We start from the raw sequence: 60,948 nt of genomic DNA, 5'->3' as shown, positions 1-60,948 counted from the left end.
GTTTTCCTTCAAGTTCAGGGTGATATTAGGCGATCTCTATTTGCTGATGATGGAGCACTGTGGAAGAGGGGGAAGAACATAAACCATATTAAAGGGAAAGTACAAGAGGCTGTGAAAGTGGTAGATAGATGGTCTTATTCATGGGGATTCAAATTTTCTGTGGGGAAAACTAAAACAATCATGTTTACTAGGAAGAGAGGAGTTGATGCTCAGATAAAGATGTACGGACAAAAGATTGAACAAGAGAGAGTTTTTAGGTTTCTTGGTGTGTGGATCGATGATAAATTAACATGGAATGAGTATATTCAGAGGATAGTTATGAAATGTAAAAAAATTCTAAACGTAATGAGGTGTCTAACAGGGTCAGAATGGGGAGCCAGCAGGTCTGCAATTAAATATATTTGTATCGCTCTGATGAGGTCAGTCCTTGATTATGGCTGTGTCGTATTTGGATCAGCTGCAAAAACTTCACTAAAGAAGCTGGAAGTGTTGCAATCCCAAGCTCTGAGACTGTGTTGTGGTGCTTTGAAGACAAGTCCTGTGGCTGCTCTGCAAGTGGAGGTGGGTGAAACGCCGCTGCATTTGAGACGCAAGCTCTTAACTATGAATTACTGGGCCAATCTGCAAGGCCAGCCACAAATTAAACTGTTATTGTAACTTTAACTGTTACAATAACTCTTTGCAATATAACAGACTTTTGCCTTTATTTGACAGAGAACCTTGTAGAAATGTTGGACAGACATGAGAAAAGAAACGATGACAGAGATAATACTAGTTATTTCTAACAAAACATATGTAGTTATTGCTCTGTAGATCAATTGTAAAACAGCAAACAGGCTTACAAAGAGAACAAACTGCAAATTAATTAGAAGTGAATGTGTGGCACTGGGTGTTTGAGAAGACAGGGAAATATTAACATATAACTTAAATCCTTTTAATTTAGGGTTAAGAAACCCACATTACTCTATCAAAGATCAAACAAGAAAGAGAATAATCATCAAACAAGTTATTACATTAACTTTGTGCAAAGCTATTTTTGTCACCTCTCTGCATCACTAATATCCCTCCCCATTGTCGTCCCATGCATGGCAGCAACATCCAAGAGCTCCTCAAAAAGGTTTTGTCCTAGTTTTAATGTCGGCACACAGACATCACGTTGTTGCTGTGAGTCAATAATAGTTGTGTAACGGATCCCCCCTCACGGTTCGGCACACATGTGAACCACGGATTATACAGTTTACCTTCACCATCACAGTGTGAAATAAAATTTAACTGACAAAGTTAAACGCCGATATGGAAAAACTGCGGTCTCGCGGCAGGATGCCGTCATTTCGAGGCCGGTCACAAAATCAACATGCATTGTGGGAGATGTAGTTTATGGTCACTGTACACTGTAAAGCAGCATAGACTTTAATTTGAATACAATCATATGCCTTTTATATGGAAGCCCATTTCCAGCAGCAAAAAAAATTACAAAAAAAGATGTAAAGTTAGACTTGATAATAAAAATATCCCCGTTGGCACTTTTGGTGCATCCATCTGTAACCATGACACTGACCAGATGTTTCCAGTTGCTGTTCAATGAAGGTTGCCACCTCAGCCACATCGGTTTTATTTTTTCCACGCTAGAGCTGCTTCTTGGTTAAAATCCTTTCAAGGGTGCGTTTGCTCAGTACAATCCCACGTGAAGTATTTCATCTGTTGTCAAGCTACGTTTAAAGTAGTCTTCAATATACTCGCAATACATTTCTATGTCAAATGTAGGGTGTTGGGAAAATCTAATGACTAAAGAAGTAATATTGACTTACAAAGACTTATATCCTCATGTGAACTCTCGAGGCCTGTGCCCTCGTATGTCTGGGTGTCTGAAACTTCCTCTGGCACCAGAGTCTCAGATATCTTTCCTCTTGGGGGCTAGCAGATGTTTGTCCTAAATAATAGACAATAAAGCTGTAGCAGACGTCAATACTTGAGCAGAGCTGATTTGCTACTAAGACTTCCTGATTTCATAGAATGACCTTTGTACTAGAACAAACTGTTGAAGTGTTGTTCCAGGTTTTGTGAAGATTGCGCTGTGTGAAAAGCAATACGTGTGTATGTTATACATGTGTGACAAGCTTATGGTAAATTACCCTGTACCACCACACTGCTTGTGTTTAGCAATATATATGACTGAGACTCGGAGACAAACCTCCGAGCAGCCTTGATCCGTGTACTCTGTATGTGTTTCAACTCTGTTCCTTCTTGCAAGAATAAATTGTCCTGTGATTAATGATTTTTCCTTGAGTTTGACACATGTGCCATAGAGGGATAATACCACATGCTATCCCTCCAAAGCCACGGGGTCAGATGAGAATGTTTTAAGCTATATCTTTTACAAAATAAGAGTTCAGTCAGTATTCACTGTTGATGTTTCTTTATTATCATTTCTGTGAGAAATCATGTGAAAAGAGAATTTAGACTGGTATGGAAAGTAATGTGCTAATGTCATTTTATCTGAGTTAGCAATGAAAGTGAAATGTTTGCTATGAGTTATATTTGTTATAGAGTAGCTAACGTAAGTAGAGCAGAAGAAAGCCGTCAGTACATGATGAGCAAAGTGTAATCAGAACAGAGAGCGCTTCTGAACTGACCTGATGTATTTTCATATATTTACAGGTAATTAAATGTGTTGCACTAGAGTGAGCTTCGTGTCATTCTTGGTTCTGTTACAAATGGCTACAACACAACACACATGCTGTAGAGTTGTCCCAGAAAAAAATAACAGATAAAATCGTTGTTGTGTTGAAAAAGCAAAAGCAAATTTAAAATGTAAGATGTGGCTTTTGATTTAAAACAGTACATTTTTACCTCAGTTAAATCAATCAGCATACAACAATCACATGCAGTGTTGAATTTGGCCAACATCTGTGTAGGTCACACCTTCTGATATTCAAAGGGCCACACTATTTTCTACCACCTTTGGATCCAGGTATGTGTATGGGACCTCCAGATCCACGTTTCTGACTGTGATGGCCTCACTTAATTCATGAAGGTCTCTTTGAAAATCCTCGATCAGCTTGCGGGGCTTCTTCTCACTAAAAAGCTTCTCTGGGTACTTGCCAAGATGGACCTGATGACATTAATGATACATTTAAAAAAAGAAATGTTTAGAGTGATAAAAACAGACTTTTGGCAATAAACAGTAATGTACAGTTTTAGTTGGCGGGACTCAAATGACCTAAACTTAAAAGAACTTGAACATGAATTTAAGTTATGTGATTAAAGACTTGGACACTTACAGAGTCAGTGGACTGCTTGCTGAGTAGCCACACGACCGCCATTCCATGAACCGTTGTGTTGACATCAGGGAATGTCTTCAGCATCGTGGTCTCACTTGTTGTCCCCTTTGTGGTTGGTGGAGGACGTTCTAGGGTGATGGGAGTGTTGGGCATCCAGCCACCATAGTCATACTGTGACGAATGAATGATTGACAGATGACTGATTAATATGGTTTGAAGCTACGCCATGTGTCAGTCTGTCTACTACTTTGGTCCACACTGAAATATTGGATTGGAACAAAGACATTCATGGTCCCCAGAGGATGAATCCTAATGACTTTGGTGATCCACTGATTTTTCCTCTAGTGCCGACATGAGGAGAACATTCTTGGCTTTCAGAGGAATATCTTGAGAACTTTCAGCTGGATCGTCATTAAATTTGGTTCAGACATTCATGTTTACCTCAGGACAAACTGTAATAACTTTGGTGATCCTATGACTTTTCATCTATCAGATCAACGTTTTTATTTGTCCAATACTCTGTCTTATGACCAAATACCTTAAAACTAATGACCTTCCTACCAGCCTCAGCTGTACTTTGTGTTTTGTGCTGATTAGAAAAAGCTTGCTGATGCTCGCATGTTAACATGGTAAACAAAGATTGTGATCTTATCAACATTATACCTGCTAAAAGTTAGCATGTTAGTATTGCCATTGCAAGTGTGTTAGCATTTGTTGTTTATAGCTCAAAGCATCACCGTGCCAAAGTGCAGCCTCACAGTCCTGCTAGCATGGCTGTAGACTCTTGTTTATGTTAGACTTGCTGACAGTAAAAACCTCATGAACCCATTATTATAACTGAATTAAAAGACCTCACCTGTCCAGCGTTCACAGCCGAGTGCTGTCCTGAGCAGGTGAAGATCACCATGGTGACAAACTTGACCAACTCAGCCACGGTGGTGAAGCTCTCTGGAATTCCTGACAATTAGAGGAAATAAACTGCATTTACGATGTCTGGAAGACAACATTTAAGTTTGACTTCTGTTTGCATTAAGATCATATAATGGTTCATAAATGTGCTCATTCATCATCATGAAGATTGATCTTGTCTTTAAGCCCACCTGTGCCGACTTGGGACAGGAATCCATGTTCAAAAATGTCCAAAATCCACTTCTGCAGTTCAGAGTCTTTCTGGACCTCAGTGTCATTCTTGTAGTAGAAGCTCAGCACTCCCTGCACAAAGCTTTGACAAATGTGGATAAGTTCTGTTAAAAACATTTTTTAATACGCACTGCAGTAGTAAGACATTTTGTAAGACAATTTAAGGCCATCTCTTTAGAATGATCAGTTCTGTTCTTTTTAAGAATTTGCTGCGATAGCTCATTCAACACAGTAGATCAAACAACTTTAAAGAAATATTGTGACATTTTCTGAAACTTGCCCATTGTCTCTCTTGTTGAGAGTGAGATGAGAATATCAATATCACTCTCATATTTGTGCGTTAAGTATAGCTCTACAACCTGGTGGCAATTAGCTTAGCTTAGCATTAAGACTCGAAACGTTTAGCTGGCTAGCTTCAAAAAGTTAAAATATACCTAACAGCACATCTAAATTGTATTCATTTCTATTTTATTTCAATTAAACTTCATACAAACAGAAAATATATTAGTTACATGCCACATTTTATTCTTTGTAAACAGTTGCCAGGTGCAGGGACTTCCTGGAGTCTTCTGGCTCTCTGACAACCTCACAGTGATGACAAATCACCAGAATGTATGTGTTGAATTATTCCTTTTAATTAAACCCAAAAATACATTTATATTTCATATTCTGTAACTCCATTACAGTGCCCTCTGTTATAATACAAGTTATTACAGTCAGACATCACTTGTCTTTGTGTCAACCACACTAATGATTGCTTTTTATTGAAACTGAAGCCTTAAATGTTGAAGGTAGGGATGCCCCTTCCCTAATCTCACAGAAGTTCTCAATCAAAGTAGTTCAGGCTGGTTCATTTAGAACATTTTACAGCCAACTGCCAATCTACTCAATCAAGAGGCAGATCACTCATTTACTGTATTGTCATATGTTAAGGCATTGATAATCTAACTTGCAGCAGTGCCTCTGGTGACTGCTATGGAGCATATGTTTCAAGATAAGTAGGAAATTGCATTAACATGGACTAACTGAAAGAAATTATGCAAAGAAACTGTTTGTAAAGGGGAAAAGAAGGGAAACCCCGACACATATGTTGCAGCTTAACTGATCCTTTATGAGAAACCAACTGAGTGACATAAGAGAATAAAGCTAGAGAGGGCAGGATTTAGAGCTCTTGTTATCCAATACCAGGACACCTGTACTACCTGTGGATGATCTCCCAAAGCTTGAGTCCATCATCCCTGTAGTAGAAGTTCGGTACATTCTCCAGCCCACGGTCAGCAATGTCGTCTGGAATGCAGAGGGAGCGGTAGGTCACTGAGGACAGTGATCTCTTCATGAGTGTCCTCATACCCTCTCCACCAGAAGCTGCAAACTAGGAGACATTCAAATATGTAAGGATTATAGTTAGATAATGTAAATGACATTGTATATATATATATATTTTTTTTTTTTAGGTAATTAGGTGTTTGTCTTTTCGTACCTTAGTGAAAACTCCATCCCTAGATATTAGATTTTTTCGAGCTAAGTTGTTGATCTGTAGAGTGTAGCGAGTGTGAGGTACAAGGAGCTGAGGGAAAGAGGAAAACTCTGTTAACTTCAAAGCACACATCTTGATGCTTCTATGCCATTCAGCAGTGTCACATTTTTGAAAATGTATACACACTAAAACATTAGGATTCATCAACTTTGGAAGACACAAAAATCAGCAACTTGAATAAATGACAACTCCAGTAAAAGTTCCGTATTCTCCCTTTCAGTTACCTTGTACAGTGGATGCACCATGGGCACGTTGCGCAGCAGAGACACTGCAAAAACTTCAGCCAGCAAATGAGTGCGCAGCAGGTGAACGTTGAGTTCATGCTCGTTGAAATCTGCACTTCTCACAAAAATCTTGGCCGTCAACCAGTCGTACTCAGAGTCAGTAGGACAGAAGATGGGATTATCATCTGCTGGAGTCTGCTTCAGCTGCAAGAGAAGGAAGGGAGGTGTGGTTAATTTAATCCATTCAATATATTACCAGTAGTGGTCAATACCGTTAGATACTCTGTTGATCTATAAGAGCAAATTCATAATTTATTTGACTCCCATGTCAGAGCACAGGGTCAACTTCAGAAAGGAAGCCCGACTTCAATGATCTAATGCCTAAATTCTCATGTCTTTGGCCGAGGGAAAAGGGAGGCGATCTGCCAATTGCAATGAAAAGACTTTCAATATTTTTTTCTCTGATCCACATTATTCATATATGTTTTCACTCTATTTGTGTAATTTAACTAAAGGTATTTCTGTCTTCTCTTTACATATGACATCTATAGTGTTGCATGTTTGTCCATCCTGGAAGAGTCATCACTACAATAAGATATTTGAGTGGTAATCTCACCTGAATAGCAATTGGCACCAGCTGATCATCAGGTGTCTTGTGAAGCAGGACGAGGGGAGCCATCAAGTACTGCTTCTTCCCGTTGATGTTGTTTGTTTTCAGCCCATCCAAACGCTTGTAGTCACACAGGAATATGTTGCCTTTCTGTTTAAACATTTTTTTCAGTTTACATACAGTTTAAAATTGTATTCACATGCATACAGTGTGAATGTTAATTTTACTAAGTGAACGTAAGTGAACGTAAGTGAATGTAAGTGAATGTAAGTGCAACATGCTTTTTCAAATTGAACATGTCATGGAGCAAAATATGACAAAGATCAATCAAAGTCAAGACATTTACCTCCATTTCATCTGCCAAGGTATGCTGGCCACCGAGGGAGACCATGTCATCAGTGACAGGAAAGTTCTTGGGCAGGACTGAACAACGTTGGATCAACATGGGGTTGACACCGTTTAGAAACTGGTAGCCAAAGAAAGCGTCCTCCTTCCAATGTTCCTGGACATAGTCTAGAAAAAAAAGATAAACTTTTGTTACTGTTTATAGTTACTTCAAAGTCAAAGTCTTGATTGTATGCAATTAAATACTGTTAATCGATTCCTTCTGTGACATTTTTTCCCTGTTTATTAAGCCAAGTAATAAAAACAATTCTAACATGTTTAGGTAGCATCATGAATATCCGAATGAACATGCATACACTAACAAGTATTTCATTAAACTACCATGATAGTACCTGATATCTTAGTCCGTTTGGAGCTCAACACCCGATGGATAGAATCCATATCAGGCCAGTTCTTCGTGGACTGAAACAATTTCTCGAGTTCCAACTCAGCCATCCTAGAAAATAAAAGCATAAATTAGCTTTATTATTATGCCTTAAATCATGTTCATAGGCAGGTACAGTTACATAGATAGATATCTGACAGAATTGAAGACCTCACCCAGTGACTGCAGTGTAATCAAACTCTATCTCCTTGGTGTAGGAGAACTGGACCTCATAAGGCAGATCAGAAGGGCCCTCTGATCTCATGCAGTGGGGTATTCCCTCTAGATACACATCCCAACTGGTAAATAGAGAAGAGCTGAGTAATGAGGAACTTTATACAGATGCCAGCGTATAAGCAGTTTTAGTTTAGTATATAAGCATAATATACTTAACTTGACTTCAATATTGCAATTCTGCAAAATAAATTTCAATAAACCCTGGCAGGTGTAACAATGTCATATGGTGGTTAATTTTCACCCAAAAGGGCGTAGATGAATGTTAGTTTTGGGGTGCATCAAGTTAAAAAGTGTAAACGCTCTGATTGCTCACCGATAGTCTTTCCCTCGCTGCAAGATTTCCAACTCCCGAATTTCCTTGCCAGGTTGATTGTCGTCTTCAAAGACTCTCAGAGCTTGAAAAAAGATATAACAACAAGGTTTAAAATTATTGATAAATACAGCGAGTTGGTTACTCCAGCCTCCTTATTGACCACCATTTCCTTCTTTTATGTCTTCTGTGGTCAGTGAACAGCGTACATGATGTCTGACAAGTCTAATTCACACAAACCTTTTCCCTCTTTGAAGAGGTGCACCTCACTGTCAGTGATCCAGTGGTAGATGGGAAAGTTGTAGGTGTCACCCTCAGGGGATTTCACTTCCACCTTGGCAGGGAACCAATTGTCTTCAGGGAAGATGAAGTGAGGCTTTTTATCTATCTCAATCAGGATCAGCTTTCCAATGGAGACGGGGCAGGTCACAGTAAAACTGGACACCTGGAGTAATGACAGAAATGGGTTGCGTATTTGACCAAGAAGTGAACTGTAACATTTCAATAGTTAGCATACAATACTGAATGTAGAAGGATGGAGAATATAACATTCATACAATGCATAAATATAATATTTATTTGGAGCTCATTATGTGGACTTTTTTTGTTGCTTTGGTCACCTTTGAGGCCGTAAGTTAAAGAGTTACAGAGCAGCACATATCCTGTTGCTGCACAGGGTTTACATCAGCTTCTCTAAATTGATATTCAATTCAATAATCTGAAGTTGAAGAAGAGTGTTATACATTTAGAGAATGATATTTCAGACTTACTGCTCCTTTGTAGAAAGACAAAGGCCCTTTGAGGCCAAGGAGCCAGGTGCGGTTGCTCACCCCATCTGTGCCCACCAGCTTAATGTGGACATTGTTAAAAGTGCCGGCAAAGGCGAGATCGCCAGTGTATACGGTCACTATATAATCCACCATTTTCACACTGGCAAGCAGAGGAATCCTGGTGGGTAGAGAAAAATAATAACCATTTTAAGTACTGATCAGGTCAACTGTTGAGAACCAGATGAACCTTAGTGCAAAGAAACGTTAACATACTGCTATCACAATGAAAATGACATGAGCAAAAGATATAAGTCTAACATCAAATGTTTTTTTTTACCTCACCAATCTATTACAGTTTAATCTTTAAAATAATTTATTGAAGCGTCTCTCTTACCTGTTTATGAGACCAAGAAGCTCCTTTGATGAACTGCTCTCTCTAAGTCATCAACACTGATTTCTCATTTTATACACAGTTTTGTGGGAGTGTCGAGTCGGTATCAATGGTAAATGTTTACTTCTGGTGATGAAATGTTGCACATGTATGAACAGGAAGATTATGCAATAATGATGTTTTATGATGTCACCCTGGACACAAACTGTTCATGCCCCTTCCATCTGGCAGGAGGCTGAGGTCCAAGAGGACCAAGACCTCACGCCATATGAACAGCCTCTTCCCGTCTGTAGTCAGGCTTATTAACAGAGCCCAGACCCGCTTTGTTGTCTCCCGCTTTATTGTCTCCCACTTTATTGTCTCCCAGGACAATTCCTTCTGGTCACTCCCCTGCACATCTAACACACTGACACTTTTAACATTTCACTTACATTGACTTGTCTGTCTTACAGTCCTGTATCTGTTTTGTTGCACACTTTATTTTTATTGTAAATTTCAAACAATTGCACTGTGTTGACTGTTGTTGATTGTTTTGTTTATTGTTAAATGTTACGCATCACCTGCTACATCAAATTCCTTGTTGGTGCAAACTTCGTTGGCAATAAACGGTTCTTATTCTGATTCAGATTAAGGCAACATTGCTCATCAATTAAGACAAACCACCTTTTAAATGTGAGAACATCACAGTCAATTAAAAACATAATAAAACAACAAACTCAGCGTTCACCTACACGGTTTATCCAGATTATTCATCAGAGAGTTTTATTAAAAACAACTGTAACATGATAGAAAACAATTTCTATGGCATAACAAATACATACATTACAAAACCTAGTCGGGACAATTCAGTGACAGGTAAACGAGGTAAAGGCAAAGTTATTAAATCACAAAATGCACAAATCAATGATTTATTTCTATTGTTTCTAACACAAACACTTGATTTTGTACACCTCTACAATCTAATGCAATTTAATACAACAGCTCTGCCATATAATCTAACTCTGCAAAGCTTATGTTCAGTTTTGTTGAAATTGTCAGAAATTAGTTAAGTAATTTATATGTCTATTACTGAGGTCATAGTAAATGGTGGACTATAGTGAGGTGTTAATAACTTTTTCCCTCCCTATTGTCACCTCTGAATATAGGTTCAACACCATTATTAACTATGGCTTAATCATTACTAAAACATAACATCTTTCTTGCAGTGTCAAAAAAAATGAACATTATAGACATTAAAGTAGACTTTATGGCAGAACTATTGGATTGGATTGCTTCACACAAGTGTACCTCTTAGAGTGACCACTGAGTATACAACACAGTTCCTTAGATCAACTGGCTCAGAACAGACAGGTTGACATACATCAAGATATTCACAGGCAGCTTCATCTATCAGTGCAAAGCAACTACGACACATAGCAGAAGATTCAGAAGAAAAAAAACTGATTCAATCATTCTTGTGTGTGTGTGTGTGTGTGTGTGTGTGTGTGTGTGTGTGTGTGTGTGTGTGTGTTTCATTGTAAATGTTGCGTGGGTCGGAGCAGACACAAGACAAAAACTGAGTTTGAGGAAGTAAAGTGACATTTTAAAAGACAACAAATGAGAAATAATGCCTCTGGGGCGATAAAAGTACCACAGCAAGGTCACCCCCCTCCAGATAAACCTTTTGAACATTTAATGATGGATTTTCCTGTTTATCCTTTGACTAACATCAGCCGTTGTATTCATTTTCATGCATTGGGGGGATTTCTAATGGGGACGAGTGACTGTAGTAATGACATTATTGGTGTCTCTAGTGAATCTAGAGACCTCCCATTACCGGAACAAGTTTATTTAGTTTGTGGCAACATCACATACAGCTGTGTACCAAACATTGGGAAACTTCACAAAAGGTCAGTTACCGGGAAATGCTATTTAGCTTATCTTATACCCTTAACCTCTTGAACCCGAGAGTGCCCGAGAGTACCCGAGAGTGCTTTTTGGGCAAAAAAAAAACAAAGAACCTGAAAATTCTCAATTTCAGCTGCATTGAAGGATCGACGTTTCCTCAAGAACAAGAAAAAGAGTCGACTCATCCCCTTCTTTTACAGAGCATTGATGTTGGCCTTCCAGTTCAGTCTGTTGTCGATGGAGACACCCAGGAACCTGTACTCCTCCACCATGTCCACATCCTCTCCCAGAACTCTCAGCGGTTGTGGCACCGTCGTCTTCCTCCTGAAGTCAACCACCATCTCTCTGGTCTTGGCCACGTTCAGAAGCAGGTGATTTCTACCGGCCCACTCTACAAAGTCATCCACTACTGCTTTGTACTCCTCCCGTCGGTCCCTTATACACCCGACCACTGCAGCAGTGTCATCGGAGAACTTCTGCAGGTGGCATGACCTCGAGTTGGACTGGAAGTCAGTGGTGTACAAGGTGAACAGGAAGGGAGACAGAACAGTTCCCTGTGGGGCTCCAGTATCACTGACCACCGTATCAGACAGCACACGGCCCAGTCGGACAAACTGGTCTGCCTGTGAAGTAGTCAGTGATCCAGGAGACAGTGGACGCGTTAACCCCCACCACCCGCAGCTTCTTATTGAGGGAAAATTGTTAATAAGTTCTTAAGTGTATTACTTCTTCTAATCTCACTCCTATCGATGAACATGTGTTTTCTATCTAGATTGAACTTTGGCCTGCGGGCAACTGAGAAGGGGTTTCCTGTCTTCTGGGAACCAAAGTGGGGCAGCTTCTCATATGTGGGGTAACTTATAGGAAACAGATGGGTCACTCGATCTTAATGTAAACATCCCTCAGACACAAGGAGACTGACTGACTGATTGGAGTTTGATTGACAGGCAGCTTCCTGCTGCAGTGAAACACGTCCCTTAGATGTGCTTAAATGGGAAGTTCCTTTGTGGAGAATTCAGTCTCTGTCCGTTCTTCGGGGTGAACAGACGCTTTCAAATTGCTTCAGCTGATAGCAAACCTATGACTTTGTGTTTAATCTTGTGTTGATATTCTGTGTTTTAATGTGGTTTATTCTGTTAAATTGTAGTGCACATTTGAGCTGTTTGAGCTCGTTAGATCTATTTGATTTTGTTTTGTTTGTTTGTATGCTTTTATAATTTTTCTATATCTTTATATTGTAATAAATACTTAAAAGACAGAAAGCTTAAAGATACTTTTTGATTTCTCATCAAGGAAATACTTTAATTTCCACCACAAACTTGGCGAGGAAGATGGGATTGGACGCGTGATCTGGACTCTGTTGGATGGACAGAAGGCCATATGATAAATGATGAGTCCTCCCCGAGGGTGAGAAGCTTTCCGTCCAGCGGAGCCCGGATTGCCGATCCAGTCGAGTTGAAAAAAAAAAAAATCAACGGAAAACACGCGGTGAGAAATCGAAATTATTTTAAAGCAGACAGAGTCATAGGGTTAAAGGGTTAATAGGCCTATCTCACAACGATTTGAGAGTTGTCGACAGACGTGTCGTGGTTTTTCTGTGGTATTTATTCTCGAGTTGTATGCATCCGGTAATTCTCTGAAATTATTGGTGCACCTCCCGTTTAGTGCAGTAGACAGATAACTAGAGAAAGAAGCAACGGTCACTGGCCATTCAGTGTCAGTGCCATTCATGTGTTATTTGTTTACAAGTTTGCATGCATCTGGTGTTTCCTGAAAACTCACTGACGCACACTTCAGAATAGGACAGAATAGACAAGAGAATGGGCAGCAGTCAGAGTAAAGGTGAGAATGATGCAAACCATGATACCAATATCCTGCCACCCTTGTGTAAATTTATGTCAGAACGTTATCCTGACAGTCTAAATCAAATGCAAAAATGGGTTGATTTGGGGTTTCCTTCAAATGGAAGTTTAAGTGAGAATCAATTAACGCAGTTGAAGGAGCAACTGAGGGAGTTGGAGAGAAAATGTGCAGCACAGCATGCGGCCCTGTCTGTTAGGAATCAGAAAAAGAATGTGATATTTAGAGCAGACTGGGGAGCATTTAGAATGTGGAAATATGAACAGGAGAGAAGGGAGAAACAGAGACTGAAAACTTTTAATTCATTAAAACCCGAAGAAACTAAAAAGGGTGAAAATAATTTTCAACCAAAACCTTTTTATCCTTGTCTTCCTGAGATGCTGAGAACATCTGTGGAACTGGATCTGGACTCCGCTCCTCCCATCCCCCCTCCAGCCTACAATGTGCAGCCCTCTACTCCACCAAGACAATCACACACATCTCCTCCTGCGCTAGCCAACATTCAAGAAAGAGGGCAGCCAGAGTCAACCTCTGACTCCAGCAAGACGACCTTCTCACCTCATATGACCCGCCAAATGGCTCAACAAATAAGGGCAAGGATCAGAGAACAGGAGGAGGCTTCGTTTGATCCTGAGACCCACATGCCAATGGTTGAAGTGGCAGGGGTTCAGGGGCCAATTCTGGACTTCAGACCCTGGTCAGACACAGATGTGGCAGAAGCAATGAGCCACGTCTGCAATCCTAAGGACAATCTCGCCAAATGGGAGACTGACAAACAATTTGTCAGAGAATACCGTCCCTCCATGACCGAGCTGCGACGAATGATGAGTAAATTCCTGACAAATGACTATCACAAAGTCCAGAGTGTGTTTACCTATGAAAGAATGATTTGCCGCCTGAGTAAACCAGATTATGGGCACGCTGGCAATGTGGACTTTAGGAACGCCGTAGATGCGCTCATTGTGACAGTAAAAGAGCAGTTTCCTTTGAGACTAAACCTGTCCTCTATTACCTCCATGAAACAAGAACCGCAAGAAACATGCAGTTCATTTTTGGCATGCCTGACTGCAGCCTTTGACACTCACAGTGGCCTCACCCGACCCCCCCTGATGGGCACACAGGCCCTACAGCCGTACGAAGTCCATCTGAAAGAACATTTCATAAGCAGGATGAGACCAGAACTTGCACAGATGGTGAAAAGATCCCTCAGACACCAGGAGACTGACTGACTGGAGTTTGATTGACAGGCAGCTTCCTACTGCAGTGAAACACGTCCCTCAGATGTGCTTAAATGGGAAGTTCCTTTGTGGAGAATTCAGTCTCTGTCCGTTCTTCGGGGTGAACAGACGCTTTCAAGTTGCTTCAGCTGATAGCAAACCTATGACTTTGTGTTTAATCTTGTGTTGATATTCTGTGTTTTAATGTGGTTTATTCTGTTAAATTGTAGTGCACATTTGAGCTGTTTGAGCTCGTTAGATCTATTTGATTTTGTTTGTTTGTATGCTTTTATAATTTTTCTTTATCTTGTAATAAATACTTAGAAGACAGAAAGCTTAAAGATACTTTTTGATTTCTCATCAAGGAAATACTTTAATTTCCACCACACTTCTCACTCAGCAGCAGTGGTTGGATGGTGTTGAATGCACTGAGGAAGTAAAAAAAAGTGATTCTCACAGAGCCACTGGTTCCATCCAGGTGCGACTGAGTTCATTGCAGCAGGTAGATGATTGCATCGTCCACTCCCACATGAGGCTGGTATGCAAATTGCAAATTGGGTCCTTGAGGATTTCACCTGCGGTCGGAGGTGGGCCAAGACCAGCCTCTCCAGCACGTTCATCACATGTGATGTGAGGGCAACTGGTCGGTAGTCGTTGAGGCCAGACTTCTTTGGTACAGGAACCAGGCATGACGTCTTCCACAGCACCAGGACTTCCTCTTCCTCTCTTCAGGATCCTGGGGCTGATGCCATCAGGTCCCACAGCCTTGCCTTGGTGGAGTCTCTCCAGCTGTCTCCTAACAAGGCCAGTCGTCACAGAGAGGGGGGGAGGGTGGTCATAGCGTCAGTGGTGGAAGTGCCCTTTGATGTTGAGGGCTCTGTGTCCATGCAGCTCACCAGGGGGAGAGGGGGAGGCAGCCGAGGTGTTTGGGAGGTGGGGTGTGTGGAGGAGACAGATGAGGGCTGTGAACTAAACCTATTGAAGAAACAGTTTAGTTTGTTTGTCCTCACCAGGGAGGCTCCAACCTTGATGCCAGTTATCCGCTTCATCCCAGTCTACACCATTATTAGGTGTAGATTTATTTATTTATTTATTTGTTGTTTTTCTCTCTTGTGTTCTCTTGCTCACCAAAAACAAAATAATAATGTTGTAAAATAGATATTCATGCATAGCATAACCAAACCCATATTTAGGAATATCCAGTAGTATTAAATGTATAAAACAAAACATGGTAGGCAGGCCCAAACAAAAATTTCCAGAAGGAGTCCACATGATGGTGCTATAAAGCAAAGGCCATACAGCCAATGGCCTTGTTCAATAAACAAACTGTCCCATCACATGTTTAGCTCTAATATTGAGTATATTTGTAGGTCAGTCTCCCCTGAATAGCAATCAGCATCAGCTTATCTTCAGGGGTATTATGGTAGAAGACAAGGGGAGACATCCAGTACTGCTTCTTCCCATTGATGACATTTGTTTTTACTCCATCTAAATGTTTTTTCTCACACAGTGTAGTCTTTGTCTGAAGGTTTAGATCAAATAGAGTTTTCACATTTTGACAAGATGAAAAATGAAGTGTAACAGGCCAGTCACAAATTAAATATTGTACATACTGACTTTTGGAAGGAACTACTGACAGTGTTTAACCTTTAACTGTTACAAAAACTCTTTGCAATATAACAGACTTTTGCATTTATTTGACAGAGAACCTTGTAGAAATGTTGGACAGACATGAGAAAAGAAACAAAGAAGACTTTGCTAATCACCTCAATGTCAAACCAAGTCTGCTTAGAATCAGACAGTACTTTCAGTTTAACCTCTGGCAGCCTATCAAAACTAGCCATTTCTTCTCTTGTATGTGTGGGGCACAGTAAAAGTATAAACAGAATGATATAATGTAATAGGCAAGTACAGTTCCACAAAACCTGCTACATATCTGAACAGTTGCACCTCGCTGTCAGCGACACAGCGGTAGATGGAAAAGTTGTGGATGACTTCCTCCGGGGACTGTACTTTTACATTGCAGGGAAACCAGGTGTCTTCTGGGAGCAGAGCGAGAGACTTTTTTTGTCATCTCAATCTGCACCAGCTTTCCAAGAGAGGTGGGACAGGACACAGACAATTTTGACTCGTACATGCATATGTTTATATGCACCATGTTTAATTTTATTTCTTTAGCACATAAAGTTTACAGAAAGAAGCTTGATTGAAAGTTTCGTCTGACGATGACATGAAGCTAATACTAGTTATTTCTCACAAAACATATATAGTTATTGTTCTGTAGATCGATTGTCACACAGCAAACAGGCTGACATAGAGAACAAACTGCAAATGAATTAGCAGTGAATGTGTGGCACTGGGTGTTTGAGAAGATAGGGAAATATTAACATATAACTCAAATCCTTTTAATTTAGGGTTAAGAAACCCACATTAATCTATCAAAGATCAAACAGTTTGTCACATGTGCCATAGAGGGATAATACCACATGCTATCCCTCCAAAGACACGGGGTCAGATGAGAATGTTTTAAGCTATATCTTTTACAAAATAAGAGTTCAGTCAGTATTCACTGTTGATGTTTCTTTATTATCATTTCTGTGAGAAATCATGTGAAAAGAGAATTTAGACTGGTATGGAAAGTAATGTGTTAATGTCATTTTATCTGAGTTAGCAATGAAAGTGAAATGTTTGCTATGAGTTATATCTGTTATAGAGTAGCTAACGTAAGTACAGGGGAAGAAAGCCGTCAGTACGCGATGAGCAAAGTGTAATCAGAACAGAGAGCGCTTCTGACCTGACCTGATGTATTTTTATATATTTACAGGTAATTAAATGTGTTGAACTAGAGTGAGCTTCGTGTCATTCTTGGTCCTGTAACAAATGGCTACAACACAACACATTATGCTGTAGAGTTGTCCCAGAAAAAAATAACAGATAAAATCATTGTTGTGTTGAAAAAGCAAAAGCAAATTTAAGATGTGGCTTATTTAAAGCAGGACATTTTTACCTCAGTTAAATCAATCAGCATACAACAATCACATGCAGTGTTGAATTTGACCAACATCTGTGTAGGTCACACCTTCTGATATTCAAAGGGCCACACTATTTTCTACCACCTTTGGATCCAGGTATGTGTATGGGACCTCCAGATCCACGTTTCTGACTGTGATGGCCTCACTTAATTCATGAAGGTCTCTTTGAAAATCCTCGATCAGCTTGCGGGGCTTCTTCTCACTAAAATGCTCCAGTGGGTACTGGCCAAGATAGACCTGATGACATTAATGATACATTTAAAAAAAAAAAATGTTTAGAATGTTTTAAAACAGACTTTTGGCAATATACAGTAATGTACAGTTTCAGTTGGCGGGACTCAAATGACCTAAACTTAAAACAACTTGAACATGAATTTAATTTATGTGATTAAAGACTTGGACACTTACAGAGTCAGTGGACTGCCTGCTGAGTAGGTACACGGTGGACATTCCATTAACCGTTGTGTTGACAGCAGGGAATGTCTTCAGCATCGTGGTCTCACTTGTTGTCCCCTTTGTGGTTGGTGGAGGACGTTGTAGGGTGAAGGGAGTGTTGGGCATCCAGCCACTGTAGTCAAACTGTGACGAATGAATGATTGACAGATGACTGATTAATACAGTTTGAAGCTACGCCATGTGTCAGTCTGTCTACTACTTTGGTCCACACTGAAATATTGGATTGGAACAAAGACATTCATGGTCCCCAGAGGATGAATCCTAATGACTTTGGTGATCCACTGATTTTTCCTCTAGTGCCGACATGAGGAGATCATTCTTGGCTTTCAGAGGAATATCTTGAGAACATTAAATTTGGTTCAGACATTCATTTTTACCTTTAGTGACATTCCTACCAGCCTCAGCTGTACTTTGTGTTTTGTGCTGATTAGAAAAATCTTGCTGAGGCTCGCATGTTAACATGGTAAACAAAGATTGTGAGAAAGTCAGCATGTTAGCGTTGCCATTGTAAGTGTGTTAGCATTTGTTGTTTATAGCTCAAAGCATCACCGTGCCAAAGTGCAGCCTCACAGTCCTGCTAGCATGGCTGTAGACTCTTGTTTATGTTAGACTTGCTAACAGTAAAATCCTCATGAACCCATTCCACAAAAAGAGCATTATTATAACTGAATTAAAAGACCTCACCTGTCCAGCGTTCACAGCCGAGTGCTGTCCTGAGCAAGTGAAGATCACCATGGTGACAAACTTGACCAACTCAGCCACGGTGGTGAAGCTCTCTGGAATTCCTGAGGATTAGAGGAAATAAACTGCATTTAAGAAAATGTAAGTTTGATTTCTGTTTGCATTAAGATCATATAATGGTTCATAAATGTGCACATTCATCATCATTAAGATTGATCTTGTCTTTAAGCCCACCTGTGCCGGGTTGGGTCAGGAATCCATGTTTATAAATGTCTGAAATCCACATCTGCAGTTCAGAGTCTTTCTGGACCTCAGAGTCATAGATGTAGTAGAAGCTCAGCACTCCCTGAACAAACCTTTGACAAATGTGGATAACTTCAGTTAAAAACATTCCCAGTTGAATTAGGCATTGTTTTTAATACACACTGCAGTAGTAAGACAATTTAAGGCCATCTCTTTAGAATAATCAGTTCTGTTCTTTTTAAGAATTTGCTGCGATAGCTTATTCAACACAGTAGATCAAACATTTTAAAGAAATAGTGTAACATTTTCTGAAACTTGCCCATTGTCTCTCTTGTTGTGAGTGAGATGAGAATATCAATATCACTCTATTTGTGCGTTAAGTATAGCTCTACAACCTGGTGGCAATTAGCTTAGCTTATATATTAGTTACATGCCACATTTTATTCTTGGTAAATAGTTGCCAGGTGCAGAGACTTCCTGGAGTCTTCTGGTTCTGTGGCAACCTCACAGTGACGACAAATAACCAGGATTAAACAAACAATATCAAATGTCAATTAAGGTGCTTTACAGGCATTGGGGGGCCCATGTTTTATATTTTGAGAGATCTTCCAGTCTTTTTGCTGAGCAAGGATAATCACCGCTTCACTGTAGCTTCATACTTACCACACAATAAAGTAAATTGCATTAACATGGAATAACTGAATAAAATTATGCAGCAAAGAAACTGTTTGTAAAGGGCAAAATAAGATGTTGCAGCTTAACTGAACCTTTATGAAAAACCAACTGAGTGACATAAGAGAATTAAAGCTAGCTAGTAGAGAGAGCAGGATTTAGAGCTCTTGTTTTCCAATACCAGGACACCTGTACTACCTGTGGATGATCTCCCAAAGCTTGAGTCCATCATCCCTGTAGTAGAAGTTCGGTACATCCTCCAGCCCACGGTCAGCAATGTCGTCTGGAATGCAGAGGGAGCGGTAGGTCACTGAGGACAGTGATCTCTTCAGGATTGTCCTAAGAGCCTTTCCACCTGAAGCTGCAAACTAGGAGACATTCAAATATGTAAGGATTATAGTTAGAGATAAATAATGTACATGATATTGAACATATATAAATTGTTTTAGGTATTTTGGAGTTTGTCTTTTCGTACCTTAGCGAAAACTCCAGTCTTAGATATTAGAAGACCTCGAGCCAAGTTGTTGATCTGTAGAGTGTAGCGAGTGTGAGGTACAAGGAGCTGAGGGAAAGAGGAAAACTCTGTTAACTTCAAAGCACACATCTTGATGCTTCTATGCCATTCAGCAGTGTCACATTTTTGAAAATGTATACACACTAAAACATTATGATTCATCAACTTTGGAAGACACAAAAATCAGCAACTTGAATAAATTACAACTCCAGTAAAAGTTCAGTATTCTCCCTTTCAGTTACCTTGTACAGCGGATGCACCATGGGCACGTTGCGCAGCAGTGACACTGCAAAAACTTCAGCCATGAAATGAGTGCGCAGCAGGTGAACGTTGAGTTGATGCTCGTTGAAATCTGCACTTCTCACAAAAATCTTGGCCGTCAACCAGTCGTACTCAGAGTCAGTAGGACAGAAGATGGGATTATCATCTGCTGGAGTCTGCTTCAGCTGCAGAAGGAAGGGAGGTGTGGTTAATTTAATCCATTCAATATATTACCAGCAGTGGTCAATACCGTTAGATACTCTGTTGATCTATAAGAGCAAATTTATAATTTCTTTGAATCCCATGTCAGAGCACAGGGTCAACTTGAGAACAAAAGCCCGACTTCAATGATCTAATCCCTAAATTCTCATGTTTTTGGCCAAGGGAAAAGGGAGGCGATCTGGCAATTGCAATGAAAATACTTCATATAATGTTTATTTCTCTGATCCACATTATTCATACATGTTTTCATTCTATTTGTGTAATTTAACTAAATTTCTGTCTGTATTTCTTTCTTCTCTGTACATATGACATCTATAGTATTGCATGTCTGTCCATCCTGGAAAAGTCATCACCACAATAAACTATTTTAGTGGTAATCTCACCTGAATAGCAATTGGCATCAGCTGATCATCAGGTGTCTTGTGAAGCAGGACGAGGGGAGCCATCAAGTACTGCTTCTTCCCGTTGACGACGTTTGCTTTCAAACCATCCAAACGCTTGTAGTCACACAGGAATATGTTTCCTTTCTGTTTAAAATTGTATTCACATGCATACAGTGTGAATCTTAATCATACTAAGTGAACGTAACTGAATGTAAGTGCAACACGCTTTTTCAAATTGAACATGTCATGGAGCAAAATATGACAAAGATCAATCAAAGTTAAGACATTCACCTTCATTTCATCTGCCAAGGTATGCTGACCACTGAGGGAGACCATGTCATCAGTGACAGGAAAGTTGTTGGGCAGGACTGAACAACGTTGGATCAACATGGGGTTGACACCATTTAGAAACTGGTAGCCAAAGAAAGTGTCCTCCTTCCAATGTTCCTGGACATATTCTAGAAAGAAATGTTGAACTTCATTGAGTTATACATGCTGCTTGCGGGAGGGCGACTGTGTGAGCGCGCGGATCGGGGAGGAACTCCACCGTGCGCGATACAGGGAGCAGAGGATAATTGTAAATTGTATCAAGTCTGACTTTTACATTTTTTCTTTTTTAAACTTTTTTAAACTTTTTTTGCTGGCGGATTCGCAGGCCACATAAAATGACGTGGCGGGCCGGGAATTTGAGACCCCTGCTCTACATTGTATGTGAAACTGGAAAATGGGAAAAAATGTGTTGCACAGACTGCAGTCCCAGACATGGTTGGACACTGTTTATAGTTGCTTCAAAGTCAAAGTCTTGATTGTATGCAATTAAATACGGTTAAACGATTCCTTCTGTGACATTTTTTCCCTATTTATTAAGTTAAGTAATACAAAACAATTACATCATGTTTTAGGTAGCATCATGAATATCCGAATGAACATAGTTGAATGTACTATCATGCTTACAGTAAAAAGTATTTCATTAAACTACCATGAAAGTACCTAATATGTTAGTTAGTTTGGAGCAGGACACCCGATGGAGAGTCTCCATATCAGGCCAGTTCTCTGTGGAGTCAGAAAGTCCGCTCAGTCCCAGCTCAGACAGCCTAGAAAATAAAAGCATAAATTAACTTTATTATTATGCCTTGAATCATTTTCATAGGCAGGTACAGTTACATAGATAGATATCTGACAGAATTGAAGACCTCACCCAGTGACTGCAGTGAAAAGAAACTCTGTTGTCTTGGTGAAGGAGAAGCGGACCTCACAAGGCAGATCAAGAGGGCCCTCTGACCTGATGGAGTAGGGTATTCCCTCTAAATACTCATCCCAACTGGTAAATAGAGAAGAGCTGAGTAATGAGGAACTTTGCACAGATACCAGTGTATAAGCAGTTTTAATTTAATATGTAAGCATAATATACTTAACTTGAGTTCAATATTGCAATTTTGAAAAATACATTTCAATAAACCCTGGCAGGTGTAACAATGTCATATGGTGGTTAATTTTCATCCAAAAGGGCGTAGATGAATGTTAGTTTTGGGGTGTTTAATAAAGTTAAAAAGTGTTTACGCTCTGATTGCTCACCGATAGTCTTCCTCTCGCTCCATCAGCTCCTGATCCCGACTGTACTTTCCAAGAGGATGGGCGTCGTCAAAGACTCTCAGAGCTTGAAGAAAGAAATAACAACAAGGTTATAAATTATTGATAAATACAGCGAGTTGGTTCCTCCAGCCTCCTTATAGACCACCATTTCCTTCTTTTATGTCTTCTGTGGTCAGTGAACAGCGTACATGACGTCTGACAAGTGTAATTCACACAAACCTGTTGCCTCTCTGAAGCGGTGTACCTCACTGTCAGTGATCCAGCGGTAGATGGGAAAGTTGTAGGTGTCACCCTCAGGGGATTTCACTTCCACCTTGGCAGGGAACCAATTGTCTTCTAAGTAGACGAAGAGAGGCTGTTTATCTAGCTCAACCAGGATCAGTTTTCCAATGGAGAAGGGGCAGGACACAGTAACACACACCTGGAGTAATGACAGAAATGGGTTGCATATTTGATAACCAAGAAGTGAACTGTAACATGTCAATAGTTAGCATACAATACTGAATGTAGAAGGATGGAGAATATAACATTTATACAATGCATAAATATAATATTTATTTGGAGCTCATTATGTGGACTTTATTTGTTGCTTTGGTCACCTTTGAGGCCGTAAGTTAAAGAGTTACAGAGCAGCACATATCCTGTTGCTGTACAGTCTGAGTTGACGAGGGTTTACATCAGCTTCTCTGAATTGATATTCAATTCAATAATCTGAAGTTGAAGAAGAGTGTTATAGATTTAGAGAACGATATTTCAGACTTACTGTTCCACTGTAGAAGGACAAAGGCCATTTGAGGCTAGTGAGCCAGGTGCGGTCGCTCTCTCCTTTTGTGCCCACCAGCTTAATATAGACATTGTTAAAAGTGCCGGCAAAGGCGAGATCGCCAGTGGCCACGGTCACTATATAATCCACCATTTTCACACTGGCAAGCAGAGGAATCCTGGTGGGGAGAGAAAAATAATAACCATTCTAAGTACTGATCAGGTTAACTGTTACCGGATGAACCTTAGTGCAAAGAAACTTTATCATACTGGAATCACAATTAAAATGGCATTAGCAAAAGATATAAGAACTAACATCAAATGTTTTCCTTCCTTACCAATCTATTACAGTCTAATTTTTGAAATAATTAAACAGTCATCTCTTACCTGTTTAAGAGCTCCTTTGATGAACTCCTCTCTTCATGTCTTGAAGTATTCAACACTGATTTCTCATTTTATACACACAGTTTTCTAGGAGTGTCACGTCAGTATAACGAGTAAATAATTACTTCTGGTGATGGAATGTTGGACATGTATGAACATGAAGATGAGGCAATGCTGTTGTCTAATGCTGCATTCACAACAATTTGCGTCGCATTTGGTGTGAACGCAGCATTAGAAAATTACCATTCCACTTATCTGCCCCACTTGTATTTTTGACACTTTTTACAACGTTGTCTTTATTGAAATGTGTCGAATAAAGTGATACAGAGACTGTCACCGTGGCTCTCTGGGTAGAGAGGGTCGTCCGGTAACCGCAGACCTTGCGGTTCGATCCTTGGCTGAGATGTGTCCCTGAGCAAGACACTGAACCCCTGTGGGCTGCCCCACAGGGATGGGTTAAAATGCAGAGAACACATTTCCCCACTGCGGGACTAATAAGAGATTGTCCTTTCCTTTCCTCTGGAATGACATTCCTGCTCACATCATACAGTTCAGTCATTGTGCAATCATTACCTGTCGGAGCCATATTCCAACAGATAAAACACACCTTGGTTACATTCCATTCTCAAACCATGAGTCATATTCTAAAGATAATAATATGTTGTCAACCTCCACAACCTATATTTAATATCATGAAACTAAACCTCTAAACTCGTAGTACAAAAGCTTCCTTGCTCCACAGCTCATGTGTGAATTGATATTTTTCCAAATACAGTGTCAAAACAGATAAAACACACCTTAGTTACCTTTAATTCCATTCCCACACTCTACCTCTGAATTTCTGCCATATGACCTGAAGCTATCTTGGTCCACCGCCAGTGATGTTTGGATCTCACTCCTTGTGTTTCCTTTCTCCTATCTGTGTGAATAGTGGGCTTGATTTTTGCCTCGTGTGTTTGTGTAGTCTTTCTTCTTCCAGAGGAGTGAACTACGAAGCGAGCTTGTTGGCGTAGTGAGCTATGTTGAGGCTAAAGGCAAAGTTTTAAATGTCAGGATGGTGGCTTTCTTTTAACCATGCTTGATCACAATGGTAACTTATGCTGCACGACTAACCTGCTCCGTTGTAGCCTATGATCAGTGTTTCGCATTGAGATCGTCGATAAAAGGTTTCTTGCACTATTGAACCTTCTTTTGCCTCGTACCAGTTGCCACGATCCTTCCATCTGGTCATTGTGCAATTGTTACCTGGAGGAGCCATATTCCAATATTCCCAGATGTCCCCAACTCTTCCCGAAGTGGGAGTTGAAGACCTTGTAGCCAGATGTTCCCAGTTCACCCTCGTTACACATTTGGGTTTACCAGGTCTGTCCGGCAGCCTCCCCGCCATCTGATCCAATTCACCACAAGGTGGTGATCAGTTCTGCTCCTCTCTTCATCGGAGTGTCCAAGGCAACGTACAGGTTGCCAGTAATGCAATTATATATAAGTAATCAATTATTAGCTGTCTGAGTCATGTTCAAACAAAGGTTTTTTGTACCTGTTTCCATTAATTAACCTTTCATCAGCTCAGTCATTGTGCAATCATTACCAGTCGGAGCAATATTCCAAACAGATAAAACACACCTTGGTTACCTTTATTTGAATTCTCACGCTCAAACCATGAGTCATATTCCAAAGAAAATAATATAATATATTGTCAAACCTTCACAACGTTTGATTAATATCATGAAACTAAACCTCTAAACTCCTGCCAAATGAAGCACAAAAGCTTCCTTGCTCCACAGCTCATGTGTGAATTGATATTTCTCCAAATACCGTGCCAAAACAGATAAAACACACCTTGGTTACCTTTAATTCCATTCCCACACTCTACCTCTGAATTTCTGCCATATGACCTGAAGCTATCTTGGTCCACCGCCAGTGATGTTTGGATCTCACTCCTTGTGTTTCCTTTCTCCTATCTGTGTGAATAGTGGGCTTGAGTTTTGCCTCGTGTGTTTGTGTAGTCTTTCTTCTTCCAGAGGAGTGAACTACGAAGCGAGCTTGTTGGCGTAGTGAGCTATGTTGAGGCTAAAGGCAAAGATTTAAATGTCAGGATGGTGGCTTTCTTTTAACCATGCTAGATCACAATGGTAACTTATGCTGCACGACTAACCTGCTCTGTTGTATGATCAGTGTTTCACATTGAGATCGTTGATAAAATGTTTCTTGCACTATTGAACATTCTTTTGGAAACAATTGCCAAGTAAATTTGTAATGCCACTGAAAGAAGGTATGAAATCATGGTAGTGCATGCATCATGTTTGTATTTTGCCACAGGAACCGACACACACTCAGGTATTGATCAAATAACCTGTGAAACACATGACGCTACACTCACAAGTCCCTCTCGGGTAGGGGAACCTTGGATTTAATTTTATGTCGAGAAGATGAGGTAAGAAAGGCACAGGTTAATAACGAAACTGTGGCAGCAGTGTTGTTTGATGTAGAAAAGGCTTATGATATGCTATGGAGGGAAGGTCTGTAGATAAAAATGCATTTAATGGGAATCAGGGGGAAACTGTTTAATTGGATAATGGGCTTTTTAAATAAAAGAACTATCCAGGTAAAAGTAGGAGCTGAAAGGTCAAGGAAATAAGAGGTAGAAAATGGGACTCCACAAGGGAGTGTGGTAAGTCCTATATTATTCTCAATTGCAATAAATTACATCTTTGGAATGGTGTCACCAGATAGGGGCAGGTCATTATTTACAGATAATGGAGCCTTATGGAAAAAAGGAAGAAACTTGGAACATATTGTTTAAAAACTCCAAGAAGGGATAAAACAAGTTGAAATATGGGGGAAGAAATGGGGATCTGAAAAAACGAAAGTAATGTTCTTTAGGAGACGGAGAACTAGGGGAAACCTTCAGCTGAATCTGTATGGAAACAAGTTAGAAATAGTAGAGTCATTTCGGTTTTTAGGAGTACACTTTGACATTAGATTAACATGGAAAGACCACATTAAAAATGTTAGGGATGAGTGTAAAAAAGTTATACATGTAATGAGATGTCTGGTAGGGTTGGAATGGGGAGCAGAAGTTGCATCCCTGATACACATTTACAAAGCTCTAATTAAATCCAGATTAGATTATAGTAGTATAGCATATGGTTCAGAATCAGGAACCACGCTTCAACAGCTAGATGTTATCCAGACCAGGGCCCTCAGAGTTTGTATAGGTGCAGTAAGAACATCACCTGTGTACGCCATCCAAGTAGAGACAGGAGAAATGCCATTGTGTCTTCGCAGAAAACAACTGTTGGTTAATTATTTGATAAATCTGAGAGGTCATGAAGATAATCATCCAACTAAAAAAGTATTACAGGCATGTTGGTAAGACAAAGTACCAAAGACAAGTTTTGGCTGGATAGGAGAAGCAACAGCAAGAAGCCTAGGAGTCTCTGATATAGAGCTTTGCCTTTAGTCATTTGGCCAATAACTGTGTGGTTGCTTAAAGAACCAGAGGTGGACATGGAGTTGCTGCAAATGAAGGCAAGACAAAAAAAATACTAATTTAGTGAGTGAGTTCTACGAGTACTGTAGCGTGAACGGATCCCGCCCCGGGGAAAGCGGGACAGGCTTGCACACCTAACACGGTGGTTACTCCTTAGGGTTGTCCTTCCCGCGTGAGTTAGTTTCCTCACGGGGGTATCAGAACAATACCATAGGCCTTTTATCTCACCCCGTAGCTGAATCGTTAGGATTTCTGATTAATTGTCTTCCTGAGAGTCTTGTACGGCTACGTCCTACGGCGCTCTCAGTAGCACCCAGTATGAATAGTTATGTAGAACGTCTGTACTTTACTATTGCCTATTGTGAACATTTCACCATTTTATGACTAACACTGCCAAGTCTTCACCCAGGGTACTCACCTTTAAGTTCCTCTGGTAGAGTCAGTCGTCACATCTGTATCACACGGATGAGGGACAGGGGAAGAGGTTCAAACTGTTCTAAAAAACCGGTCTCTAGTTTGGGTCCAGTCACTTACAAATGGTAAGGCTGTGGTTTTATTAAAGTTTTTCCAAAGCAATCACATAGAACAATTTAAATTCAATGAAACACTCTCAGTGCTGCTCAAATTAATGCTGACAAACCTGCTTGTTCTCAGGGTCTCTCAGTCAGCTCTCGTGTGGTTTTTTCTTGTTTCTTCTTTTTCATGCTGTCTTCTCTCCCATCTCTGAATGGGACAGCAGGAGGGTGTTCTACTTCCCGCTCAGGGGGCAAGACCCCTAAGGGTCTATTAAAGAAGTCTCTCCCTTTAAACCGGGGTGTCTAATTTGTATTAAAGAAATATATCCCGTCTCTAGAGATGGGGGAAAAAGCTGAATCTCAGTTTTTCTGTTTCTTTTTTGCATTGACTCCATGTCTGCACTCGTTAGTCTGAAGTCAGGTATGTCCAATACTCGACAAGATCTATTAAAAATAATGTAAATTGACTCTAGAGCAGAGGTCTTCAACAGAGGGTCCAGAGGTACTGCAGGGGGTCCGCGAAATTTTTGGTTGATTAGTCAATTATTATTATTTTTTTAAACATGAATCTGTCCATTATTTTAATAGTTCAGTATTGTATGCAAGATAACAGGTATGTTTATGCATGGCAGTGGATGCATCACTAATTTTTCGTTTCCACATTTATGTTTAAAATTATAACGTCTATTTGAATAGCTTGTATGCATTATGCAATTTACAGACAATGTTGATATTGGCATTGGTATCAGCTGACAAGGTATGTTTCTAAATGGCAGTGGTACGGCCGCCCTACTCACTGTACCTTCACATGTTTAAAATAAAAACATGAATATATGAACCTGCGTATTATTTGAATAGCTTAGTATTGAATGCACAATAAAGAGGTATGTTTATGCATGGCACTAGGCCCAGTTTAATATAAAACACAATTTTATACAATATATATAGTCGGGGGTCCCTGCTCCATCTCTCTATCAGTTTTGGGGTCCTTTGCCTGAAAAACGTTGAAGACCCCCGATCTAGAGCAATAGAACGAGGCACTGAAGTTATATTTAGATGGATACCGGCCAATATAGGTATCAGAGGAAATGAAAAAGTGGACAAACTAGCCAAACAAGCACTAAAGGAAAACAAAGTAGACATCTGTATCAAATTATCCAAAGCAGAGGGAAAGGGCTTCATCAGGAAAAATATCAACAGCAACAACATTGGGACCAGGAGACGAGGGGGAGACACCTACATTCAATTCAGAGTAAAGTGAGCAGTGTATGATAAAGGGGAGGAAACAGGAGAGAAGAGGTTACAATATCAAGATTAAGAATAGGGCACAGCAACCTACGCAGCACACTACACATGATAGGGAACTATCCAACCGGTCTCTGTGAGCACTGCCAGGCACCAGAAACTGTACATGTTGCCATCACCTGTATTAGACGTAGTTCAGAAAGGAGGGGCATGCTGGGAGAAATGCAAAGACTAGAGATGAGAGGAAGAGAGCTGAATAAAATGACATAATCCTTTATTAGTCCCGCAGTGGGGAAATTTACAGGATCACAGCAGCAAAGTGGACAGTGCAAACAAGGTACATGGTAAAAAAGAAAGAAAAGCAGCAAGTATTATAAATAAGTAATACACAGTAAAGAATATCAACTAAGTACAAAAATCCACAATAACTAAATAAAACTAAAAAGTATACTCTAAATATTAGAGTGGGGATCTAGTAATCTGGGAAGAAGGTGCTTCATAAACTTTTTGCGAGCAACGGGACTGATGGGGAACGTTTAATAGTTGGGAACATAGAAACTGAATGAAACGGGAAGATGGCAGTAATGCAACAAAAAGGATGCAAGCTGCCGTTAAACACCACAGAAGAAGAAGAAGAAGAACAAGTCGCCCCTCTCGGTATTTACCTGCGCGCTGAGCTCGTCCGTCTTATTTGCCAAAGACCTCACGTTCCCCATTACAATTGCCGGTACCGAGGGTTTGTACTTCCCCCTCGTTGCCCTCCGCTTAACGCCAGACCTGCAGCCCCGGCGTCTTCTCCGCAGTTCCCCCGGGATTTCAAGCCTTGCGCCGGGCAGCAGCTGTGGATCACTCAGCGCGATCAGCTGATCGCGGTAGTAAACAATGGCTCCAGTCATCGTGAGTGGCTCTCCGTTACAAAGATGGAGAAAAGTAACAGAGAAGCCACGAGGAAAGTTGAGAAAAAGTTACGGTCCGTTGTCTGACCGTCACTTAAACCAAACGTTAAAGAAAAAAACAATAGAAGAGAGGAAACAAGTGAAAAAAATACTAAAATTAAACACACACGGGGGAGCTGTTGCAACAGGCTGCCAGTAGCGATGCGACCTTTCGTGTCGAGGCTTCGAAGTTTGTGTCGAGTAATCCAGGAAGGATTTTGTGAAGCGCGTATCGAGGCTTGTGTTGATGATTTATGTCGTGACGTTCGAAGCTCCTGCGAGCCGGCTGTACCACGTGACTGATTCAGGAAATGGTTCACGGGTCTGGCGTGCGATTCGAGATATAAGGGGCAGCGAAACGCAATGCATCCCCTGTCACATTTTGTGGACTTGGGACTTAATAATCGCCCCGGTCTCTGAACACATGAGACACACTGGTTTTAAACTGTCCGTAGGAAGAATTAACCTACGAGTCTGTCCATTCTTTCTGGTCTCGCGACCACTTTTCTCTTTTTGGAGAACGCCATTTGAAATAACGTCTCTGACTCACGTAATTCTCTTACTCTTCGTTCTGTTTCCTCATCTCTTCCCCAGTCTGTGTAAATCCCACCCAAGTCGGGAAACTCGGAATACACATATTTGATTGGCATCACATGATGTGATTTACAACTGTTGGGATCTGACCATGTGCTTTGAAACAAAGGGCCCTGGCCTGCCTAGTTTGCAGAGAAATCTGCAGCCTGATCTGAGTTTCAGATAAGAGCAAGCTCCAAGGAATGTTTGGATGCGAAAGCAATAAAACATCAACACTGCGACCCCATTGGTCAAGGCCCACTGACACCCCAGGAACCCCTGTGGCTCAGCCACCAAACTACAAAACCCCTGAGCACCCCTAAATGCATTGCTCTGACCGCGTCAAGGAAAGGAAGCACGAACACAATGTTGCTGTTTTAAAAGAAAGCCTGGGTCTTCAGTTTACATTTGCTGGACTAATAGAGACTGTTTGTTTTGTTTCTGGAAAGGAAACAGACAAATTTGCCTGCAGAAGTGAAGAAAACGGATTCTTTAGAGAAAGAGGAAAACACTTCTCTTTCCAACCAAGTCGCCCGATGCTCGGTGCCAGCCGCTGATAATTTGTTTTGGAATTTAGCTGAATGCGCTGACCATGTTTAATGCTGAACTTGCAGTGGCAGTTGACTACATTAACTCAAAAACACTGGATGGCTTAAGTGAAGACAAGTAATGTGGAGCTAGTGTGTAATTTATGTCAAGAGAAACACAAAAGATAAGCTTTAAAATCACACGACTGTATTGCTGTGCAAACCACAGCAGAATGAGTGTGTAGTCTAGTATATCTCACCTTGAATGACGTGAGAGTTGTCCTTTAGGAAAAAGTTGTAGAAGTACTTGGGGATGAAGGCAGACATGCAGGCATATGCCAGGGCTGTAAAAAGGACAAGATAAATATGAAAAGAAGCCAAAAAACTAAAAAAGAAAAGTAGAAATTAAAACCTTTATTATTCATTATTAAAGTTTAAGTAGAGGAACGGGGCACACAGTGAATCCAAACCTGAAATGATGGGAAGAAAACAGTTTATAATACAAGTTTGCCATCACATGGTTGTAACTGAGGTCAAGGAAGGGAATTTACAAGATGTGACATGACCACCATCTAGCGTCCGGGCATGTGTAGTACAATAAAGAATAACACAAACAAAGGAGGAGGGGGGTTGGCGGATGCAACAGAGGGTAAAACAAAAAGAATAACGAGAAACAAAGGAAACATCCAGTGAGACGGCTAAAGAAATTGATGGAAGAGTGTCTAACCCTGCCAGGAGACCAGGTCAGGGTGGGAGACCACCCAGGCTTTCAACACACGCCTGAACTTGATGTGGCCCTGAGGAGACGACAGCAGCTCATCCAGATTACCGAAGTTCCGTTTGGTAGCCCTCAGCGCAGCCAGCAGCAGCGAACAACAACAACAACAACGACAACAAACAATATACAAGATAAAAGTACACAAAAGGAATAATAACATTAATAATAACATTCCCTAAAAAAATCTAACTGGTTCAACAGCTCAGTGTAGAAACATCTGTCATAGTTTTTCATTCATTTGTCAGCTTTGTTGAATTATTAGGTTTTAACATTGTCAACTCCATATTATAAATGAATACATAATATTATCTAAAAAAAGATATTCTATGAAAAGTGATGCTATTGCTCACATTTCTGTCATTAAGTGATGTATATTCAGGTGTTCCTAAGAATACGCATAGCTGTTTGACATTTATTACATATTTTCATCCAGATGTTATTGAGAGTCATGTGCCATCATTCCTCTTTTCAATCTGCAAAAGGATATTACACAGAGACACTTGATAGAACACAAAGGCCTTTGGATTAGGATAAAAGTCCAACGATCCGTTACAGTTTCTAAACCAGGAAGCTATTTTGATGCCCCAAAAGCTGGTTTCTATGAAAAAGCAATGGGCCCTTATGCATTAATGTTACGGTCAATTACCTTTTTTTATGATTTGACTAACAGCAAACAGATACAAGTGAGACGTTGACCCTGAACAGACATGCACACAGCTCAGTGCCAACAGTTGAAGAGTTCCAGAGCGCTAATGGACCTTTCGCTGTGATGAATGAGGAGAACAAGACGTACCCTATGGGGAAATCTACATCAGCCCCATGATCAGTCATGTGATAAAGGCCAAACTTTGCCAGCTTGACATTCCCCTATGAAGAAAAGTATATTACAGTGACAGTATTACATTAAGCAATCATTTCATTGTCTTTTAATTGGACAGACACTCAGTCACTTAAAGATAGACATACAAAAATCAGCACAATTTTACCTTGCAGTCCATGAGCACATTGTGTGCGCTGAGGGCTCTGTGCACCATACCGTGTTTGTTCATGAACTCTTTCCCAAGAAAGAACCTTTTGAGGAACTCAGGAACTAAACTTGCATTCTAACCTAAGGAACCAGGGACTAAATGTGGTTCATGTGCGACTGTTTCAGGTGGCAAAAAAAGACCCACTCCTGGGGTAGTACTCCCCCAGCTGTAATCAGCTGACAACATGTTGAAATGGTTACTTGTGTTGTTGGACATCAATAAAAGTCCAACACTATATAATGTTGTTCACCACTTGTAAATACAAAGCTATATATAATGAATTAACAACAGACTTGCATGTATTCCACACAGAACAAGAGGATGAAACCACCAGCTTGGAAAGTTAATAAATACCCAGGTTCTACTTTGTTTGCACGAATAAAATCCCAGGAATGTTTTGGAAAAGCTCAGTGAGAGTACACATAAAGGGCAGAATATATAATAAAATGAAATGCAATAAAGTAAGAAGAGTCGTACCGTGTTTCCCTCTGGACATGTCCACATACTGGCAGAGTCTGGGGTGAGTGATGGTTTTGAGGACCTGGAAACGTCCCAGGATTTTGATGGAGTTGGGAGTGAGAGGGAGGCCATTGCTCCCACAGACATCATGAGGGAGAGCTGAGGCAAAGAAGGTGAAGGCCCCCAGCTGGGCGTCTTTCAGGGGCCTCATCTTGCCACTGGCTTGAAGCACTGATGATGGGAGAGAGACATCAACGTGATTGATTAATAATATGTGATAATATACATGTATGAATGAGCAGAACATTCTGATCATCACCATGATGTTCAATGATGAGGTAAATCTTGTTTTCATTTCTGTCATAGCATTAGCCAGGGGGTTAAAAACATGAATGAAATGTTAACTGCTTAACGTCACATGTTTATGTTCACGCTGGCTGAGGCAAAGACCACCATTTGAGGAAGTGACAGGTTGACACTGTCAGTGCAAGTACTAGTGAGTAATACATTCATACCTTATAGCTGCACAGTGATGCTGCAGATGAACCGAGTTCAGCTATGTTATGATAATAATGTTAACAACAAACAAAGGAAACCAATAATATAATGTGCATGAAATCAGAAAAACGAGTCTACTCACGCTCAAATCTGTACGGCCAAGTCGACGGAATTAACTCTAAATTAGTATTAAAATATTTGAAATGAATATCGTTTCCTGCCTCTGCGATGTGATTGGAACAGCTGAGTGAACGTGACCAATTACGTCATTATTCTGCGCCAAAGTAGTCCACGGAAGAAAAAAAAAAACATAACAATTATGGAACTTAAATCAAACTAAGTTATTTCAAAAAACCTCACCAAGGTTGTTCATGCCGTATTTTCTGAAGAGTTGGTTTCATTGGAATGATTACACTCAGGCGTTATCCGTTGCCTCCTTACGTGTTGCGACGGTGTCCGATCTATAGAAGCTATGACGGAAACTCTACCGGCCTGTTTTACATCCGGATGCTGCTGAGATCTAACGGTTGGGGGCCTCAGACACTAGCTGCCTGTCTGTCAGCTAGCTAGCTAGCTGTAGCAGGAGCCAGTACTAGCAGCTGTCAAGCCCCCACCTCTCCCTGAAACGTGCTGGGGTTGCGGTTCAGAGTCCATGTAAGTTCCAAAAACCTGTTTAATTTTTTTACAACTAACCGATCTTACGTCGTCAATAACTTCTAACCAACCGCCTAGCTAGTGGGATGCCAGGGCTAGCTACATGAGAGTTAGCCCAAAGTCAATTTGATTGTCCTTGTCCCAGCTACATAGTTCTGTGTGAGCTGAACCGAGTAAATGCTAACTGACAACACTAATATACGTTGTTGAGCAATCCATCCTCCACATATCACAAAGCATTTTAATTGTGTGATCATCATTAACTTCCCCAATATTATCATAAACATTAACATCCAATCCTTTCAGCACTCCTTTAAGTTCAATAAGTGTGTGCAATGACTACTCCTCTAAACAATTAAGAAAATATGGAAATAAAAATCACAATGGGCACTCGACAGTATTTTATACTCTACATGTTTTTAAAGAACTGATGCATTATCAGATAATACGAGTCTCACTATTTCTGCTGTGTTATGTTCCTAACTGTTTTCCTATGCCGACATGGACAGTAATTGGTGTTTTTTGGTTTATATTTGTGTGAGTTATGAATCTCATGTCATTTATTCACCAATTTCATATGCATGTAACTTAATTGCCGGCATGTTACATTTGTAACCAACTTCTCTTCTTCAAACTCTCTTGTTCTGAAAAACAATAAAAAGGCAAATATGAGATAGAAGAGTACATTATGTCTCCTGAAAATCACTGACAGGGCTGCATCTGGTGCTAAAGACCTACACAAGTTAAGATGTGTAGGTCCCTCTAATGCCTTCAGGTGGTGCTGGCATACTGTTCTCTCTATTCATTTACATCGGTCTGGTTGGCAGACAGGTGGGGAAGTATCCTCCATAGTTTATTTTCACTGTGGGAATGAAGCATGAAAAGAGCAAACACTTGTGTCCTGGTGGGTCCGCTCACCACCGCACCAGAGAAAGCTGGTGCTTAAATGTAACAGATTTACACATCCGATTCAAACCACCTGTTTAGTCTGTGTATAGCTATGCAGTATTATCTTTTGATATTTTAATTTGATAATGGATGTAGACATAAGACGTCAGTGTGGAGAACTGTTGACATAGCAAACATGTCAGCCATGCCTATTTTTAGGAGCTTGATGAGGCAAACACCTCTCCAGTTGAGCACCAGCTGTCCCCTCTTAGGCGCAGTTAACCTGCTGGATTTGTACAGCTGCAAAACAGGAGATGAGTCAAAAAGATTTGGATTTCCATACAGTGAAGACATGTAAACGGCATCCTGGAGGCTGCCGAAAGCCCACATCACTTTAATGCTCTTAACACTTTTGGCTACTTCCATTTGAAATCCAAAGCTGGATTGAACTTTGTCTTCATGCTGCAGTACAGACCTCGGCCCCAGGACTCATTGTCAGGGGTTATCCAAATGAGATCAGCCTTTTTGTGGCTCTTGTCATTACTCCACACTGGTCCTGTTTAAATCAATTCTGTTTCTCAAAAAGCAATGCTTTGATCCTTGATTTTATCAACTCCAGCTCTTTTGTGTTTCTAATTTCCTCATCCCCCAACATTTTGTTTTCATCTCGGGCCAGCTGTTGTTTTCCAGCGCCTCCCTGTAATATGTGTAAGAAGTTTTCTTCCCTTTTCATGCCTCAGCCTTGTAAAAATCCTTCGTTTCCTGTTTTAAAAAAAAAAGAAAAGTAATTTGCCAAGCTCAACATGATTAAGGGACATTAACCCAAACTGGTGCCCAGTTGTGCTTTGGTTGAGTGGTCCAAAACTGTCTGAACCCTTCTGAACTTCATGTCCAAAACTGAATGCATGATGTTGATGCTAAGTGTGCTAAGTCTGAATTTGACTTCTTTACACTTGTTACTATGAAAGACGGATAGGAATTCATCCAAGAATTTGGCTTCACCAAGTCGACGTGGAACTTGTCATGGCTGTTGTGAGGTTTTCATTAGTTTTTTTCATTCATGTTGCAACAAACAAATTAAATAAACCTGGAAACAAGATTTACTGATTTATTTTCTCATTTTTATAAGAAGCAGCGTATGTTCTTCTGATTATCTCTCAGCATGCATTGTGGACAAAGGGCCGATTTTGTCCAGGTTTTGGGAAACCAGCCAACATACAGCAAACATTAAACATCTATTGAGACATTGTTTATACCTACTGGGACTGCACATGGAAAACATGTCAGATTATGATTGTTGTCAGACATTTTCAAACATGTCTAGATTTTGCTTTTGGAATACAGTGTTTACTAATGATCCGCCAGTACATTATATTATATGTTAAACAAAATAGGAAATGCCTGTACAATGTAATGCAGTCCTATAGAACAGCCCTGCAACCTATACCACCGTTGCAGAAATGAAATGTTTTTGTTGCGACTGTCGGAGAGAAGTTGACTTTACTCAGTGGTCAGTTTAGAGCTGTAGTTTGTGGTTACGTTGTACTGGAATGCAAACCTCGTAACTCCAAACATGTATCTTTGTAGATGTTCAGCATAGCACTTTAGAATACCGTCTCTTTTTACAATGTGTCACTTGAGTAAACTTGAAATTTCCTGGAAGAGGGCAACTTCCTAAGTACTTGTGAGCTTGGTGCATGAACACTCGCCTCCATTTAAAACAAAAGGAAAGATACTATTGCGGAATTTGCCCCTACACGTTGTATTGCGAATGTAATCAGTTCAATATATTGTCCGGCTCTAATATCTAGCTTTTTGTAGTATTAAGATTGCTGAATGTGTTTTTTGTCTGTTAGGTTTTTAGCTCGCTCCTTGTTCAAGATGTCAAGTCACAATCCTTTGTTGAGGCTGGAGCAGCGAGCGTCCGAGGCTGACCAGATCATCGAGTACCTCAAACAACAAGTCCAGCTGCTGAAGGAGAAAGCCGGTAAGAGACGCACTTAAACTTACACAACCACACACTAAATTGCTTATATGTAGAACATTTTGTCAGCTCATTACGAGCCGACAGTCTTACAAAAAGTGTATATATATATATATATATATATATATATATATCTATATCTCTCTTTATAGTACACTTTTATAAATGATGAAGTTGTGTTTCTAAATGTGTCTATATTTCTGTGCAGGAAGTCCTGTGTTCAGATGTAGTACATAATTCATTTCTGTATTGGCTGTAGTTTTGACATAGTTTTGGGCTGAAGAAGTGCTTACGTGCATGATTCACAGTCTCATGATTTAAAGAGTGAAATCCCTGTCGGACTACGAGCAGTTTTATGATACCTGAGGCCCCACATGGTAACATGGTATCCGTAAGCTTGACTCATAAAAAGGTGGTCAAATGAGCCAAATATATTCCATACATAAATGAGTTACTTTATAAATGAATACATGTTTAAAACATGTTATTAGGTAGAGTTACGTCTTATTTCTTTACAAAATATAATGAGAGCAGACGTTTCTATTTTTGTTGCAATTGTGTAAATGAATAATCTTTATGATCTTGTACAATGACAATTGAATCACTTGCACAATGGGAGACGTATGAATTATTCTACAGGGGTAAGGACAGGGTGTTTTACTGTAGTCCAAAAACTGGATTCACGGACAATTCTGTGGTTTCTTTAACTCCAAAAGAGACACAATATAGACCTATAATAGTTACTGATATTGTATTTGTACTAGTTCAGCAGTTCTGACGATGTCCTGTGGGATAGTGAAATTTCATTCCAGTGCTGAGAGCTAACAAGAATTTGCCTTTGCTGCAGTCGTCCAGGCCAGTGTCAGAGAAGAGAAGAAGCTGATGGTGGAGAATGCCAAACTGAAGAATGACATCGAGGAACTGAAAAAACAGCTGTTGGAAAAAGAGAAGAAGAGGGGAGGTATGTTGGGTTTGGTTCCCAGCAAAATCTTCCATCACAGATTAAATGTTTGTCTGTTAAAGACCTTGATGTTGTTATCCTTCATATCTAGTTATATGTGACATTAGGAACATTTGATGTCAGTTGTTGCTCATTATAGCTTTGTTTGGTTTACTATGAATGATAACATCTTTTGCATTGTCGCCTAAGCCCATTATATAACCGGATCTTTTTATTTATTTTTATTTTTATTATAAGCAGCCATAGTGCTTCGAGAATCCCCATTACAGTGATGGGGACAACATGTCTGCCAGCTATGTGCGTCTGACGTACGCTGACATTCAAGGGCAAACGGCTCAGATCATTAACACACATTTAATGTTTTCCAGAAAGACGGAGGGCTGGAAGAAATAAGCAATTTAACCTTATTCAAAAAGAGCCAGTATGTTAGTGTTGGAACGTAGAAGGAATGCGTTCCAATATACCAAAGACTGTGTTTCTAATTGGGATGTTTATTTTTTGGGAGGGGTTCTTTTCAATGGCTTTAAGGTGGCATTCAATGGCTTAAAACACGGATGAATAAGAACTTTTTGAAAGCATTGAGATGGTGAAAACTATTGAATATGAATATAAAAGTACCTTGAGAAAAATATTTCTGCAGCAAAGGAATAAAAACTGTAAACAATTTTACTGTAGTTGAGTTGAAGACGAGCATTGTTCAAACCCACATCAGTTATGGCTGAAATACTTTTTTGGGTCCACTTTGGTTGTTTCATATTAGCAGCTCGTCAAGCTGTCATGGCAAACATGATTGCAAATAGTTTTCTATGAACACATCCAGCATACATGGAGCAACAAAGGCATTCATTTGGTAATGAGTTTCTGGCCATGGGACAAATTTAAGACCAATATTTGCTTTTTTTAAGCTCTTCAGTTTTGGTCTCCACCTACTCCTGATTTAAATACCGGTCTCTTTAGCTGCTAAATGCTTCATTGTGTTCACCAGCCAGACGCTAGGTCAGGGTCAGAAAACCCAAACTGTGAGCTGTAAGAGGCTAAACATAGGAGGGGGGGGGGGGGGCTGGTAATATGCTGTGGGTTCTTCACTACTAGCAATCCCTTTATACTTTACACACAGTCATTTCATTCATTTTGAATATAACAATATGGATAAGTGCAGCTTTAATTTAAAATTCCAGTCGAGATCCCAATGTTTCCAGAGACGCATGAATAAAATAAGGCACAGGACGTCTACGATAACGCCATTTGATATAATAGTGCAACCGTATCACCTCACAGCAAACTTAAGGAGAATGTCTCGAGTTTAAGAGGTTGTTGCGTGTAATTCCAAGGTAAACCGGAAAGGTCCTGAGCTCTGGTCCTAACATAGAATTAAGGTAATTAAAAGCATTATGGCGACGGTGGTGTGCCTGCAGACCGATGTTTGTCAGACACAGGCACTGGATTTTTCAGGCGCCTTAAATGAGGGGTTATTTTTTTTTCTGGAGAGTTATTGTCAGACATTGTTCCCTGCTTTATGGCTCCATTTCCTTGTTTCCATGAACTTGGACACTGTGTCATTTTCCCTTCTAAACTGTTTGCATCAGGAGAGCAGTCCTCCCACTGGGTGTGTAAATAAATCTACCATATCTGTCATTTCGTTGTACCATGTTGATGCAACCAGCTCTGCGCGTACGAAGTAGTGCACCTTCTGTATTTGTAATTTAAATCATCTTTTTCACCTCAGAACTGCTATGCTCATCTTTTCATACTTTCGCACAACATTTTGGACGCTACGAGCCGAGAAAACGTCTTTCAGACGGCAACTATGATCCGCTATTCAATCATGTTTTTCTACTGACCTTTTGCCTGTTTTCCCTCCTGTAGTGCGGGCAATGGCCATGCTGTCGAGTGACAACAGTGTTGAGTGCATTTCGAAGCCCACCCCTCCAGCAGCCTCTGCTTCCCCTGCTGCTGCCGTCCAGAGCTCCCCTCCCAAAGATGAGAGTAAAAAGAAGAAGCCAGAGAAAAAAGGTAACAGCTGGAGAACAAAATGAAGCCACATTTCAGGGTTTTATTATGAATCCCCTTGAAGTTTTCACATCCAATAAAATTTCATTAAATCTCTTTAGATATGTCGTATAGCAACATTTGTATCATTTATTTCAGTTTTTCATCTCTTTCATTTTCAGCAGAAAGGACTAAAGTCATAAAAGTGACCTCTCACCACTGCAGGATTTATTCCTACTTCATCAACATTATTATTATTCTTATTTATAACTTTAAAGGCAGAATGCGTTGGATTTTCCTAATGACCCCTAGAAGTGTGTGGCAGTATCTGCCCTGTGCCTGTATTTTCTTATGCGCTGTGTTCTGGATAACCAGGGGCCAGATTGTAAGCACGCATGCAAGAGGAGCTAAGAAAATGCCGGACACAGTGCCGAAAAATGCAAATGTATATAAACGAGAGTGCATGTGGGGTTGGCTTTTACCCGCTGGCGAGCACCCTAACCACGGTCAGGGGGGCGTGCACTTTCGGTGTCGTTGAGCCCGAGGAGGAGGGGCCAACTTCATATGTTGGATTTATGAAGTGCAACCGAGAAGCCCTACTCATTCGGCCTTTAAGGTTTTGTTTAGGATCCTTTATTTTCTATCAACATCTGTATAGATGCACTCTGTTCTTCAAAAGTCAATATGGCCAAGTCAATGTTTTTCCACTTGAATTTCTGATGATAATGATTGTATGACGGCGATATTGGCCTCTGAATGGATCCACGATCTCTGGGCCTCAGTAGGAAGAACTTTAGTAAAGCTTCATTTGTTTTGGACTTTTATGGTTCCTAAGAGGTGTCCTCGTCTAATCTCTCCAGTAAATGAATCCAATTTTAAAATGATTTAATGTTTTGTGGATGTGTGTCATTCAAGGACCCATCATAAAACCAAAGTATCCCTATGTGTCAAATATAATGGCATTAAACTGTTTCACATTTATAAGTTTAGAATACAAAACAAGAAAATTCCATTGCAATAAATCACTCAAATATCTGTCGGGCACAGACAGAATGATTAGCACTGGATGTGTTTGTTCGGTTATAATTTAGAAAGGGAAAGAAACCAGCGTTGATTGATTGTTGTGTCTGGCGTTTCCTACATCCAGATGTTAGGGAGCTGTTGGTGAGAGTTCTTTATAAGGTGTTGTACATGTTCATGTGTTACCTCAGGCATTAATGTAACTGTGTTCTCACCTAATCCAAACAGTCATTACTTGTTAGTCTACAAACCCATGTGTAACTTCAGTGTAGTCGGTAATGTTTCACGTCGCCGCGCTGTCATCGCTGCAGAGCATTGATTACACAGAGGAGAAATGTTGAATATCAAAGGCGGGGGTTGGAATTCATATTCATCAGAGCTGGTGTCGGCTCGGAGGAATGATTAAAGACTGTGTGGTCATTTGATCAGTGCAACCCACTGGAATGAATGTGTAAGCAAACCAGGCCAGTGAAAGGTACTCTGTCTCTCGGGAGGAAGCATCTGCTATTCTGCTATGTCATTGGATCACGAAGCACTCACCCAAAAGTGCGTATTGGTCCACTCATTTAGTCAAGGTTTGTGCTCCGCATTTCTGGAAAGAAGTGAAAAACGTGCAACCCTCAGGCCTGTCATTGGTGGTGTTTTTGTCATTTATGGGAGGAAATTAAAACAGATTCCAGACAGATGCCCAGTATTGCTTCAACTATGATTTGTTTTTTTATCATTTCCCTTGGAGCCATACCAGTTGGCCGAAATATTGTCAGTGCTTTTAAACAAACATTTTCGATAATATCATGCACATTTTAGAAATAATAGCATGAAAACTCTCACAGATGCCTCTCGTCATGCAGCAAACCTTCCCTCAACACATGATGGATAGCTACTGTCTGTGCTAAAAGTGCTCCTAACCAAAGTTCCAACACCCAACCACATTGCTCTAACACGCTTTCATTGAAATGACTCAAACATACTTAAATGATATAAAAAGTGTGTGGTATAACAGTGTTTGCCTTTCTTAAAGCTGAGAAGAAGCAGGCAGCCCCCAGCCAAGAAGACGTCAAGGTGGACGTGTCTCGTCTGGACCTGCGTATTGGACGCATAATCACAGCCGAGAAGCACCCTGATGCTGACAGTCTATATGTGGAGCAGGTGGACGTGGGAGAGGCGTCTCCTAGGACAGTGGTCAGCGGGCTGGTCAAACACATACCTCTGGACCAGGTACAGTACAACTCATGTACTTGGTGGCTAGTTTATTATATACAGCTAGCTAAGACAATACAGAAGCACTAGTGCAATTTGCAGAGTGGAATAAAGACATTTCTGCAATATCATGTGATGTTAAAATGCAGTGCAATTAACAGGGTCGGGTCAGGGAACTTTGTCTTATGATGAACTGGCCACCTCAGAGATTATGTGAAGAGATTCACACACATTCACTGATTTAGCTTGTTTTTAGATGTCAAAATCAACATCTGCCGACCTTCTACAATGTCTGCTTATGAGTGAGGAAAATGTAGACTTCAATACAAATTTTATTTCCGTACTACCTTTATGAATCCCTGCAGAGACTCTATTTGAGAGTTGTTTCCACTACACACACAAGCAGTGCTGTATACGTTTGTATGCATTAGTGGCTCTCTAGGGTCATAGTAAGGATTTATTGGCCCATTTTAAAGTGACTTCTTAAGTGCTGACGGTTCTGCTTAGAAACTCAACATTTCCTGTGGGTGTTTCAGGATCTCCATTGAATATCGGTGTTTATTTTGCTTCGCATTTATGTTTTGCTCCTGGAGCAAATCAATGTATGGTTGTCAGTATTTCTCTTCATATTTCTGTGCTTGCATTATGTGCCCAGTGTATACCTCTTAAATGGAACCATATGCTTGCTGAAATCATGAGTAACAAACCCTGTCTGACTTTGTCAAAATGAAGCTATTATACCTAAAGACAAATAATTGGAAGTAGAAAGGTTTTTCCCATGCACACAGACGAATATTAGACTTTAGCTCCTAAAACAGTTGACACTGTTGCAGCAATGACATTTGGTGACACAGTCTTTAAGTGCTCTCTTACTGCGGTGAGAAACTTCTGCAACAGTCTTAAATCAACTCATTACTTGTCAACTGTAGTACTTATACAAGTTCAATACAAGTATGAGAGAGGCTAATCATAACATTATGAAGTGGCTATGCTCCACATAAAATATAGCTCAAGTCAAACAGTTTGCTTTGTAAATTCAGAACATTCACATTCTGTCCCTGACTTGAGATGAAAAATTCAAAGTACAACCAAAAGCCCCCGGTCTAATTTTGGTAAGCCAAAGAGCTCTCCAGACTAGAGTTAAAGGTTTTTCTGTTTGCTTTTCACTTTTGATTTATGAAATGAGGCAAACAAACCATAATCCTCGGACGAAGCAATTTTGAATAAGGAGATTAGAGTGGCATTATTGTTTGTATTGGATTATGGAATTCTCAGGCGCACCACACCAGTTGAAGGTGTTGGTTTTTTTTTTAAGTAAATCAGGTATTATTGGCTGTAAAAATGCATTTCATCTTCTGTCCCCCGTGCAGATGCAGAACCGCATGGCGGTCCTGATGTGTAACCTGAAGCCAGCCAAGATGAGAGGAGTGGTGTCCCAGGCTATGGTGATGTGTGCCAGCTCACCAGACGAGGTCGAGATTCTCGATCCTCCAAGTGGAGCAGCACCAGGGGACAGAGTTACTTTCCAGGGCTTCCCAGGTACCAGCACCCGATTACTGCACCCACAAAAGCAGATTTTGCTTCCCCCACCGCTGAGTGACTGTGGATGATTGTCATGGAATTAAGCCCACTGAAAAAATTTCCCAGCCTAGTTTCCATGAAGTGCCTCCGACTGTAGGAAATGGGAGGGTGTCGTTTATGCTTCTCACTGCCAGAAACAACACCAGTCATGATGTGTTCTCAGACCCCACCGAACGCTCTCATTAAAGGACTCCGTTCTGTTTGTTGGTGGCTAAATGGCCTGTGACTGCTGATTTGACAGACTAATCAACGGTCATTGGTAGGAATGTAACCTACTCTTTTTTTTTTTTAAGTCAGTCGGAAAGATAAGTGTCTCACAGTAACCGTCTTGTTAAGTTCAACTAATGTGAACCCGATTCCTTATTAATTTACACATCAACTAGACCGTACAAGAGTTTAGGTCCCTCCTGGGAATTAATACAAACACAACTTTTAATGAATGTGGCCTAAAATCAAACACTGCCACCAACAGGCCAGTGTGATTTTTCTATTCAGTCTCTAGTTTTGAAAACTCACATTTATTATAGAAGTTAACAAAGCTGAATATTAGTGATGAGAAGAGGATTTGTTTTGTTATTCTCGTATTGTTTTGAGAAAAAGAACCAAACGGAGGAGAGGAGGATATGATGAAGGTGGATCTGTGGTCCAACTACCCACATTCCAGATGCATCACTTGAGGCTTTCATCCCTGCAGAGCAGCCACTCTAAAAGCTGTTTGATTCACAAGGCATCTCAGTGGCTAGAATCATTTGTATGGACACTGAATTAAAAAGAGTCCAATCCTCTGAAAACTCCCCCAGAGACCAGCAGTGGAGGAGAGTGCAATGATGGGATTGGTTCATTTGTCATTGTGATTTTGTTTATTAAAAACCATAGAGCTGAGGCTGTTTCCTAAAGTTCATATAAAGGAAATAATAGGTGAAAGGTTGTTGTTTTTTTTCCTCCTCCTTTCCTCTCTTTTCTCCAACCAAAGAGCCATGGTACAGATTACGTTACAGCCAATCCACTGCTGGTGTGGGTACATGGTTGTAATTGCCCGCATTTCCCCAACTAATGGGGCCCAGTACCTCTGCTTGAACTTAAGAATGTGCTCAAGTTGCTCATCAAAACCTCTTTCACGCTCCTGATCAAAACTAATTGTTGCCACTCTTGGGTCGTAAATGGCAGCATTGAGAAATGAAACACATTTGTGTCCTCACACCGTGAGATGGTTGGTTACGTAGAGAGGAAAACGTTGACACCAGACAGAAGCCAGCCAGTACCGGTTATGATTTCTCTCAAGGCAACATCAAAAACAAAGTCCTTGTGAAGTGAGACCTCATTTAATTGTTTTCCCTGGATGTATGCTTTGATTCTGAGAAGTTTGGTTTAGATGTTTTGAATTATGGCTGAGAACAAACTGTACTTTTAAAAAGCGGACAATCTAATAACATGATAGAAAGTATTTACAATTCACATGGGATGTATGAAATTAGAATTAGCCTGATGAATCATGGTCATTTGCTCACAGTGTGTGTGTTTGCTTCAGCTTACAACACAGATTGTTTCAGTGTACGCTTAATATGAAAAAGCTGAATATGAAAGGTTAAGTCTTCTATCAATGGCACATCAATACATCAATACGTCAAAACAGTATTTCAGGTATTTCAGATTCGGTACAGTTCTGGATACAGAAATCCTGTGTGACGGATGAGCAGAGAACAAAGGAGTTTCTAATGGATTAAAACTTTCTTCTTGACTGCAGGTGAACCAGACAAAGAGCTGAACCCCAAAAAGAAGGTGTGGGAGCAGGTTCAGCCAGACCTACGCACGGACGGCCAGTGTGTCGCAACCTACAAGGGAGCTGCCTTTGAAGTTGCCGGCAAGGGAGTCTGCAAAGCCCAAACCATGAGCAACAGTGGAATCAAATGAAATAACAGAGCTGCTTGAAATAGCTCAGTGTTTACTTGGCAATCATCTGCAGTGATGAAAATGATGTAGTTGAGAAAACAGAAGGGCAAGGAATGAAGTTAATGCTTTGAAGATGTTCAATAAAGGGATTTGAAAAGTATACATACTTTTAATGTCTGTTATATGAATCTGTCCCATGACAATCAGGTTTTTTTTCACCGCTAAAATATACACAGCAAAGTAAACTTATTCAATACAACCGTGTTTCTGCTTGAATTCATCAACTTTGTCCTTTGTCCGGAGGCACCTTAGCTCAATTGTGCTTTGGCTTTGAGGTTATAAGTCTAAAAGACATCAGGGCTGGACTTGAGCGAGCATCATTGGTTTCCACTTTGTCTCGTCCTGAGCATTTTAATGAGCAGGAGATGAAATAGGGATGTTGGACTACAAAGCCCAACAAAAACAGATCGGGTTCTCCAGCTCTTTGCGGGCGCTATTTAGATGGTGCTCAGTCCCAGCTCAACAATCTTCTGGCCCACTGTCGGGATCTCAGTCTGGGCTCTGTGATGCCAGTGCCATGTGCTTTATTTTATTGTCCTCTTGAAAGAAAAGGTCTACCCACCTCCGGAAGTATCGAACTACACCGAAGAAACAGACAGAAAGCTGTGCACCAGAGGCTCTAATGTTACATCTACAGTAATTAAGGCCATCCACGCTACAACAACAGCTGTCAAGGGTCAAATCCGACCATCGCACAGAACTTCTGCTGACTGTTTGAGGCCTCTTCTTCAACAGATTTAGTGTATTCTCTCTTTTTCAATTCCCTGGAGAGATAGTCACCTGTGCTGAGATAACTACTCCACCAATAGACCACAGATGGAGGAAATGTAAATGATATAAATATCAGTTTTTATCTCTAATATTTTGAACTGAAATGAGTCAATCCATAAAGCTAATTTTGTTTTGTTATCTGGCCCCTACCACAATACACACAGGATGACAATTCTTTAAACTTTTCTGCTTAAAAAGGAATCCAGTTTCAGAAGACATTAATCTCCTTCACTGCAGATGGTGCATCTTAACATCTGCAAGTCTAAACTGCTGCTGCTGTTACTTTTGTTGCCAATAGATGGTGCAGTATAGATTGGAACTGCAGTTGTGAAACTGCTGCTAACGCCACTCTGCAAAAAGAGTGTATGGGACGGGCCTGGTTTTCTATCGCAGCACACGGACAGTCTCCCAACAAGTGCTTTAACACCCACCCGATTGTCAATCAAACGGTGTCCTGTGGGTTTAAATGACTTAATCTGTCCCTTTCAGGACACTTATGCACCTCGAGTATAAAATAACAAGAGATCCTCAATGAGGTGAACCTCTCATTTTGGTTTCGATGACATATACAGCTCTAGTAAGTGACCTCCGCCAAAGCCTCTTCTCACCTAAACCACAGACTTCTTCCTGGGTTTTCTGTGACCACGAGTGTTGCAACCTGAGCGAAAACTCACTCCAGGATATTTTGAGTCAGACGGTTGGAGACCGTTCGTTTCCTAATGGGATTTTCAGCTGCATCTGGTGTACACTGTGAAGCCATTACCTATTCATCCAAACATATCGGTCTTTAGATTATCTGAGCTTTCCTGATCTTTACATTTATATTTCTTTATTAGGATCTAGCTTCTTAAGTGGGCGTGAGACACTTTCGTCTAGAGTTAATAATGCGAGACAGTTTTTCACAGGTTGCCTACTGCTCTGTGGTGTTTGGTTTACATTGTCAAAGGCTAAAGAAGACCTGCTGTTGTTGCTGCTTTATTAATTCCCCCTAACTCATAACATCAAAGAAAAATAATTCTTCTAGCAGGCCTTTATGGAGGCGGACACATAGAAATGCGACAAGAGTAAAGACATTTTTTGGAAAAACCCAAACAACTATTTTCTGACGACAGGATTCTGGCAATTGGTAACTATGACAAACAGGCAGATTTAATATAATGTTTCTCTAAATATTGTGTTTAAAGTTCCACAAAGCGGGACCCAACAACCAGAACATCATGAAACAGAAAGGGCCACACGGAATATATTTCTCATTTCTGAAGCCAAGAAGTCCGTTTGTGACTAGGCGTCAAAGTCCAGCTATGACGGGACTTCATGGAGAAATGGAAACCTCTGGGATAAAAGCCGTGAGTCATGTTGGTCAGCATGATTTGCATTTTGATACGGCAAGATCTGGTTTTATGTTAATCAAGACATTGTGTTTGTTTTTATTACTTCAAGATCCTTTGGATGTGTGCAGGGTTCTGTCAAATTGATAAATGTGTTATTGTTTTATTATATTCTCCCCAACCTTGTTTTCAAAAATGATCTATTAGCTGTGTTTGTTTAGCAATAAAATCCCCCCAAGTTGACTTGAACCGTTGGATCAACAGTGGTCTTGTGTTTTCATTATATGCAACACTATTACAAAGACACAGTTTTAGTTTAAATATATTTTATTGTTGTACAGTAGCTCTTTACTGTTGCCAGATCTTTTAATGCATTATATGGCAATTAAGACAAGTCATATTTTTAAATTCTCAGTAACAGATACATTTCAAACTTGACATTGTATGATTGCTGTTTTTTTAAGACCATGCTCTGTTAGCTGAAGGAACATTGGAAGTGCCCAAACTAACCATCATTTGTTTATCATCATCACTACTTAGTGATGTTTAGTGGCCAAACCAAGCTGTTCAGTTTGTATCATGTACATTGGCAGGACTTTGTATTTAGTTGACATCTACAACTAATAATGATGTCATGCTGTATTGCTATTCCCAAATCCTCATAAATATCTTCCAAACCAAAGTTATGGCTGTAATATTTTTTCTATCCTGGAATGAAAATTCCCCCTCTCATTTTGCTTTGTACATTTTAGTGAATAAATGTATTTAATTATTTTGGCCACTTTGGGGGAGAGTAAATCCACAACAATGCTGACAGACACACAGCCCTGACATATTATGGGGTCACAAGTTGTGACAGCTAATATGTTAGCAATTGTCCATTCACACATTGCAACATTCTGTTTGGAGCTGTTTTTCTGGTCACCACATTAATGAGTTCACTATTCTCTCTCCTCATTACTCTGTTTTGGAACCCAACAGCTAACGTTTCTGGGTATTAAGCCCTCTTAAGGTGAGACTTAACTGTACCTCAAACCTGCGGTAGTTAAACCAAAACAATGAGCTAAAATCTTTGAAAAGCCAAGTGGAGCTGAAGAGGTGGGTGACAATTTTTTTGTGGGTTCATCACTGCGTGAAACGTCTTTCACATCACATAGTCATTTCATTTTAGCTTATATCAAAAAAGTAATGATTAGTAGAGCTTTAAGTGGTTTTAAACTCTGCGCTTAATAAGAATACAGCTGGTGAGTGTAACTGCCAGAGATGGAGACCTCTGTGCTGCTTATTAACCTGCTGGTGATCTTTCATCTTTCTGCCTCCTCCACCACCTATCATAGATCTAATTTACCCCTTTAATTACCTTAATTCATAATTTCATTTGACTAATTGACTTCACACAGTTTAAGTAAAACCAAGCCTAAAGTGTTAATTCAGAATGTGTGGTGTTTGAAAATGAAAACTTTTGCTTGTATACGTTTCAGCTCAGCCATCAGATCATCAAAATACTTCCACATGGTGTAGGTGGTTATTACATCATGGAAAGTTTGTTAAATGTGACCTATCAGAATTTGGATCAGATCAGCAGTAAACAATCAACCTACAAATCTACAAATTAAAACAATCAACAGCTTTGTTTCAATAATAGCAGTAGGTGGGCAGAAACATGATTTGGGTGGAAAATACTGTAGAGTGCCGAGGGAAAGACCAAACTCTGTGGACATATGTTGGCTGTAGTTGAAAGAGCAGCTCTTGCATGCTCCTCTGTGTGTGGTTTCATGCTTCGGCAGTGTTCACAATGAACCAAATTATCCAAGCTTCCCTTTCAACTGCAGGAAATCTATTATCCTTATTATGGGCCTCTTTTTATTATTTATTTTAAATCACCGCTTACACACACGCCAACATTTCTGTTACTCGTCTGAGTGAAGTGAGTATTTTGATAGAAATTTGAAGAGCCAATGCAATTTCAGCTGGTAGCATTAGTGAGCCAACTCCTGCACATTGTCTTCACTTGTTACTCAATTGCTGTGACTTTTCTGTCGTAGGACCTTAATTCCTCAGGCAGCAATAAAACAACTAAGAGAATTACAGAATAAATAAATTCAGCTCAGACTGATGTACTTGACTAAAAAGGAAACAGCTGTAGGCTCTCCAAATCCTTTTATTCTGTACCAAAATCCACACCTGTAGGTCGCATGATGGCCCACTGATGAATGAAAGCTCAGAAATACAGTAAGTGAACGTTGGAGTCTGGATTGTTTTATTACATAATACTACAAAAGAATAAACCACCATGCTCTATTTATACAATTGAAAATACTGTATTTGTAAATTATTGATATTTTGTGGTATTGAATTTGGTGATAAGTAGCTCTATAGTTTCATTGTAAAATGAAACAATAAGATGAGAAGATGCATCGTGTCGTGCCTAACAACGCCCCTTAGCTGTTATAAATTCACAGTAAATCACGGCCTCAAGTGGCGTATTGCTTTTAAAAAAAAGCGTTACTACGTATACCTGGCATGGTTTCAGGAAATCAAAATACAGCCAACAAAAAGTGAAATTATTTATTGATTACAAATAATCATTTTTCCTCCAAGCAATGTAGTTCTTCAGCAACATTTAGCAACACACAGATGGAGTGGAAAGTGGAAAATGTATCTGGACAGTTGTTGAAGAGTTCAATAACTCTCCTTGCTGGTGCAGGGGTGTTTGACTCTGACAGGTGCTTTTTATTTTCACAGTGCCAAAAGCAGGGATATTGCTCCAGCATCTTCTCTCTGCATTCAATCTCAGCATGTCGGCCAACATACAGTAACTGTTGAACCCATAAGGTTCACATTGTTCAGTTACATTTTGGTGATTGTGTTAAATCAAGATCCAGATCTTTTGAAAACAGCAAACGAACAACGAACAGTCTGCTTCTTTTTCTGACTTTTCCGGCTCTTCGAGTTCTCTCTCATTCAGCTTCTCCTTTCTTTCCTTTCTATCCTTCTCCTCTACCCTGTCCATCTCTTTCCACCAAGAACTCATCCACGCTTAACCCACACAGTAAATCAAAATTCACAGCAAAATCTGACATTGTGTAACAATTTGTTTGGCGCAGTAATACTGATGTAATGCGGTCACAGCTGTGTGTTTATAGAGTATTTTACAACGGCTTCAAGCGCGGCTCAGCCGATCACAATCAAGGACTGAAACTACTTTTTTTATTTTATTTTACTGACTCTTTTAACGATCCCAGCCGGCTTGCACCTCTGATGAGAATTTTCAAGAAATGGATGGAGCCTATAATATTTGAAATACATCAGACATGTGTTCTGTTTTCTGTCATCAACCGTTTCGTTTTGTCTCCTTATCTCTGTGTCTATTTCCATGATTACCTAATCATCTTCTCTTTACTTGTCTTGTGACTATTTCCATCAGTCTTAACAGGTTCCCAGTAGATTTGATGCTCTGAAATGTAAAAGTACCATCCTGGCTACATGTTTATGCTACTGCAACATTCTGTAGGCCCTTTTTAAAGCAGACATTTAAACTTGGAAAAGCATGCAAGCAGCAAGTCAAGACAGTGTGATAGTGAGCAGGCCCGGCTCTAAACAACAGGGGGCCCAAGGCAGGCTTTTCTTTGGGGGCCCTCATACTTTGTGTTTGTATGTGTGCGTTTGCGTTTATGTGTTAGGGACAGAGACAGAGACAGAAAGGGAAACACACGCACACAAAAAAACCATTACAACGGAATAACTATTTCACTGGAAATCTACAAAACAGCTGGGGTGGGATCATATTTTGTGTCCTTCAAGATTATTGTGATCAAATAGAGAAATTAAGCAGAAGACAGCCATCCATTCGACTGCATGAACTGTGCCAGAACGGCGTGCTGTAGCCTACAGACAAAGTGAATACCATTACATTTCAAATTATGAAACAACATGTAGTTTTAGTTGTTAAAGATAGATTCATCCTCGTAATCATTTTGTATCTATATTTCACAGAGTTAGTTGGTTAAATTGCCAGGCTCAAGCTGCTCTGTGCGACACACGTGGCTCCGTCAGTAATAGACTATACTAGTGGCTTTTTAACGGAGCAGAGCGGACAGCTGCTTCACAAGCTGTTCGAGAGGCATCGCGCCCGGAAGGTGGAGCAGCCTTGACCGGTGGAATATCCATGTTGAATCCACCTGCAGCTTTCACCAGCTCAGGCAAGCGTTATTGATATATTATATCTGCTTTTCTTGATGATTTATTTTCATTTCACCTCTCCCTCACATTGACTGGCTTTATGACTCCCAGCAACTTGTTTTATTTTTTTCAAAGGATTCGCAGGGCGCTCAGCTTTTATGTATTCACAATACCAGGGCCTTGAAGCAGCTAAATGGAATTCAGCTACCACTTACTGTATCATTTACACCAGTGCTTTTCTTACTGTGACATGTCAAAATGTGCTGACAATCTGAATAACGCAAAACAAAGGGAACATTTGAAACTAAATGCAACCAAAGGGTCTTTGTCTCCAGAGATAATTGTCAGTGTACAAGAGCAGAAACTGAACAAGAAAATTCATTGTACCTCTGAGACACCTTGAGAGTTGCTGTGCTGACCACAGGAGGGCAGACCCCCACCACTAAATTACCATCCACAGTACACAAAGAATAGGCTTTGTGCGTTTCACTGAAGAGTTAAACGTGCTTGATTGAGCTGACCTTTAGTATGCTGAATTGTCTTTCTTCCGTCTGTTGACATTTAAGCCAATTTGAAGTGGCAGAAAGAAAGTCCTGCTCATGAGGAATCATTCATTGCTGCAGCAACGTGTAAGAGGATGCAGAGGAGGAGGAAGTATTATATGACTGTATAATTATCCTTCTGAGGAAAATGCTTTGTTTGTGCTTATCTGATCCATTTGTGATACTGATCCATACCGGCCTGGTACATCTAGCCATCCATATCTTATCAATGCGCAAAGTGATGAAAGGCTATATTGGAAACAGAAATGTGAGTTTTAAAAAATCTATTAGAACAGAGTAAATAAGGATGTGGTTAGCTTCCCTAATTACTGGACCTGCTTCCAAAGAATGAAGAAAAAAAAGGCAGCTGAGACATGTGTTTCGAGTTGCACCCTTCGCTCTTATAACCTCATCTGTTAGGAGATGGCTGAGAAACAATATAACTCTAAACACTTTATAAGGGCTATATTTGTCAGCAGAGATCACGGATTAGCTTGGTAACACATTCTAAGCTTAAAATAAAAGAGCTCACGCAAAAGTGACCCTAGACTGATGTCTGGAGCAGCAACACTAAAACTCTGCTCAGGTTCTCGCATCTTGATGAGCTCATTCGTCTTTCAGCAGTCAACAGGCCTGCGGAGACACTTCCACATGCCAGAGAAGATAAGACAATTGACAGAGAGTGTCTCCAGTGAGACTCCAGCGTCCTCTCAGACAGCTCCGGCTTGTCTTAATTTTCCTTGACACTTAATGAGTCAGTCTGAGTGTCTTTAGGCCCCATGGAGTGGGAGGAGGGAAGTTCCCAGGGGGGAACTTTTTGAGGTGAGGACCATAATTAGAATCAAACAAGGACACTACTGTCCCCTGCATCCACAGGTGAAACCCAAGATAACAAGGAAGGGAGATGTGAATCGGAGCTTTTCGGACAAATTAAGGCGCGGGACCCTTTACCTGTGTTGGTTTATGGCTTTTTGCCTGTTGAAGGGGCCTCTTATAACATCATGACTGATTTGTATGCCACCAGTTAGGAAGATGGGTTCTTGGGTATGATGGCAGATTACAGTCAGAAGTGTAGAGTAAGGGTAATTGTATACCCAGTGAATTGGTGAACACAGTTTTTTGATTAACAGAGTGAGAGTTGGACTGGGAGCTCTTGTTTCGCTGTGGTTGTTGTCTTATAATGCATTATTATTCAGGGAATGAGATCAGTTCACATTACTGAGCTCCATCAGGGATTTGGTTTGAGGACAAAGTCCAACTCACATGTAAACAGATGGTGTGTACATGCAGTCAATTACCATATGAGGACAAGTGATATTGTGATATTAGTGAAAATCACTATGTTATCCAGCTTTGTCTTGAATAACATGCGGTGCACTCAGCGAAGCAGCTGTTTTAGGTATAAACAACGAAGACAGGCATTATTGGTGCCCACAGTCCTTGCTGTAGTTGCCACATTGGATATAATATTCCTGTTTTAATGTGTGTTGATTTCGCATATTTGCTGTTGCATTTTGTGGGAAAACCCCTCGTTCATGGACAGGAGGGGAAGTGCTGATGCAGGGTTTTGATATCCTGGCACTGAATCACTATTTAACCACATATGCACACAATCAAACTGTAAACTAGATCGAGACCAGCAGGCTAACCTTTCTGTATCCTAGAAATATGCTGACATCTTCGACAAACTGTTTTTACATGGAGAAGAGCACACAGGTTTCATACTGTCATGTGAAAATTAGAGATTGCCGAACATGATATTTAATGAATAATATTATTACACCATGAATCTGTTCAGATGTGGAGCAGGTGATTCCAATAATAAGTATTGCTACCCTTCAACTGCGTACAGATCAGCAGCTGTGACTAATGCAAACAAGCTCTGCCAGAGTATTTCAGGGACCACTCACACAAGCTGCATCACTCCAGTAACACAACATTAGACAATGGAAATACTGTGAGTGTTATGACTTCAGTGTCTCCTAATAGTCAGACCAAAGGGCTGAACTCCAGACCCCCAAAAAAACACACCTGAACCATACTGCTGACTCACCACTGTGTATGTGTGTGTGTGTGTGTGTGTGTGTGTGTGTGTGTGTGTGTGTGTGTTTGTGTGTGTGTGTGTGTGTGTGTGTGTGTGTGTCCTAGTTAAAAACGCCTCTCAGCAGCCAAGAGGGGCATGGTGGGCTCTGATGACACCCCCGAGAGGGAAAAAACACATAAGCTATGACTGTGTCTGACCTGATCTCTCGCACAGTGGTTAAGCAACGCTCACTTTTCAGGAAAAATCTCATCACTTGCTGTCCTGCAGTCCTTTTTATCACTAACTGTTACATCTGTTGAATGTTCAGCACCATGAGTGCCTTGAGTCTGTTTGCGGGGTGTGGTGATGTCAACCGTTCTGACAGTCGGTCCACCACTTTCAGTCTCAACCACTTTTTAATGGATTGCCATGAAATTTTGTGAACACATTCATGTTCCCCAGAGGATGAGTCCTAATGACTATGGTGATCCTTTGACCTTTTCTTTAGCGCCACCGTGAGCTCAAAGTTTTCACTTATCAAGTGAAACATCTCAACAAAATTTTGTGCTGACATTAATGGTTACCAGATGATGAATCGCAATGACTTTGATGATCCCCTGACTTTTCCTCTAGCACCACCATGAGGTTGAGATTTATGGTTTTGAGTGAAATCTCTGTCCAACTTCTGGATGTATTGTCATGCAATTTGATACACACGGTCATGCCCTCAGAATGAATCGCAGGTTTAACATGGTGAACATTAAACATCAGCGTGTTAGCATTGTCCTGGTGTGCATATTAGCATGCTGATATTAGCATTTAGCTGAGTACAGCCTCACAGAGACACTAGTATGGCTGCTGACTCTTAATCTAGTTTCTCCACATAGAAGCCCACAAGTGGCATGCCAAACTACCACAGTGCCTCAGTCGACCTCACAGTCTAAAGCCATGCAATTTAAGGTTTACCATAATATATCTCAGGCCCTGAATCCAGTATAGTGACCCTCAGTTTAAAACCCTGTCAGTCAGGTCTGCCTTATTATCCAGCAGTTGATTGAAAGATACGCTCAGTGTCACGTAGGAGTATAAAGCCGTCCCCTTCACTGATCTTATCTCACGGTAGGCCCAGATTATATTACAGGAGTAAACAAAAAAAAGTCACAGGGACAAATGGAGCTTCATACAGGCTCATTCCTTCACATAATGACAAAGATATGCAAATCATTTCCTCTGATAAAAAGATTATTATATACAATCAGATGTAGATTAAAAATGCTTATAAATACAATTCTGAGCCAATCACACTGGTTTGCCAAGAGAGCGAGTTTTTGTGGTTCAAAAAGGATCTTTCAAGACAAGCAGTCATAGCACTTTGAGGGAAATTGTTTGCATGTGATGTAAGGCATGTGCATGTGTGAACAAATGTTAAAGATTATGTAACTGAGTTAAATCCAGGCGCCAAAAAACTGAGCTGTCCAATGTGCTGAATCCCAAGAAAAAGACAATACACTAAGCGAAAACGTACAGAGGGCCATCACACAACTTTTAAAAAGGTAAAGAAAAATGATTACAGGTTGGTTTCATTTAGCTCTTAGGTATTTAAATCTAAAGTATTTGATTTATTCGTCTGTTAGCCTGTTTATTTGATCACATGTTCACCTTTTCTTTTTTATTTACTTATCACTCCTTATAGAAAAGGTTATGGTGGGACATAGGTAATATCCATGTACATTGTGTGTGTGTGTGTGTGTGTGTGTGTGTGTGTGTGTGTGTGTGTGTGTGTGTGTGTGTGTGTGTGAATGAGTGTACTATGTGTGTATAGGCCAGTTGTTGGTTTTGTGAGAAGAATAGATTGCATGGGAATCCTGCTCTTTTCTCATAGTGGAACACTGAAAGGATGTTCACTAAAGAATCACATCAGCCTGTCCCGTGGAGACGTTTAGATAAACACACAGTTAAAATAGAAGGGGAGTCAGGTTGCACCACGAGGTATTGGTGAGAGAAAGGAGAAGCAAAAAGCATTGTGAAAGCATTGTGGTCGCTCTATTTTCTATCCCAGGTAATTTTTTTCCCCCTCTTTGCAGACCGGACACCCATAATTTTTCAAACAAACACAAAAAAAACATCCTTCAAAGACTCAAAACAAAGGCCTGGAGACCTGATATAATAATTGGAGTTGGGTGAGTGTGGTGTGTTTGTCTCAGGAGTCAGTCATGGCCCGAGGAGACAGATGGACCGAAAAGGCTTTGGGATGGAGCCTTCGGCCAAGTGTATCAGTTGATGGTCAATGGGGTCGTGACATGAAACAGAAACTATGAAAAGTTTGGGGTCACTTACAACAACTGTCATCACTTGGCGTTACCCATTTCACCTGAGGACTCATTGGAGGGTGAGACTGCCACTGACTGATGGTTGAATCACTGCTTGAATCACTGAGCAGCTCTGCTGTGCAACATTTTACATCTGGGCTGTGTTTTCTTTTTCTGACTGCCAAGTAACTGCCAGATGAACTGCAGACTTTGATTTATATATTGTTTTTTCTGAGTTATTAGACAAGACAAAAGTGGGAAGCAAGAAGCTAAATGGTTTTGATTGGGCTCCACCTTATATATTAATATAACAGCCTTTTAAAAACACCCAGGCCCAAAGTGAAATTCCCCCTCTGAATCACCCACTCGCATCGCAGTCAAACTACCAATAACTTTAGTCAAAACGTTTGATGGGGCTGACATGTAAATGTTAGCCTTTTGTACTTTAAAACAATTCAGGCTGTCGTAAAATATTTATTTCCTTTAAATCCTCTACCAGAGATCTTTGGAGTGTGAGTGATATCATTTGGGACGCTCAAATGTTATTAAAGCAGTGACTTTTCATGCAAATATACAAACGTGTGATTTGAGGGTCTTTTATGCTTATGTTTTAGTACCCAATCAAGTAATATGTGACAATGAAACAATGAATGAACTGAAGGTCAACACTTTGGCAGACATGACTGTTTTGATATTCATACTATGTGATGAGCATTGTGTAAAAACAATAAGCATAAGCAAGTATTGTATTACATCAGGCTTTTTGGAACGGCACAATGTTTGCCTCAATAGCACATTTTCCACTAATACCAACTTTGATTTCTGAAATCTATAAAAGCAAGTGTATTCTGTATGTGGTGCTCAAAGTGGTATCATAATCTACAATATTAGTAGTTAGAAATTGTTGCATTTAAATGTATGAATCGTATGATCTTCCACACAATATTTTACATGTGATCCTGTTTAAAAACATACCACAACGAACACAATACTGAAAAATAACCCCAACAATGTTTGGTTACTGATGAGTCCTGATGATGACAATGAAGAGCCCCCAAAATATGCAGATGTTCTTATGGTCACAGACTGATTTGTCAGGTTTGATTTTCTCTTCAGGCCACAAAGGCTGCAAGAAAAGCCAAGACGGGAATACTGTTAACTGAACCAATCATGATATCATTTAACATGAAGGCTGACTTTTAATCCCCATCGGGCCTTTATCAGGATGCTGGGAAACAGATATCTGAACACATACAGTATACTTTTGCAACATCTGACTCAACAGTAATCACGTCTGTCAGGTATACTGTGCCAAAGGAAAGGAAAGCAATCACTCCCCATGGTTATGCATGGGTAGAGTTACTAGAGGAAAACACCAAAGCTCATTAATAATAAGCAGAGATCCGGGCGTATGAAAAACACCTCATTGCACCTTTTTTTTTTCTTCCAAACAAAACATAGAAGGGCTCCATCATACGAATGGTTCAGGTCTCATTACTCACTCAAGTCCAATGCATGGCAGAGTGTTACGTGTCTGTGATTCTCTTTAATGTCACATATATGAGGAGTATTCCTAATGACCCGGCAGACGCACAGCTCTGTTTCTACATCCATTTGTTCCAGAAAATCTTACTTCAGTCACCATGGACACTAAACATGGTTTACTGTGGTTTACATTTGTAGATACTGCGTGAAATGTCTTGAAGGGGAAAAAAAGTCAAAAAAATGATGACAGTGTGGGATAAAGTTTCTGATAAAACACCAGGACTACATTCGAACAGCAGGACACAGACATCTTGCCTGACTGCGCTGGATAAACAGATTGTGTTATTTCTGGTTCTGTAACACAGGGTGTTAATAATACCTCTAAATAGACCTTTATTTATCGTGAAACCCAAATAGTGGATTTCAAAAAGGGAGTAAAATACCCGTATGAGTCATAATCAGCCCACTTAACGTTTCTCAGTATTTCCAAAAATTAAAACAGAGGCTTGAGTTTCCCTGAATGAGAAAAGCTGTGCTAAAGCAGAGAGGCGCTTTAATTCAGCACTGCAGCTGATAGAAGCAATACGTCACACCAAAAATGAATCCTAAATACTTCAAACAGACTTCTTCTATGCAACCATTCAGGCATATAACTGCTTATTGTACTTAGTTCAAACACAGTGTTCCAAACAGGGAGAAGCATTTCAGATAAATATTAATCACTCCCTCTGACAAGTGCCATGACCTCTGCTGATACATGACAGCACTTGCTGTGACCCCAGAGAGAGAAAGAACAAAAGAAGAAATAAGCAGCACATAAAAAGCACTATGTACTATGAGTAATGAAGTATACATAATGGACCAAATCATATATATACAGCATGGTGCCTATGGTGCAGTTATATATATATAGTACAAGCCCTGCTATTAATCTTGATTTAGTTTTTTCCATTTTTTCTGGAGGTTATTGGCTGTTGAAGCCATTGTGGCAATGACAAATAAAAAAAACTAAACGTTACGTAATGTAACATGAAAATAGTAAACAGTTTAGGTAAAGTTTTTCCACAAGTGAAGTGGCCCACACAGGACCTCACCCCCTATCAGTTATGGTAAATGAATCTGGGTGGTAGCAGTTCATCAAGAGGCAAGTGGGACGTCACCTCGAGTGTCTGTGGGAAAACCTCCCAGCGAGGCGTCGATAAATGATGGGTTGGCAGACAGTTTTGCGGTTGTGTGCGTGTCTGTATTTTTGTGCATGATTGTGTGTTTGCGCGAGGAGGGAATCATGGCAGGGCGCTTCACGGTGTGCACATGGGCATTGCTGTAAAAGGAAATTAGAGGCCAATGTAAAGCTGTGGGCTTAGCCAAAGGTCCTGTGTGTGTGTGTGTGTGTGTGTGTGTGTGTGTGCAGGTTTTTGTGTGTGTGTGTGTGTGTGTATGTGTGTGTGTTGTCTATTCAAGTGGAGGAATGGGTGGGAGGGGGAGCTGTCTTTTTAAATGGACAGAGAGAGGAAGGATGTCTCCAGCCTTGACTGTGGCGTCCCTTTGTTGTTCGTGAAAACAAAACAAAAAGAGAAGAGGACAAGGGGAGAGAGGGAGAAAAAAAAAGAAAAGAAAAGAGGAGCAGGAGGGAGCGGACGAGAGGAGGGAGGGAGAGGGAAAGCAGAAAGTTAGAGCCAGTCATTGACAACAATGCAGTCTGCTCTGTGACAGAGACATGATGTCACGTTAGTGGAGTCCCTGGTGGGGGAGGACGAGCAGGCTGGGTGGGGCCATACCTCTGTCCTTCCTCCCCTCATGTGTGTCTCTCTCTTTTTTTCTTTTTTTTTTTAGTGAATGAATCTTTGGAAGCATAATGGGCCGGCTCCACTTCCGCACACCCGTCATATGAAACAGTGAGATTTCCAGGTCGTTCATTCATGCCGTGGTCCCCACTGAGCACGCTGCTCAGAGAGAGTGAGGGAAGCCTGGTAAAGGATCGCCCTCGAGGGAGAGTGTGTGAGTTTGTGTGTGAAGATTGCAGGGGGGAGGTAAAAAGGTGAGCAGGCATGCGATAAGTGAAAGAACACTATCATATGTGCTTCAGATTCTCTCAACGTGCTTAAGGTTCGTGATCTTGTCTGCCCGTCACACTTTTCCCACGAACGCACAACTTGAGTTGGGATCACACATGTGGTCTACTGCTGCAGGTTTTAGCAGTTTTAAGGAAGACAGGTTGCGGAGTGTGCATCTGGTTATCTTGCTCAGTCCATTATAAAGTTCGACAGATATGGAATTTTGACATTGACTTTTATCTAGACTTTTTATTCAATTCAATTCAACTTTATTAGCATGAAAGTTTAAAAAAAAAAAGATAATAAAGTTGCCAAAGCGTCAAAATAGAAAAGGTTCACAATAATATTAATGATAATATTAACACAACATTATGATTGTTATATGTAAAGAGTATTATAATTTCATTTCAACAAACACAATAAACAAATCTTCTCAGGTTTTTTATTATGTCAAACAGAATTAAAAACGAGCATAAAGTTTCTGATCAGCTTGCAGACTTAATGCAGCTTTCATTCACACCAGAATTCGCAACTCTGTAA

At 40.4% G+C, this 60,948-nt stretch overlaps 3 protein-coding genes across 5 annotated transcripts; 1 reads left to right on the top strand and 2 right to left on the bottom strand.

Annotated features, from left to right (window-relative positions):
- Nucleotides 1-2,616: 2,616 nt before the first annotated feature.
- Nucleotides 2,617-9,031, bottom strand: LOC306696386 (polyunsaturated fatty acid lipoxygenase ALOX15B-like; the record flags this gene model as incomplete). Its single annotated transcript, XM_079159988.1, has 14 exons — nucleotides 2,617-3,112; nucleotides 3,282-3,452; nucleotides 4,138-4,238; nucleotides 4,382-4,503; nucleotides 5,624-5,793; nucleotides 5,902-5,988; nucleotides 6,183-6,386; nucleotides 6,799-6,942; nucleotides 7,139-7,305; nucleotides 7,530-7,633; nucleotides 7,738-7,860; nucleotides 8,112-8,193; nucleotides 8,349-8,553; nucleotides 8,879-9,031. 14 exons carry the CDS (start codon nucleotides 9,029-9,031, stop codon nucleotides 2,933-2,935), a joined length of 2,013 nt encoding a protein of 670 aa, XP_079016114.1. The 3' UTR covers nucleotides 2,617-2,932.
- Nucleotides 9,032-16,596: 7,565 nt separating this feature from the next.
- LOC306696710 (arachidonate 12-lipoxygenase, 12R-type-like) lies at nucleotides 16,597-29,785 on the bottom strand. 3 transcript variants are annotated; one of them, XM_079160386.1, is made up of 16 exons: nucleotides 25,285-29,784; nucleotides 23,440-25,068; nucleotides 23,054-23,231; nucleotides 22,510-22,711; nucleotides 22,273-22,354; nucleotides 21,896-22,018; nucleotides 21,688-21,791; nucleotides 20,989-21,155; nucleotides 20,698-20,841; nucleotides 20,074-20,277; nucleotides 19,793-19,879; nucleotides 19,516-19,685; nucleotides 18,637-18,758; nucleotides 18,406-18,506; nucleotides 17,674-17,844; nucleotides 16,597-17,502 (listed from the first exon to the last, which is right to left on the bottom strand). In XM_079160386.1, exons 3-16 carry the CDS (start codon nucleotides 23,204-23,206, stop codon nucleotides 17,323-17,325), a joined length of 2,010 nt encoding a protein of 669 aa, XP_079016512.1. In that variant the 5' UTR covers nucleotides 23,207-23,231; nucleotides 23,440-25,068; nucleotides 25,285-29,784; the 3' UTR covers nucleotides 16,597-17,322. The 3 variants fall into 3 exon arrangements, with proteins under 3 accessions (XP_079016512.1, XP_079016511.1, XP_079016513.1); XM_079160385.1 differs by having other exon boundaries at nucleotides 23,440-29,784; XM_079160387.1 differs by having other exon boundaries at nucleotides 23,054-29,785.
- Nucleotides 29,786-34,005: 4,220 nt separating this feature from the next.
- aimp1a (aminoacyl tRNA synthetase complex interacting multifunctional protein 1a) lies at nucleotides 34,006-45,896 on the top strand. Its single transcript, XM_079158850.1, has 7 exons — nucleotides 34,006-34,141; nucleotides 36,886-37,016; nucleotides 37,861-37,974; nucleotides 39,841-39,987; nucleotides 42,005-42,201; nucleotides 43,554-43,722; nucleotides 45,509-45,896. Coding segments are annotated over exons 1-7 (927 nt in total). The 5' UTR covers nucleotides 34,006-34,139; the 3' UTR covers nucleotides 45,676-45,896.
- Nucleotides 45,897-60,948: the final 15,052 nt, after the last annotated feature.

The sequence above is a fragment of the Pholis gunnellus genome (genome assembly GCF_910591455.1).
Source record: "Pholis gunnellus genome assembly, chromosome: 5".
In the NCBI taxonomy this organism is placed as follows: domain Eukaryota; kingdom Metazoa; phylum Chordata; class Actinopteri; order Perciformes; family Pholidae; genus Pholis; species Pholis gunnellus.
Note: the sequence above shows the minus strand (reverse complement) of the source record. Positions and strands in the feature narration are given on the sequence as shown.

Bases quoted from the DNA above. Each gene is read 5' to 3' on its own strand.
- LOC306696710 (XM_079160387.1), bottom strand. From the start codon at position 23,206: ATGGTGGATTATATAGTGACCGTGGCCACTGGCGATCTCGCCTTTGCC. The intron at 17,845-18,405 runs GTGAGGTCTTTT...CATTCGTCACAG, and splicing joins CGGCTGTGAACGCTGGACAG to TTTGACTACAGTGGCTGGAT. The intron at 17,503-17,673 runs GTAAGTGTCCAA...TAATGTCATCAG, and splicing joins GCAGGCAGTCCACTGACTCT to GTCTATCTTGGCCAGTACCC.
- aimp1a (XM_079158850.1), top strand. The intron at 39,988-42,004 runs GTAACAGCTGGA...CCTTTCTTAAAG, and splicing joins GAAGAAGCCAGAGAAAAAAG to CTGAGAAGAAGCAGGCAGCC. The intron at 43,723-45,508 runs GTACCAGCACCC...TCTTGACTGCAG, and splicing joins TACTTTCCAGGGCTTCCCAG to GTGAACCAGACAAAGAGCTG.